At 38.8% G+C, this 68432-nt stretch overlaps 2 protein-coding genes across 6 annotated transcripts; both read right to left on the bottom strand.

Annotated features, from left to right (window-relative positions):
• Positions 1 to 10154: 10154 nt before the first annotated feature.
• On the bottom strand, positions 10155 to 50587 carry CAPRIN2 (caprin family member 2). Of its 5 annotated transcripts, XM_068971168.1 has the most exons (18): positions 50411 to 50587; positions 48352 to 48414; positions 44028 to 44114; positions 37131 to 37369; positions 35579 to 35661; positions 33401 to 33568; positions 31969 to 32012; positions 30417 to 31094; positions 27686 to 27808; positions 26417 to 26498; positions 24165 to 24220; positions 21847 to 21951; positions 20428 to 20574; positions 17551 to 17719; positions 16020 to 16142; positions 15227 to 15327; positions 12122 to 12185; positions 10867 to 11051 (listed from the first exon to the last, which is right to left on the bottom strand). In XM_068971168.1, exons 1-18 carry the CDS (start codon positions 50585 to 50587, stop codon positions 10981 to 10983), a joined length of 2580 nt encoding a protein of 859 aa, XP_068827269.1. In that variant the 3' UTR covers positions 10867 to 10980. The 5 variants fall into 5 exon arrangements, with proteins under 5 accessions (XP_068827267.1, XP_068827268.1, XP_068827269.1 ...); XM_068971166.1 differs by lacking the exon at positions 21847 to 21951 and having other exon boundaries at positions 10155 to 11007; XM_068971167.1 differs by lacking the exons at positions 20428 to 20574; positions 21847 to 21951 and having other exon boundaries at positions 10155 to 11007; positions 16020 to 16202.
• On the bottom strand, positions 32768 to 33160 carry LOC138077793 (small ribosomal subunit protein uS8-like). The gene has a single exon (XM_068970029.1). It carries the CDS (start codon positions 33158 to 33160, stop codon positions 32768 to 32770), a length of 393 nt encoding a protein of 130 aa, XP_068826130.1.
• Positions 50588 to 68432: the final 17845 nt, after the last annotated feature.

Raw genomic sequence — 68432 nt, 5'->3', positions numbered from 1 at the left:
ATGTTGCTTTGTTATCTCTAATTTTCTTGAAGAGATCTTTAGTCTTTCCTATTCTATTGTTTGCTTCTATTTCTTTGCACTGATCACTGAGGAAGGCTTTTTTATCTCTCCTTACTGTTCTTTGGAACTCTGCATTCAAATAGGTATATCTTTCTTTTCTCCTTTGCCTTTAGCTTCTCTTCTTTTCTCAACTATTTGTAAGGCCTCCTCAGACAACCATTTTGCCTATTTGAATTTCTTTTTCTTGGGGATGGTCTTGATTGCTGCCCGTACATGTAACAAACCTCAGTCCATAGTTCTTCAGATACTATCATATCTAATCCCTTGAACTTATTTGCCACCTCCACTGTATAATCATAAGGGATATGATTTAGGTCATACCTGAGTGCTGTAGTGGTTTTCCCTACTTTCTTCAATTTAAGTCTGAATTTGGCAATAAGGAGTTCATGATCTGAGCCACAGTCAGCTCCTGATCTTGTTTTTGCTAACTGTATAGAGCTTCTCCATCTTTGGCTGCAAAGAATATAATCAATCTGATTTTGGTATTGACCATCTGGTGATGTCCATGTGTAGTCTTCTCTTGTGTTGTTGGAAGAGGGTGTTTGCTATGACCAGTGCGTTCTCTTGGCAAAAGTCTATTAGCCTTTGACCTGTTCATTTTGTACTCCAAGGCCAAATTTGCCTGTTACTCCAGGTATCTCTTGACTTTCCTACTTTTGCATTCCAGTCCCCTATGATGAAAAGGACATCTTTTTTGGGTGTTAGTTCTAGAAGGTCCTGTAGGTCTTTATAGAACCATTCAACTTCAGCTTCTTCAGCATTACTGGTTGGGGCATAGACTTGGATTACTGTGATATTGAATCGTTTGCCTTGGAAACAGACAGAGATCATTCTGTAATTTTTGAGACTGCACCCAAGAACTGCATTTCAGACTCTTTTGTTGATTATGAGTGCTGCTCCATTTCTTCCAAGGGATTCTTGCCCACAGTAGTAGATATCATGGTCATCTGAGTTAAATTCACCCATTCCAGTCATTTTAGTTCACTGATTCATAAAATGTCAATGTTCACTCTTTCCATCTATTTGACCACTTCCATTTACCTTGATTCATGGACCTAACATTCCAGATTTCTATGCAATGTTCTTTACAACATCAGACTTTACTTCCATCACCACTCACATCAACAACTGGGTGTTGTTTTTGCTTTGGCTCTGTCTCTTCATTGGTTTTGGAGTTATTTCTCTACTGTTCTCTAGTAGCATATTGGGCACCTACTGACCTGGGGAGTTGATCTTTCAGTTTTGTATCTTTTTGCCTTTTCATACTGTTCATGAGGTTCTCAAGGCAAAAATACTGAAGTGGTTTGCCATTCCGTTCTCCAATGGACCATATTTTTTCAGATGTCTCCACCATGACCCATACGTCTTGGATGGCCCTACATGGCATGGCTCCTAGTTTTGTTAAGACAAGGCTGTGGTCCATGTGATCAGTTTGATTAGTTTTCTGTGATTGTGGTTTTCATTCTGTCTGCCCTTGTAAGGATAAGGGCATTATGGACAAGAGACTGTCTGTGAGGGAAACTGGGTCTTGTTCTGATGCTGGGGGGGGGGGGGGGGGGGCATGCTCAGTAAATCTTTAATCCAATTTTCTTTGATCAGCAGGGCTGTGTTCCCTCCCTATTGTTTGACCTAAGACCAAACTATGGTGGAGGTAATGAAGAAAATGGTGATCTCCTTCAAAAGGTCCCATGCAGGCATTTGCTGCACTCAGTGCCCCCAACCCTGCAGCAGGGCACTGCTGACCCATGACTCTGCAGGAGACACCTGGACACTCACAGGCAAGTCTGGGTCAGTCTTTTGTGGGGTCACTGCTCCTTTCTCCTAGTGCACACAGACATTCATAAAATAATTAAGAACAGATCGGGGCTTCTGAGGGATTCAAGTGGGGCTGGCTACAAGAGGGAAGTGTATGTTAATATGGAAGGGCAATAAGAGGGATTGTTGTGCAAATGGAAATAATCTTTGTCTTAACTGCATCAACCTCATTATCCTAGTTGTGATACTGCATCACAGTTTTGCAATACGTTACTTTTGAAGGAAACTGAATAAAGGGTACACAGGATCCATCTGTATTATTTCTTACAACTACATGAGAATCTACAATTATCTCAAAATAATTTTAAGTTACAAAATATGTCATTAAAGAAAGAGATGATGTTCCCATGAAAACTGTGTATGCTTTGAAAAGACGCAGTGAAGACAAGCTACTAAAAAATAATGCTGTCAAATTCTGAGACAACAAAAATAAAACAGGCACAAAAAAAACCCACAAACACCTATTTCTTTACAAGTGTTTTAAAGTAGCTTTCCCTAAACTCTATCTTTAACTTATAAATGGTTTGTTGTTTACAAGTTCCCTCTTTTTTACTACTATGTACAATATGAGAGCATGTCTGTATAAATTAACACATTCACTTTAAGACAGAGTTTGAGTGAGCTGTATTCTCTCACTGTAGTTTGCATATTGCCTCACCTTTCTGGGCCTGTTTGCTCATCTGTTTTCAAAAGCTACTGTGAAGACTGAATGAGGTAAGTATATTGCCCATGCTAACGCTCGGTATTATTATCAGTGGATTCTATTAAGGAGAGGAGAGACCTTATTCAACCTTTGATAAATGAGACATAGTCCCATACTATGCCTGACACATAATAAGCAATTAGTAAATATTGGTTGAATTAATAAATGAGTGAATGTTTGAGAGAGAAGGCATCTGAAACAGGAAATACACAGTAAGAATAGAGAAGATAGGACAGATACAAGACATTTCACAGAAACAACAGAAATTTGTGACTTCATTGAAGCAACAGAAATTTGTGACTGATTAGATCCACAAAGTGACAAAAAGGAAGTCAAAAATGATTATAGAGCATCAAGATTTGATGACCTTTGGGAAAATGGGAAGAGTACTATATTTTGGAGGAAAGATGAATTTGTCTCTGGACATGTTGAACTAGAGGTGCTTATGGGTTATACAGGCAGAGATTTCCAGTGACATCTGGAAGTTGACATCTGGCTCTCACAGAATAGCTGGGTGAGAAAGAGGAAGTTATGGCGGGGGTGGGGTGGGGAGGAAGGTGGTTACAGGAAGGAGTAAAGAGAACCGTGAGTCATCTGTGTAGAAGTAGATGACATCATCCTAGAAATAGAGCTATAGAGGATAACTGGCATGATTACAGCTCGAGTTATAGAAAGCAATTTTCACTCCAAGCACTACCACTGTGGCCTTTTTTTAAGATTTAACATTTCAGTCATCTAAATGGGATATCATACAGCTGTCCTCCCCATCTGTTGGCAGCAGCTCATCTGCTATGTTAGCAGCAAGTCTATGTTAGCAGGATTGAATCTCGTCCATATGGTAAAGACAAAATGGGAGTTAAAACCCAATGCACAAAAATCTCTATCTGTAAGTTACATGATCCCTTAAATAATCTTAAATCATTCAAATGATCTGAGTATGATAAATTTTTTGACTAAATGCCTCTACTTCAAAAAGGTCTCTATTGGCTGAACTCTACATCATAGCACCTGAAATACAGCCAATAGTACATACATATGTCTCATAAATGTAAGATCTTCAGTATTGTTAGTATAATAAAGTCAGTGGCATGGTACTCTCCTTTGAATTGTCACATATAACCAAAAGCCCTGAGCAGAGTTTCTTAAAAGAATCTGACAGACCTCTCAGTTAAAGAAGAATTTTTTTAAAACAAAATTTTTTAAAACATAAAAATCTATTGTTAGTTTTTAATCACTTAGTCACGTCTGACTCTGCGACTCCGTGGACAACATGCCAGGCTTCCCTGTCCTTCACCATCCCCTGGAGTTTGGATATGTCCATTGAGTCGATGATGCCATCCAACCTGATACTGATAATACTGATAATAAATCAGTATTTATAAGCTAAAGTAATAGAGGGTTAGGAAGTTTTGGATCAGAAGCCAGAAATTTCCATCTCCAAGAAACTAAAATGATAGTAGTGGTGGGAGGCATAGAAACTAAAAGAGTGGTATTAGCAAAGACTGAAGATGAAATTTGTACTTTCAAATCAGTTTTTTTCCTCAAAATCTTCTGTTTCTTCATTTCCTCAGACTTTCCACATTTTGCATTGGAAATAGAGTCATCCTGTTCAAATTCAGGACATATGAAAAATGATAACTTATGACAGCCTCAACCAGGTTCAGTGTATCCAGTTCACAGTGTTTAGTCTGCCCTAGTAAAAGCTGAGTAGTACCTCTAAAATAACTGTGTGCAAAAAGAAAAGAAAAAGAAAAGCAATGGAAAATACAGTGGAGGAGACCACACACGTGAACTAAAGAAGAGGAACACGAACAATAGGAAGGGCCACCATTGTACTTGGACTCAAAGCCTGGCTGGGGCACTTCTGCTAGTGGCCTTAGAAAGTCAATCTCCAACTGTCCCAATTTTCTTATCTCCTAAAAAAGTTATCTGCCTCACCAGGACCACTATGAAGATCAAATAAGATTACACAAATGAGAGTACTCTAAATCATGAAGTGAAATACAAATATTAGTGAAAGGTGAAAGGTTTTTATAGTCAAACTCTTCCATGTGTTATCCCAGGCTTAATGAGAATTAAAGCAGACCCTCAAGCTCTATCCAAGCAAACACAAGACAGGGTAAGTACCATAGCAATCTAACAGTTTATCTTTATAGTTTTTAACAAAAAAGTGACATGTATATTTAAAGTTCTATAGGGAGAGGGAGAGGGTAGGATGATTTGGGAGAATGGCATTGAAACATGTATAATATAAGAAATGAATCACCAGTCTAGGTTTGATGCAGGATACAGGATGCTTCGGGTTGGTGCACTGGGATGACCCAGAGGGATGGTATGGGGAGGGAGGTGGGAGGGGGGTTCAGGATTGGGAACACGTGTACACCCGTGGCAGATTCATGTTGATGTATGGCAAAACCAATACAATACTGTAAAGTAATTAGCCTCCAATAAAAAAAATTCTATAGTAATATGCAGAATGAAAAATACCTACTAACCAACCCCTTTTCCTTAGAGCCAACACTATCACATTTTGTACATACTACTGGGGAAAAAAAATTCAACCACATATACTTTCTTTCAGAAATTTTTACGGAAATGACATTGCACACATTGCAGGACAGTCTTTTCTGACTTAACCAATTCCTACTGATGGACATCTAGGTTGTTTCTCCAGTTTTTGCTGTTATAATTAATGCTGTATCTCAGCGTAATTCCAAAACTATTTGTAAATTACTAGTAGTGGAATTTCTGCGTCAGAAAGCATATACTTTATCTTTCTAAAAAGTACTCATTTTATTATCATCTACAGTATGATTGCCAGGAGAAATATCAATAACCTCAGATAGGCAGATGACACCATCCTTATGGCAGAAAGTGAAGAGGAACTAAAAAGCCTCTTGATGAAAGTGAAAGTGGAGAGTGAAAAAGTTGGCTTAAAGCTCAACATTCAGAAAACGAAGATCATGGCATCTGGTCCCATCACTTCATGGGAAATAGATGGGGAAACAGTGGAAACAGTGTCAGACTTTATTTTGGGGGGCTCCAAAATCACTGCGGATGGTGACTGCAGCCATGAAATTAAAGGACGCTTACTCCTTGGAAGAAAAGTTATGACCAACCTAGATAGCATATTCAAAAGTAGAGACATTACTTTGGCAACAAAGGTCCATCTAGTTAAGGCTATGGTTTTTCCAGTGGTCGTGTATGGATGTGAGAGTTGGACTGTAAAGAAAGCTGAGCACAGAAAATTGATGCTTTTGAACTGCGGTGTTGGAGAAGACTCTTGAGAGTCCCTTGGACTGCAAGGAGATCCAACCAGTCCATTCTGAAGGAGATCAGCCCTGGGAGTTCTTTGGAGAGAATGATGCTGAAGCTGAAACTCCAGTACTTTGGCCACCTCATGCGAAGAGCTGATTCATTGGAAAAGACTCTGATGCTGGGAGGGATTGGGGGCAGGAGTAGAAGGGGACAACCGAGGATGAGATGGCTGGATGGCATCACTGACTCGATGGACGTGAGTCTGAGTGAACTCTGGGAGTTGGTGATGGACAGGGAGGCCTGGTGTGCTGCGATTCATGGGGTCGCAAGGAGTCGGACACGACTGAGTGACTGAACTGAACTGAACAGTATGAGTGCCTGTTTTCCCACATGCTTGCCAAAACATGCACTTTAAAATGTTACATATGCTTACTGATTTTTTAAAGTACCTATGAACTGAGCATTCAATTCTGTTGGCCATCTTTTTATTTTCTCCCCCTGCAGGCGGTCATTTGTCTTTTGACATTATTTTCCCTAACAGAACTTTAAGGGGAATAAATTCTACATGTCAAATTTATCCATCTTTTACAGCTTCAGTGTTAGACAGCTCCTCCCTACTTCCACACTGGTGTCCTCTCCACAAAAATCATGCTACTATGAACTCAGTCAAGAAGCCCCACCTCTGCATTCAAAGCTTCCAATCACTTTTAGGTACCACTTCTTAAATATGAATACTCAACCAATAATCACAAGATTCTGATCAAATATAACACCCCAGATAAGACATTAGGACAAACAGAAAGTGTAGGAAACAGACTACAAACGGAAGAAAACTTAAAGAGAAAAACTATCCTTAGAATTAGACAATAATACAATCTTAAAACGAATAGACTACACATGTAAGGAACATTCAGGATAACAGAAGTATACTTAAAAATTTAACATACCAGAAATTTAAAACTCTGTAAAAATGTCAGAAGACAAAATCAAGGAAATCTTCCAGAAGTGAAACTTAGAAACAAGAGAAAAGATGAGATTAAATAGCTAGTCCAGATACAGATCAGGAAAAATAGAAGTGTGACAGAAATCAGAGAAATAACTCAGAGATTTGCTCTCAGCAGATGAAATGGATAAAACTGTTACTGATATGTCTGAGCATTCATCTTTGTAGCCCGAGTCAGGTACAAATCAGATAAGCCAGCTATTTGAAAGACTAAATTAATCACTTATTTCAAAGCATAAAGCTCTTGAAATAAAATAATAATGCTTACAAAACTTACAATTAGTGAGCCCAAGGCTTCCTGATACTGAAAATGGGTAACTATTTTATCATCTGGCATTCAGCATCTTGCTGTGGTAGCAAGTGAGCTGTCCCTATCAGTTTGTCAACACTCGCCAAAAGCTGAAAAGTGAGGACTAAAGGTATTGACCTAATCATTGATGTGACAATTAAAAATACCCCTGAGATACATTAGCAAGTGGAGGACCTAGAGAAACAACTCAAAAATCTTTCATCAAAATAAAATGTTTGTCATGGGAGGAGAGTGGAATGCATGTGAAAAAAACCTTTAGTCTATATGCCAAAAATTATTTCACCTTATAAAATACATAAAGTATCATCACAAAGATCACAATAGAACATCAGTCAATAAGAAAGAAAACAGGGAAGATTAAAGTATAAAAACACAGTATGTAATGTCAAAGCATTGTAAAATGGTAGCTATCACAGAGTTTGTATTTGTGCACAAGCATGCTCAGTCACTTAGTCATCTCGCTCTTTGCTACCCCTTAGACTGTAGCCCACCAGGCTTCTTTGTCCGTCGAATTCTCCAGGCAAGAACACTGGAGTGGGTAGCCATTCCCCTCTCGAGGGTATCTTCCCATCCAGGGATTGAACCCACGTTTCCTACATTGCAGGCAGATTCTTTACCACTGAGCCTCCAGTGGAGTTTAGAAAGTTTCAATTTAAAAATGGAATGGTTGACAAGATACTTGGTATGGGAGGCAAGTGAACAAACCTCTCAAAAATATTTCCTGCTTTAAATACCTGCATTTACTCCCTAAATAACTTTAGAGGAGATAGGAGTCAGTTGCTCACAATTCTTAAGGGAAAATTCATTTAACAAAAGACTAAAAGATTTAAAGTGAAAAGAAAAAAAAAAATTCGAGGCAGATTTGTAGAAAATCTATAGAAAAACTACCTCCCCTATCTCTATCTCCAGTAAGACAAGTAACAATCTATATATTCAGAGATATATTGTAACTTTATGGAATGCCTTTCCACCTGTCATACCCACAAGATCCTCTCAGTAAAATATAAGTTCCTTATACAAGGTCCCTAAATGTGCTTTTGCATATCTATGGATACCCACCATCTCTTGCAAAGGCATCTAAAATCTGCTTATGTACATCTTTCTATAAAGACATCTGGATTTTTACTAAAAGATTCCAGAACTATATCTTCAAAAGTTACAGTGCTTCAGAATGAAAGGTCTTGTTCATTCATTCCTTAAGTCTAAGAATTGTTAATTTTCTAGTTATCTTTACACTTAGAAAAATAGTATTTCATTTAAAAAACTCTCCTAAAACATGAGTTTCATGAGGGGATATCCTAGGTAATGAATCTCTTCTTGTTGGACACTTATCTTAAAAAATATAAAGTCATTCACAATATTTTAAATAAACATTGATTGGGTGCAGGATAAAAGACTAAACTGAAGACCCTAATGCAGCAGGAAATAGTGGCTAAAAAGGACTGAGAAAGGCCTCACTGAACTTGATCAACAACTGTTATTAAACATCAAGTTTTCCACTCAATCATTTAATCATATTTCTGCTTTCCTATACAGGGGCTTCCCTCATAGCTCAGTTGGTAAAGAATCTGCTTGCAACGCAGAAGACCTCGGTTCAATTCCTGGGTTGGGAAGATCCACTGGAGAAGGAATAGGCTACCCACTCCAGTATTCCTGGGCTTTCCTGTATACTTTTCAGTTTGTGTTCTGGACATAAAGGCCATGAACTAACTAGAATACTGATATCTCTAACTCACAAAGTACATCATGTGTTGAAAAGTTCTGTTAAATAGTGAATCACATTACATCCTCTATCTTGAGAGCACTATACTACCATTTAACACTACATAGGATTTAATTGCTAAACCCACACCTAGCTCAAATATTAACCATAATGATTTAATGCTCTTACACCGTCTTCCTGAGATTATTTAACAACAGAGTGAGTGGAGGATCAGAACAAGAACTTTCTACCTCACCAAGTGACTTGCTTGGTTGCAGACTAAGAATGCCCTTTCTCTGACACTAATAAACCCTAGCATATGCAATCAAAATGTTTAAAAAATTATTCTTTAAAGTCACTGAGAAACATTATTAAGTTCCTATTAGTGAGAAGCATTTACAAACAAATCAAGATCTGTGATGATGTATGCCCAGATGGACACTAAACTCTGGCTATACTGCATGCAAGACAGTATATACACACGCAGAACCCGAAAATTTTCAGAATGAGAAAAACACAATTACAGCATCTAACGTTTATTAAATGCTTCAGTATCAGTTACTGTGTTAAGTCTTTTAGATGCATTTAAACTAGATGTATTCAACTGTTTAGCTGAACTTCACAACTGCCCTATGAGGCTGATCTATCATGCCCATTTTACATCTTGGGAAATGGTCTTTTAAAAAATCTTAAGATGTATAACTTGCCCAAGATCAGTTACTAAGTGGCAAAAGCAGCACTCCAACACAGCACTGCCTGACCACAGACCTATGTGTGCTTTTTGTTGACTAAATATTTTACCTACTCAAATTAAGAATCCACTAAAAAGCATAAGACTTATTGACAGTGGACCAGTAGTATTATCTATGTATCTCCTGCTCTATTTTGTATTCATATGGTAGGAACTTGAAGACAGCTAAATAAAGGATAACACCCTCTACTACAAAATAGCTTCAAGGAGAATATGTGATTTGGGCAGTGGAAAACAGATGAAATACTTTGATGAATGATATGTATAATAACAGAAAAGTAATTCAAAGGAGCTCTCATAAATAAAAGGCTTAAGTAAAAATAGAAAGCAAAAAATAAATAAAAGAAGCAAAAAAATAAATAAATAAAAATAAACAGTATGAACCCATGAAGATTCCCATCCAAGAGTTATCAGTGATGAACACTAAAAACTAAACATCTTACCTTTTAACTAAATATTTAATCAAATAAGAACACGGAAGATGCAGGTAACTTTTTTATTGAGGCACAACAAGGCATTATAATTTGCCTGAACGTGAGGCAGTTAGTTTAGTAAGCTGAACATTAATACAGTTAAGGATTAAGTGCAAACAATATACATTCACAGCTTGACTAGTGAGGCTACATCACAATTTATAAAGTGCCAGATTAGTGCTAATTGTCATTCAGCTTGAAATTTTTCACCACGAGGAGGAAAACAAAAAGTAAGGACCTCCTCCTCCTTCTAGGAATGAAAACATTTTCCTTAACCAATCAGTCAAAAGGGCAAGAACTACTTTTCCTTATTCCCACTAATTAGAACACCATATCCTTTCACTGTCGATTCTGTACTGACTTTCAATCTTGGTAAAGCAGATAGCCTGAAAATGTAGAATATTTCCAGCTACTTCCATAAATTGCTCCTCTGTGCAAACGTAACCATATCTGGTCTCCCTGGAAGAGCTGAAGAATTGCATGATTGCTAGCAGTTTCGTGGTCTGGAGCACCATCATTGGCGTAGGCAGATACCAAGACCTCTTCATTCTTCATGAGGTTGACATACAGTGGCACATTCACCGCCAGCTTTAGCATATGAAAAATGAAAACATAAGTGCCATTCACTGGACAATTAAATCTACCAAGCTGAAGATCAAAAGTTTCTCCCAAGTTGTTCAGAAGAAGATCAAACACAATAGGTTGGTCTAAAGTCCCAGGGGCGAGATTAGAGGTTCTGGCTGCGGAGAAGGCAACGCGCATCTGCTGAGGCAGGGGGTACACGTGTACTGGCAGTATGGTGGCTGCTGGGTTTGTCACTGGCACATCCACAGGGGTCATGCTACGGGAGTCTCCTTGTCCAGAGTCACCACTGTTAAAGGTTTCGTTGTCTCTTTCTGGGCTGCTCACCTGAGAAGAATCACTCCACCCTGCTGTTTTATTAGCAACAGTGAGTTTCTCATAATGAAGCAGTTAGCTTTGAACACAATATTTAACATTAGTCGGCTACTGAAACACAGATAAAAATGCATTTTATAGTAAGTTTTTTAAAAAGCAATAAAGTAGAGCTACAGTATACTTTTCTAGATTTCTCTGACAATAGGTTTGTATACTACTACTCTAAAGCCAGAAAGGACCTAGATGATTTGTCCAGTAGCTTTACTTTTTAATATTAAGAAAATGAGGCCCCCAAAAGGTTAGATAACTTAACACTAGTTACAGCTGGCAAAGTGTAAAACCCAGATGTGAATGAACACTCTATTCTTTATCTTTTGCCCATATTTCTGAGTTATTAATTCCTCAGTGATTCCAAGTTATCTAGAGAAGGACTCAAGAAAACTGAGATTACATAAAAGAAGCAACTTTTGGAACTAGACATTCAAACATTTTGTTATGGTACTAAGTTCCATAATAAATGCTTATTCTTTATTTCTAAGTTAATGTGATTTCATAAAATTTTAATGTTTTCAGTAGTATACAAAAACACTGCTCAGATGGCAGGCAAAGATAATGTGAACAGTGGCTACTTTCTTAAAACAAAAAGCTTCTTTTTTCTTGTGACAAAGTTAATCTTCATTCTTGATTTTCTCAGTTACACTGAATCTTTTAATTGTACCTTCACATTTTAAGAAGTATTAAAATATCTTGCTTTTGTTCAAGTCATGGTGTCTTAATCATTGTTTATTCCAATCTATCAATGTACTAAGGGGCACTAGAGTATCTAGGAGTGCCCATTATTCCACAACCACCATCCTGAAACATCACCCAAAACTATACCAAGTCGGTATAGCGAATATGCACCTAAGGTTAAATTATGCTCTGGTGTCAAGCAAGTTTATAACATACACAGCACCCACATACACTTAAAAGTGACAAATGATCTCCACAGCCTATCTCCCTTGGTCTTCAGTACTGCATTTAAGCAAACCCAAAACCTCAAAAGATGAATGTTGAAAACAACATACTTTGGGGAGAACTTGACAGAGAATAAAGAAAGATCTAGAGGTACGTTTTGGGTAAATAAATCCCTCAGTTAATTATCCTTACCTCTCGAATTTGCCCGAGGACCACCAGATGTCCCTCCTCGCTTGTAACACTGCTGGAAATTATCCTAAAATGAACACATAATATTTACCTCAGCACAAAAAATGCAAAATAGTTATTATTAGCAAATAAATCTGTAAGACTAAGGCCTCTGAGCCTTTGAGCTGGACTTCAACAACAACCAACCAAAGGGGCTCAGATGACAACAAGAAAAACAAAACAAGGGTCACAGTAACATATATCTTCATCTGTTAATTAACCTGACAGGTTAGATATGTTAACACTTGCAAAAACAAGAAAGTATTTAGATAACACTGCATAAAAGACACAGTGCTAGGTTATGAGGGAAATTCAGAAATATGGCCTGGTCCTCTGTGCTTCATCTCAATACAAAAGGACATAATAAAGCAAAAATACAGACTAATCCAGCCTAGTTATAAACCAAAGGGTGATGACAACTATTAACTGTGTTAAGGGATTTGACAAGGAAATTGGTAAGAATTATAACACATGAACATATTATTTCTTGGAATCCTTACCAAAAAATGTCCAAAAGACAACATTTCAAACTGACTCCCAAGTATGGTAAAAGCCCCCGTACAAGTCATGAAAAGAATAGTTAGCAGTGTCATTAATTATTAACATGTAATAAAAAGCTTCAATAGGACAAGAAAATACATAATAAAAATAATACTCCTACCCCAAACTCCTCATCCTCTTCCTAAGAACACTACTATCATTGATATCTTATGTTTCCTCAATAAGAAACTGAAAACAGCACCAAAAAATACTAGAATATTGGTACTGAGAACAGATGTGCTATTATTGAAGTTTGTTTTAGTCAACATATTCTCTTCACACACAGTATTGACAATCAAGTAATAACAGTTGGTATTTGAATCCTTGATACATGCCTGGCATTTTCATACAAAGCACTTTTGTCTATCACTTCATTTAATCCTCAGACTCTCTCAGAGTAATCCTCAACACTTCAGATATAAGTAACTCAAACTGATGCGTCTCCATCTAAAAGATAAGGAACTATGGAGAAGGAAATGGCACCCACTCCAGTACTCTTGCCTGGAAAATCCCACGGACGGAGAAGCCTGGTAGGCTACAGTCCATGGGGTCGCAAAGAGTCGGACATGACTGAGTGACTTAAAAAAAAAAAGATAAGGAACTAGAGCTCAAAAAGTTTATATAACATGTCAAAGGTCACACAACGAGGGGAGTTGTTGAGATCCAGGGTCAAACCCAAGTCATTCAGGTGACGTGGTGTGTTCTCCAAAGTGGGTTCTTCAACACTGCCTCTGTACAGACATCTGTCTTACCTCATGTAACTGTAAGCGCTTCAAGTAGAGATCCTTAGTATATTAACAACAGAACTCAGTAAAATACCACGTATATAACAGAAGGCTTGTAAAGCTTCAAAACTTAAAATGCTAATGTAGTATAAATTCATATCCAGATATGCTCAGAGACAGGGAGTTTCCAAGGACTGTTAAAGTGGAAAGTCTAACATCTTCCTATCAATCTTTCACCACATACAGTAAAGAATATCTGAACTATTCAAATAAAGAATTATCCAAAAAATTAAACTTTTAATAAAAAGGACTTTCCTATACTTGAAAAGGAGTAAATCAAGGCTGAATATTGTCACCCTGCTTATTTAACTTATATGCAGGGTACATCATGAGAAACGCTGGACTGGAAGAAACACAAGCTGGAATTAAGATTGCCGGGAGAAATATCAATAACCTCAGATATGCAGATGACACCACCCTTATGGAAGAAAGTGAAGAGGAACTAAAAAGCCTCTTGATGAAAGTGAAAGAAGAGAGTGAAAAAATTGGCTTAAAGCTCAACATTCAGAAAATGAAGATCATGGCATCTGGTCCCATCACTTCATGGGAAATAGATGGGGAAACAGTGGAAACAGTGTCAGACTTTATTTTCTGGGGCTCCAAAATCACTGCAGATGGTGACTGCAGCCATGAAATTAAAAGACACTTACTCCTCGGAAGAAAAGTTATGAGCAACCTAGATAGCATATTTAAAAGCAGAGACATTACTTTGCTGACTAAGGTCCATCTAGTTAAGGCTATGGTTTTTCCTGTGGTCATGTATGGATGTGAGAGTTTGACTGTGGAGAAGGCTGAGCGCCAAAGAATTGATGCTTTTGAACTGCGGTGTTGGAGAAGACTTTTGAGAGTCCCTTGGACTGCAAGGAGATCCAACCAGTCCATTCTGAAGATCAGCCCTGGGATTTCTTTGGAAGGAATAATGCTAAAGCTGAAACCCCAGTACTTTGGCCACCTCATGCGAACAGTCGACTCACTGGAAAAGACTCTGATGCTGGGAAGGACTGGGGGCAGGAGGAGAAGGGGATGACAGAGGATGAGATGGCTGGATGGCATCACTGACTCGATGGACGTGAGTCTGAGTGAACTCCGCGAGTTGGAGATGGACAGGGAGGCCTGGGATGCTGCGATTCATGGAGTCGCAAAGAGTTGGACACGACTGAGCGACTTCACTTTCACGGGCTATGGAGTTAAACTTGCATATAATTTCTACCATTTACTTGCTGAATGACCTTATACAAGTTACTTGTTTCTGAACTCCAGTTTTCCTTATAGAGTGGTGAAGTAAATGAGTTAATGCAAATTTAATCAAGTCCTTAACACGTCCTGGGCTTCCCTGGTGGCTCACACGGTAAACGGTAAACAATCTGCCTACAATGGAGAAGGCCCAGGTTCGATTCCTGAATCAGGAAGATCCCCTCGAGGAAGAAATAACTATCCACTCTTGGATAGTAGAGATCTTGCCTGGAGAATCCCATGGATGGAGGAGCCTGGCAGGCTATAATCCATGAGGTCGCAAAGAGTCAGACATGACTGAGCAACTAACACACTTAAGACCTCCTAAAGTTCCATGTAACAGGCAATTGTCATGTATCCTACTTGGGTTATCAGAAAAGCTCCTAACTCAACTCTCCATAGTAATAAAAGTGCCATTACAAAACAAATTATGACTCTGCTATAGGTTAATCACTAGCTTCATATCAACTGTACTTCACATCAATTGTTCAATTATGACAATTATTCTTACCCTTTGGGAATAAGGTGTTCCAGGATACTCTCTAGCTTGGAACTGTAGCTGGCTATAATTTCCATTGGAAATTGAAGGAGGTCCTCTATAAGTATCAAAACCTAGTAAATAAACAACTTACATTAGAATTATGGGCAAAATTACACTAAACTTTTAAATAGTCTGTTCTATACCACTTAAACTGATCTTATAAAGCCATCACTAGATCTATGCCTTCTTTAAGCAAACTCTTTAATATTATTTCCACAATAAAACACACATTTATAAAAATATCACAGACTTCAAATAAGCCAACTGTAGAATTTTACTATTGCTCGGATACAGATGGGGTTGGGAAAGGATGGTGGTTAAAGCCTTGGTCTAGCATACTTTTGCCAATATCATGCAGTGACTAGAATACTTGGAACCATATCTAACTTAAAAGAGTATCACTATTATACTCTCAAAGTTATCATCTGTGGTATACTCTGACAAAAAAACTAAGAAATGGGTATTGTCTTAACTGTAACATGTTTTGAGCCAGCCAGGTCAATTAGCAAAAGAAAGAAATTATTCAAATATGAAAACCAAAATTAATTCCTGGAAAAAACAAAATGTTCAACCTTTTACTTCAGTTAAGTCACAGGATCAGTTTTTCATACAAAAAGTTCCTCTGTTATAGACAAAAGATATATTAGAAATACTCTATTTTGCAGAAATAGGGAATTCTCTACTACATTACAAACAGAAATAACAAATAGGAACAAGGTAAAGTAAAAACAGCTTGAGTCAAGTAAACATATTCAGAGCATACCTTTATAACCACCAGGGGACCGATACGAATTGGTTAGTAATCTCCCACCACGAGTACATCCTCTAACAGATCCCCGGCTATTGACAAATGGTTGAGAGGGTCTGGGAAATACATTCGTCTGTGCTGGGTAAAAGGCAAGGCTACCATTGCTTACTTGAATAGTTCCATCGGGAAAACTTGCTGCTTAAGGAAACAGTTTTAGAGTCCAAGAGTTAAACGGTAATAAAAATTTAATATTCTTTATACTTAGAAGTCAGTGTAGAGCAAACCTTTAATACAACTTTCTCCCTTCTAAAAAAAAATAGGAGCCATAGATATTCATGTGTATATATAGAGATGTTTAAGTAATAAAATATTATTCAGCCCTAGAAAGAAAATTCTGACACACTCTATAACATGGATAAATCTTGAAGACATTATGGTAAATGGAATAGGTCAGTTATGAAAGAACAGATACTGTATGATTCCATTTATATAAGATAAGTACTTAGAGCAAATTCATAGAGTAGAATGCTGGCTGCCAGGGGCTGGAAGGAAAGGGAAATGGGGCGTTAGTGTTAAACAGAGAAGATGAAAATTTTCTAGAAATGAATGGTGGTGTTGGCCACACAACAACTTGGATTGTTTAATGCCATAAAACCTATACACTTAAAAAATGTTTAAAATGATGAATTTTATGTTATGTATATTTTTACCACAAAGGAAAAAGAAAGGCTAAATATTTCACCTCATGGAGAATAAGAAAGTGAACTTTTATTAATACTTTAATTGAAAAGGCATGTTAACAAACAATATCTTTTATGTACATCACCCGTCCTATGTTTTCACAGCACAGGTGAGAACAGAAGGAGGTCATCTGTGGCTAGGTCCAGGGATTTACATTCACCACCTCTTGCAATTAAGAATTGAGAATGCTCAATTTGTTTGCTCAGGCTTAAGTTTTAGAAAACCCAACAGGGGTCTGAAATACCAACATTAAAAATCTACAAATGCTTCTTATGATTGGGAAATGACTACATAGTTGCCTGCTCTTTCATGTACCTATTATAATAGCATGAAAGACCAAAAGGGCCTCCCATCTCTAAGCAAAGAGTGGAATAAGCATAATAAGTTAAATATATATCTTCACATTAATCAATGCTCTATTTCAAGAGAGAAGAAAAGAGAAATGGTCAGACAGCCATCTATCTGTGATAACACAGAGTTAACAATGACTTCAAAGCCTTCATAAAAGCAGCTGGATAGTGTCTTATGCACCTCTACCACTGCTGATGGTAATCAAAGCAATCAGATTTTAAAAAAGCCTACTCCAGGGTTACATCAGCCATCTAAGTTCTACCTCTACAAACGTTAAAACTAACAGGTGAACTTAACCAAAGAGAGGAAAAGGCATTAAGCATTTCTCAGCACTTGAACAGGAGAAAAGATAATGCTTACTAGTCAGGAAAGAACCTCTCAAATGTCACTACAGACTTGCTTTCCATTTAATTAGCTCTCATCTAAGTCTTCAAAATATACACAAAGATCTTACCAGTCTCTTGAGAAAGGACAGTTTGTTCTACGTGTATAGCTGGCAGTTGGCACTGGGGTGGTGTTTGTGTACTTGCTGTAGTAAAACTTTGATTGTAGCCAGGTGAATAAGGGGATTCTTTTATTTCTTGTTCTTTCCGTGGAGGCAGAGGTGCATTAACATTAAATACCTTAAAAGACAGAGTACACTGAGTCATTTGCAAAGTTTCATAGAAAATAATGAGGGATGACATTCGGCAAAACTCTGCAACATTCAAAAACTTCTGTCTGATGGGTGAAGGACTTGAACAGACATTTCTTCAAAGACAATAAATGGCCAATAAGCACATGAAAAGATGCCCAACATCATTAGCCACTAGACAAAAAAATAAATCAAAACCACAATGATACCACTTCATACCCATTAGGACAACGATTACTTAAACACAAACAAAACAAAAAAACAGAAAATCTAAGTATAACTGAGGGTGGGGTAAAATTACAATCCTCATGCAATGCTGATGGGAACGTCAAGTGGTACAGCCGACTGTAGAGAACAGTATGGTGGTTCTTCAAAGAGCTAAATGTACAATTAACATATGATCCGCTAATTCCATTTGTAGGCATACACCCAAAGAACTGAAAGCAGAGATTCAAAGAGAGATGTGTACACCTATGTGCACAGTATTATTCATAAGCGCTAAAAGGTGGAAACAGCCAAGTGTCCATCAGCAGATGAAGGGTAAACAGAATGTGATACACGCATACAATGGAATGTTATTTCACCATAAAAAAGAATGAAATTCTGATCCATGCTACAACAGGGATGGATGAACCTTGAAAATACTATGCTAACTGAAATAAGCCAGATAGAAAAAGGACAAATATCATGAGTCCACTTATATGAGGTACCTAAGAATAGGCAACTCATAGAGACAAAGTAGAATACAAGTTACCAGGGAGAAGAAGGGGATAATGACAAAGTTCTGGAAAAAACAGGGGTGATGGCTGTACAACACTGTGGATGTACTTAATGCCACTGAATCATACATTTTAAAATGGTTAAAACAGCAAATTTTATGCACATTTTAACACAGTTAAAAAAAAATTCCTATTTGATTTCTGACAGAAGTTAAATAAAGTACAAAAACTAACTCTCCTGATATTACATTATCATAATGCTGCTTATTGAGAATAAAAACTTCATAGGGCAAGAGGGTACTTTTTCAGAAACCAAGGATGAATGAAAAAACCTGCAAATTCAGTACTGAATTTCTACCACGTGGCAGGACAATGATTTGACCAGACTCTGGTCACTGAGTATAATAAAGCACTTTTGTTACTCTCGAGCCCCCTTATCCTGCTCCATTTTTCCCCAATACACATATGATATTATATATATATATATATATATATATATATGAGTATTTTTCTCTCTAGCCCTCCCACTTCCATAATAAAGTATAAGCTTCTTAAGCACAAAGACCCATCTATTTTCCACTGTTACAACCCAGGCATTGTTGAACAGTGCCTGGCTTTGAACTACCTGTTTGTTGAATAAATGAGTAAATGAACAAATAAGAACCAGTTTGTACTATTGAATACGAACCAAACAGGTAGAGCAGACAGACCAGCATGAGCAAAAGAGGTATCTGTGATAAGAATGTACAGGGCAAGTCCAGGGGACTAGTCTGGCAAGTTACACCAGGCTTCAAAAGTTACTGTCAGGTAAAGACATTCAATTTCATTTAATAATGGACCAATATTTGCTTTTAATTAGGAATAAGAAAAACTTAATAAAACCAATGTAGCTTGATTTTTGTTTTTTTACTAAAAATAACAATACTGTGTAGGATGGATTGACAGGCATAGAGGGAAAGCAAGGATACTGAGCTTTTTCTAGGTGGCCAAGCAGGGAGTAATAAGATTAGTGAATTAATGTGTCTGAATTCACCAGCCCATCTCCCTGCCTTGTGTCTGCTTCCCACTGCCATTCCACTGGCCTCATCTCACTACTGTCACTCAAAAGGACGTGAAGTGGGACATTAAGCATCATCAGGAAGAGTATTTATTGGCTAAGACGTTGTGTTCTTCTAAAGAAAAGTTTTATATTTATTCTAGGTTTAGAGAATAAATATACAAACTTAGTTGTAATATAATCTTAAAAAGTTTTAACTACAACTTGTAGAAAGAAAGAAAGTGAAGTCGCTCAGTTATGTCTGACTCTTTGCAACCCCATGGACAGTAGCCTGCACCAGGCTCCTCCGTCCATGGGATTTTCTAGGCAAGAGTACTGGAGTGGGGTGCCATTTCCTTCTCCAGGGAATATTCCTGACCCAGGGATCGAACCCAGGTCTCCCGCATTGTAGACAGACGCTTTACCATCTGAGCCACCAGGGAAGTAGACTGTAATTCAAAATACCATACAAATCTTGAACAATTCTCCAAAACCCAGCATGAGATGAATGAAGATGAAATCAAATGAAAGTTTCAACAGTAATAGAACACACAAGTATGTGTCCTATATTTCAGGGTATTGATGCCGTGGAATACCAGAACTGTGATATTAGTAATTGTTAGTATTATTAAGCTATTCATAGAAAATTATGTTTCCCACTTACATTTCATTTCTTTAATATGGGTCTCCTCAGCTTTGCCTATCACTAATTTTCAGAAGGGTAAATGCCCTGACAAAATATTCATTCAAAATTATTGAGGCTTTGAATTTAACACTCTTCTCTCCACAAACAATATTTCCATTGAACAAACTCAAATTCTATCAGTCCAAGTAAGAGTAATAGAAAAGGCAAACTTTTTCACATAGTACCCAATATTAAAGAAACAGTAGCTTTTTAAATGGAATAATGAGCTGCAATCATCATTCATGTTTTATACTCACTGTCTGCATGGCTTGAAAGGGTGCTGTGTTAATGGTTACTGAACTACTACTTGCTGGAGGTGACTGGAAGCCCTGTTCAGAGCCCTTTGACATGGGAGGATTTGGAGATGCTAGTGAAGACGGTTGCTTGCTTGGGGAAACTGCTGCCTAGGGAGGAGAAATGCAGTATCAGCCAATCACCTGCCATACAACAAGCAGTTAACTTACACTAAACCCCAGGATGGCGTAAGTCAGCAAGTCCTATAGGATGACATTTGGACATAGGAATGCAAAAGAACAGCTTCTGCTTACAATTTCAAATCTCAATTGCTGAGCATGCACACTAGTATTTGCTTTGCACAGCTTGCTGACTAAGTGAGAATCTTACTATTAATCAATCTAAGAGATGAGGGGTTGAATTTTTTATGAGGACCTAGTCCCTTTCAAACCCTGTAATATTTTCTAGTTCAGAATCTAATATTATTCCAAACTTATACAGAAGAATTAGGCTTAAGAAAAACCCTGGGTGAGTTGCTTAGTCAGTGTTAACTTTTTTCGGTTTCAAAGTCTTACTAGTAGATTCCTTAGTCAGCTGCCTTTAAAAAGAAAACCAAACCTGAGCTAATATAAATAACTCTTAACTAAGGGAATTAGCAACTCCTTGATACAACAGATAATAAAGCCAAATACTTAAAAGATAGGAAAAAAACAATCCCAATGAGGTAATGAAGCAGACAGGTGTGACTCATTAGGTGGCAAACACTTAATTTAAATTTAGACCAAATCAACATCATAAAAACTATTTTCTTATATAATGAATACATATTCTTATATAATAGTTAACCAAGAAATAATAATAAAATCTGAGTTGCTAATTTTAAAAATCTACCTATCATGCTCTATCTCAAGGATTTGCTCAAATATAGTAAAAACTATCAAAAGCACACACATAATACTGTCAAAATGCTTTGACAAAATTAGCCAAAAAGAGAATGGAACTCATTCTGACTGAGTCAGTGCTAATATTAACACTATAAAGTTATTGAATCTTCAGTTATATGTATAAAAGATTTCTCTCCTAAGGAGTCCTTCAATATAAATATAATGAGAAACTTGAACTTATTGCTAATCCTACCCCTACCTAGAAATTTTCATCCTTTTGACATTAGCATTTCGGATATAATTTATTGTATCTGAAAAGGCAATACACTTGCCTTTTCAGTCTATTTAATACACTATTAAGTCTATTTATATGGTAAAGTCACAATAAAGTTAAAGTTACCTGTATAAGTTCCAGGACTACAACATCAATAGAAAGCAAACATTATTAAAGTATAAATGTTCAGTCATTAAGTTGATCATGCCTGTAATTCACATGTTAAGCTGGTTCTACTATTCTTTAAGTCAGAAATGAAATTAAGACAATTGGTCTCTTATTACCTCAGGAGTCTCTGAGGTCATAAACTCTGTTTCAGATCCCGAAGAAGCCTGATCAGTAGTAACCAAGCAAGCATTTGAGCTACAAGTAACTGGAGAAGAAGCAGCCTAGACACAGAAAGATATAAAACATTGTAAAAGGCACAATTTGTTCACTTTATATTACGTGGGCCCTGACCTTCGCAACACATTACTCTCACTGAACACTCGGCAGTGCCAATTGCTATGCTTAACACTTTAATACATATTAATATATTTACTCCTAACAATAACCCTGAGCAATAGGTACAACTATTCCCATCTTATTCATAATCAGGCAGAAGTAAAGAAAGTTAAATAATTTACCCAAGATCACTCTAAAATTAAGGGGTAGAGCTGAGATTCAAATCCAAGCAGCCAGCTACACTGCCTTTCCAGGCCTAGTCACCAAAGCTACACATCTAATCCCATCCTCATTTATCAAGATTCTTGGCCATGGAAATCTGGGGCCAGATTTTCCATCAGGCACTCAACAGCAAGCTCCCTGGGCAATGAGCCCAGGGTACATTAACGCTCTGAGCACGGGTCTGCCAGAATCATGACAACTATCTTTTACTCTAAGTGCTCTCAGTGTCTTAAAGGAGTAGGAAGAAGTATAAATAAAATGCATAAATCACAATGGCACCAATATCCTAACAAAAATTAAAGCTAATATGTATAAAATAAAAATTGGGAGAAGGCATATAGGAACTGAACTAAGTCTGACAACTGTAACTGATAAAAAAACTATGAAAGCAGCTAGGAAGGAATTCTATGGCATAACAGGTATTGGAATATAACAGAAATCCATAAAATTCTAGCAATCACAAGGTCTGAAGTGTCAGTGAATCCACTCCTTTTATCTAAATGCTTCAGTTCAGTTCTCAGAAGCCCAAGTAATAAATGGGTTACCCAATGCTAACGAGCAGTTACGTTTCAGTCATCTTCCCCAAGAGTTCATCATGATATGCTGCTTCTTGGGAAGGAGATGGGGACCAGGTTTAAAAAATCTCATGGAAAAGGGCTTATGAAAAAAAATTTTTAATCCTTTACAGCATTTTATATATTTAAATAGGTATAATTTAGATCTGACCAAACTATTGTAAAACAGGAGTGCTTTAAACCTAGGCCTTGCTTCTGGCCTCCTCTTTAAAACAATGAGACAACCACCCAAAATAAATGCTATTGGCTGTTGTGGGAACAGAACTAAGTCAACTGCCAAAAAATTCACAGATACTAAGTTAAGGCAATTTGGCGCACGTGATAGTTAAGCTTTAAGAGACTCTGAATTTTAGTTAAGAGGTTAACAAAAAAGATAAGCATTCTTTACATTAGTATTTATTGAGAAGTTATGGCAGTTTTTGCTTCCAAGTGATTGCTCCTTAAGTAGACCAGCTAGAGTTTAAGTATTTCTGAGTAAGCATGATGATGGAGGCCAGTGGTTCCAAAAAATCAACATGCAGATTCACCCAAGGAGCAGACTAAAAACATGGGTGAATAGACAACACCCCTGGAAATGCCAAACATACAGGTCTAAGGTGGTAACTAACAATATAGTCCTCTCTCAGTCTCCACAGGGACTGGCTCCAGGACTCACTGTGCTACCAAAATTCAGAGATGCTCAGACCCTACAGTCGACCCTCCGTACCTGTGGTCCCACACCTTCAGATTAAACCAACCTCAGATATGTAGTACTGTACGGATTTAGTGGGAGAAAAAAAACACATATAAGAGGACCTGAGTTCAAGGGTCAACTCTATGTATTTTTATTAAAGTGACCAAATGATTCTGATGCAGCCACCCCAGAGGCATGCCTGTGAGAACAATTAGACTAGATTACTGGTTTATCCAAAAATAATCTTAACTTGTTGACTGAAAGCCTCATACAGAATCTAATAGCTAGAACAGATAACGTGGAATTCTTTAGCTAAAGCAGGGAATGGGGTGAGGGACTAACCATGAAATAAGAAGAATTCGTTTCTTTCTTTAGACTCTTTACTACGCCAATATACTAAGTGACTTAGGTAGCTTAAACAGCAAAGTAAGATTCCCAGAGTACCTCTGAATTCTTCAGGCTTGCTCTTTCCTCACTAAAATTTCCTTCTTTGTTTTAACAGATGACTTGCCCATGTTCATTAGGGAATTTTTTGAGGACCAGTTTTACTTGATCTAAAAAACTAGATATCCTTAAAACATTTTCAATAATTTAGTTAGGAATATTAGAATCAGTGAGTCTGACCATTCATACCAACGCAAGAGTTTCTCCTACAAGAGTAAATGAAAGATGAATCTGGAGAAGTTACCTGTAATGGCTCTTGAAGAAAATCACTTTGATTGGATAGATTCTGTTCTGTAGATGCTGTAGAGAGTGAAATCAACAGTAAACTACTGAGGGAAGAGAAAAGTTTATGCATACCAACTGGATGGGAACTAAAGTTTATATTTTATAAAACCAAGCAGTATCTAGAAGAACTGGGTCTCAAGTCCTTTCTATTAGAGCTTTAAAAAGTCAGAGAGGATTATAGAGAAAAAGCATCCTAGTTCCATCTGTGATATTTAATAATGTTTCATGGTTAAATGGAAAAAAGCAGCATTTCAAGTCTTCCAAAAGAAAAGAACTGTGACTTTAAAAACCAGCGACTGTAATCTGGAAGATAAAATCTGAGCTATCATGAGCAATAATTAGCTGATATACTTTAAATTACAAGTTTCAAAATAAGTCCTTGCAGGGGTCATCTGTCTCTTCATTTTTCTCTTTGATCATGTAAATTAAACATACTTTTCAATTACATAGTTTCAGTTTGATTTAGTCTTATTAATGTCTATCACTTATTAATTACTCTCTCTTCCTTCTCCTTATCCAAACCAGGAATTACCGCACCTGTCTTCTGGTTGGTGTATACTGCTTACTACGGCTGAACTATGGCTTTGATTACGTCATTCCACTCCTAAGATAAACTGATGCAGAATAAAAAGCCTGAAGTGTCAGACCAGATTCAGATTAACCAGTGTTGGTGCAGTGTTAATCAGTTCAGTCAGTTCAGTTCAGTCACTCAGTTGTGTCCGACTCTTTGCAACCCCATGGACTACAGCATGCCAGGCCTCCCCGTTCATCACCAACTCCCAGAGTTTACTCAAACTCATATCCATTAAGTTGGTGATGCCATCCAACCATCTCATCCTCTGTTGTCCTCTTCTCCACCCACCTTCAATCTTTCCCAGCAAAAGGGTCTTTTCCAATGAGTCAGTTCTTCACATCAGGTGGCCAAAGTACTGAAGTTTCAGCTTCAACACCAGTCCTTCCAATGAATATTCAGGACTGATTTCTTTTAGGACGGACTGGTTGGATCTCCTTGAAGTCCAAGGGACTCTCAAGAGTCTTTTCCAACACCACAGTTCAAAAGCATTAATTCTTCTGTGCTCAGTCATAGTCCAACTCTCACACCCATACATGACTACTGGAAAAACCACTGCCTTGACTAGACAGACCTTTGTGGGCAAAGTAATGTACCTGCTTTTTAATATGCTGTCTCGCTTGGTCATAACTTTTCTTCCAAGGAGCAAGCGTCTTTTAATTTCATGGCTGCAATCACCATCTGCGATTGTGGAGCCCAAAAAAACAATGTCTGTCACTGTTTCCCCATCTATTTGCCATGAAGTGATGGGACCAGATGCCATGATCTAAGTTTCCTGAAAGCTGAGCTTTAAGCCAACTTTTTCACTCTCCTCTTTCATTTTTATCAAGAGGCTCTTTAGCTCTTCTTCGCTTTCTGCCATAAGGGTGGTGTCATCTGCATATCTGAGGTTACTGATATTTCTCCCAGCAATCTTGATTCCAGCTTGTGCTTCTTCCAGTCCAGCATTTCTCATGATGTACTCTGCATATAAGTTAAATAAGCAGGGTGACAATATACAGCCTTGACATACTCCTTTCCCTATTTGGAACCAGTCTGTTGTTCCATGTCCAGTTCTAACTGTTGCTTCCTGACCTGCATACAGATTTCTCAAGAGGCAGGTCAGGTGGTCTGGTATGCCCATCTCTAAGAATTTTCCACAATTTGTGGTGATCCACACAGTCAAAGGCTTTGGCATAGTCAACAAAGCAGAAATAGATGTTTTTCTGGAACTCTCTTGCTTTTTCAATGATCCAACGGATGTTGGCAATTTGATCCCTGGTTCCTCTGCCTTTTCTAAATCCAGCTGGAACATGTGGAAGTTCACAGTTCACGTACTGTTGAAACCTGGCTCGGAGAATTTTGACCATTACCTTACTAGCGTGTGAGATGAGTGCAATTGTGTGGTAGTTCGAGCATTCTTTGGCACTGCCTTTCTTTGGGATTGGAATGAAAACTGACCTTTTCCAGTCCTGTGTTAATCAGTGTTAAGCAGTGCACTAAATACCACTGATATAATTTCACTCACGGGATGCAAAAGCCTCAACACTAGATGTACAGAGTTAAAAAGAGTCAAGCAAGTCAGGAGTAAAATTATTTATAAAAGAAACAATTGGAACAAACAGCTGTAGGGGTAACAAGTCTTAAGAATGAGGACATACCTACTGGGCTACCTGGAGTACCTGAAGGCGGCTGTGACGATGGAATTGCACTTGAAGGTTTGTCAAAATCCAGAATAGATTCCTAAAGATAAGATTTTAAATAATGAGTGGAAACAAAGATCACCGTTGGTTGGTAAACCAATTACCATTAAACTATTTATGATGTTGTCATAAACCTCTGCTTATTAGCTATAGGAATTTATCTAATAACTATCTTAAGATGTTAATAACTTAAGTCTTTTAGGAGAAGAAATTAAACGTAAATCTAAAATAACTATCAAACCTTAAGACTATCAAGTATTAAAATTCTAACGGTAATTCTAAGGCCAAGTTAGGAAAACTCCTCACTTGAAGGTTTAAACATAAACATTAATCCTAGCATAGACTGAGCCCTCATTTTTATTATAACCAATGAGAAGTTCTAATTATTTTATCTCAACCACTAAACTAACTCATGCTCTCAGATACTTTCATGACAACAAGCCATTCTCTTCTTCCATGTGCCTATCTTGGTTATCCTGGAAATATTTCCAACGTTTTGAGTACTTAACTTACACACTTGTAGTGATCATTTTAGGTCCTTTGTTTATCATCAAATAATCTGAAGAAGTAAGCAATTCTCTCACTTAATAAAAAAGTAGAAGGTTGGGAGTTTGTCAGATTATATAACTGGAAATTGGCAGAAGTAGATTTAAATGCAGGTCTAACTCCAAAGCAAGATCTTTTTACTATTAACACACAAAAATCTCTATTTGCCTACTTCCTAGCTCAATAATATCACAATATTTTAAAATTCTGCACGTGTTTGTGTAACACAATTTAACATTTAACTATTGACTTAACTCATCTTATACAAATGAAATATAAACTCTTTGAGGGCAATGAATGTCATGATGATTTACACACAATGGCATCTATCAAATACCAAGCATAGTACAGGTTCTCACAGTCTGAGCAGAAACTACTAATGAGCTACAGCAGCAATATCACTTGAGCACTTTAAGCTTCTTACATGTTTAATTCATTTCATTACTCACAACAAACAGGAACAGGAACTATTATCCTCATTTTTTTTTCTTTTCAAAAAAGAAACTGAGGCAGAAAGTTAAGTAGCTTGCCTAAACTCTCAGAGCGAGCAAGTGGCAGAGCCGAGATTTGTACTCATTCTGAACACCAGAATATATGCTCTTAACAACTTCAATTAATGCTTCAGACCAGAAGCTAGTAGCCCCATAACTAGCATAAGATTCACTTAATAATGACTCATACTTGCATAAAGTTACAAGTTCCTTGAATCTGGGTCATCAGATCCTGCAGTTTTTCTTTCCTCAATACTGGATCCTTTGGAAGGGTAGAGGAAGAACCTACAGGCTGATGCATAGGCTTAGGCACCTACAAGATAAACCCATAATGTGTAAGAGTGAAGTTCAAATTCAACAGCTTGATTCAGGAAACTCAGCTTATCACTGCATCTTAATGTAATCAAAACACACAGCAGTGTTCACTTATAGGTTTATCTCAGGTAAAGAATTTCCACACAAATGCCTCTTCTAAGTAATTTAAACAAAGTCTAAATGTTTCCCCCTTCAGTACAACTTTAATGGAAACTGTTGCTAACCATCATCTTTTTTAAAAGGAAGGCCAATAAAAGCAGAACTTCTGTGATAAAGTTCTTTCATTGTGGACATCGGTTACCTTACGTCCCCCACAAGATGCCACTCACTGCCTATAATATAAAACACCTCAATGACCTTTTTCCAAGGAAAAAAGTTACTATCACATTAATTATATATCCCATTTTTAATATATATCTGATTTCAGAAACATTAAGGTATAAAAATGTATACACATATATCCTAGAATTTAGGAAATACACTGTTATATTTAGTTATAAAGTAAGCATACTTTGGCGGGGCTACTAATGTTTAGAATGTGGTCCCCCTCCAGCTAAATTTCTTAAGATTGCTGAAACAGACCTCATGTTTATAGTTATTTCTTACAGGTATCAGCAAACCAACCCCTACCAGCTCCTCCTCTCCACCTTCTAATTCACTAAGAAATCACACAGCTAAGCTACGTCAACAGCGTCCTAAAATAATAGTTAATAGACCCTAAGGAAATATATGAAAGGCTCTTTTAGGAGAAAAGTATGAACTTTGGTGATTTATTTCATGTATCTAGTCTTTTGGCTTTGAACTCTTTTTTGCCCTTGACTGTACTTAGTCATATTAAAGACAGTGGAGATTGCAATACAGATAGAGGCAAATACTGTGTTTATGCAGACACACATCCCCGCAGTCACTGAGAGACCCTATAACTTCAATATGATGATGTCTGTGCCATAAGGTACAATAAATGAGTTCTGACATTTACAATTAAACACTCTTGATTTTAAATACTATTCAACAAACAGCAGGGTATCAATATTTCCTATGGTCAAGGCTCAGCACTGTTATACCTACTGGAATTTTTAACTGTGTTTTTTGAGCAACTTTATTGAAGTATTAAATTTGATTTATAAATTTCCCAAAATATTGATAGCTATCATGTTAAAATTACTGTCATATGATATCTGGTTAATGAAATAAGGCTATCAATCTTCTGCAGGGTCAGGATGAAGCTAAAATTACATTACCACTTAAAGAGGAAGAAAGGAAAATAAAAGGAGACAAGTATCTCTAAAATTCTCTTCCCAAAAGGTAGAATTGCAGCAGGCGTAATTTATAAAATGCAATGATCTGAATTCCCTAAACAAAATGTTTTCTTCCCCCTCACTTTTTAATTGAAGTATAGTTGATTTATGATATACAATATCATGTTAGTTTCAGGTGTACATCACAGTGATTCAGTTTTATATATATGTATGTGTCTGCATTCTTTTTCAGAGTCTTTCCCTTTATAGGTTATTAAAAACTATTGAGTACAGTTCCCTGTGCAACACAGAAAAATATTCTTCAAACTGTTAAAGGACCAAAGATATATGGTCCTCAATACATCTGGGTTCAATCCCTGGATTAGGAAGATCCCCTGGAGAAGGAAACTGCAATCCACTCCAGCATTCTTGCCATGGACAGAGGAGCCTTAGTGGGCTAGTCCATTGGGTCGCAAGGAGTCGGACACGACTGAGCAACTAACACTTTCACTTCTGGCTAAACTGGCATGGAAGTTCAGGAACATGAGATGGACATGGAGAACACTGGGAGGGTAGTGAGTTCACACTTCTTAGCAAACAAGGTGATAATAAGTCTTCAACAAGTTTGCACTGAAATAGTGGTAAATAACTTCTAATAAAAGACAAGACTAACTAGCACTGTATCTATGGATTATTCATTATAAGCCTTATATTACTGGCATGGGTTATTTATTATTAACAGAATGAGGCTTCATATTTGAACCAAATCTCATACTTCAAAACCTAATTATAGAATGGTAAACACCTATACTTTTCATCTGCAGAAACTTTTTATTTTGAAACAGAAACAGACAACTAATCCAGCTCCCTCCCCAACTACTAATCTTCAGAAACAGGAGATGAAAGATTCCTGTTTCTTCTCCTGTCCATTTGTTCCTTATTCAAAGAGGACAGGCTAATTGAATGATTATAAGTCAGTGAAAGAGAAGGAAGAGAATACAGAAAAATGTAACTTGCATCAGAAAAAGGTCTCCCACCTTTTGATATGCATTTACATATCTCACTTCACATTATAGTCTTCTCTGACTATCATTATTTTAATACCATATCATGTCATTAAAACTTGAGCATTAAAACATTATTTCTAAGTGCAGAAATTTCATTTCAGGTTAGGCACAAAAGACAGACTAAGTCTGCTTCTAATTTTCTAGGAAAAACAAACTATGCATTAAAGGGTTAAGTGAAATACTTTATATATTAACATGGGTTTTACTTATTTTTTTCTAATGAGAAATTTTAAATTATCACTATCACAGATCTCTATTTATGCCTACAATGACAGGAACAGACTGATACAAATCAACTCACATCTTTGGGTTCTGTATTAAACTTCCTGGGAAGGAGCTGGTCATTTGGTATGAGGCTTGCTGCAGCTACTCCCCAGGACTTTGGAGAAATCTGTGATTGTGGTGTTAAAGGGTGTTTCTGACTCTCAACGTTGTTTTCCCAGGATTTCGGAGTCTCTGGATGTCGTGCATCCTGTTCTTCACACGTGGGAGAGGCCCATGACTTGGTGATGTCCTGGTCACTCTGCACAGATGGTGTCCAAGACTTTGGCGTTTGCTTCTTTGGCTCCTGTTCTTTCTGTGGCTGAACTGGCCAAGGCTTCAGTGTTTCCTGCTTCTTCTGTTCCTCTTGAATGTATCCTGCTTTGGATTTGGAAGCTTCCTGCTTCCACTGGCCAGGAGTTGGTTTGGTTTTGGAGACGTCCTGCTTCTTCTGCTCTTCCTGCAGAGTGGACCTGAGTTTTGGAATCTCTTGTTTCCTCTGTTCTAAGGAAACCGCAGCCTTTGAAACCTCCTGGTGCTTTACAGAAGACTCCCAGGACTTGAAGGTTTCCTGTTTCTTCTCCTGCCCATCTGGTTCAGTAAGCATATCCCAACATTTGGGGAGATTTGGTTTTCTAGCATAATCTGCTTCCCAAGATTGCTCTTCATCTTGTTTACTTGAATAATCTACTTCTGTCATGTAGCGTCTGTTAAGAAACTAAACCAGAGGGAAAATGCGTTCAAGTCAGTCTGTAGACCTTGGGGGCAGTACTAAACTCCTATGTCTACTGGTCTGAACCACTGTGCTAACAGGAAATTTCTGTCCTTAACCTACTTGAAGAGAGTCTCCTCCTTTTTAGTCCATTCCTTTCCCCTCAATTAATAGAAAGACAAACTTCAAAAGTAGTGATCTACACGCAGCTCACCTAGACTGGTGGGCAGTGCACACCGCGGTGCCACGTCTGCTTGGCTCAGGCTCTCCTACCAAGGTTATTCCACCTCTGCCACCTTTGGGACCACCTGACTCCCTCAAATGTTAAGGCAGAGGATAGTTCAACTACACAAAGTTATTCTCTTTATACTGAAGCCTTATGTTCCCTGAATTACCAGCCTTTTATTTCCATTATGTATCAATCATATTGTGATTCTGCTTCTTCCATTATTTTCAGCCTCCATGAATTAAAATGTCACTTCAGAAAGAAAACAAATACCCTCTTCTGTTACCAATATGAGTAAATTCTGGCAAGAGCAAAATCCTACTCATCTTTAAATTCCAGTACAGCAGGCAAAAACAGCAACAGCTAACACTTGTAACTTGTATGCCAGGCCAAAGTGTAAGTAACTTAGAATTTAAGTGAACTCCTTCAAACCTCACAATAAATATGTAAGGCAGGCATTATCATTATCCCCATTTTATGCAGGAGAATAACAGACACAGCTGAGCTAGGTATCTCGCCCAAAGTCACTAAAAAGCTAATAAGTTGCAAGGCCAGGATTCAAGTCTAAATCCAGAGCCTCAGTTTCTAACCACAACACTATTCCAAAGTCTCAAAACCTAAAGTTGACTGAAAAATTACCTTTTAGTACCTTACCTCTTGTGGTTGTATCTCTGGTTGTGCCAGTTCCATAAGAGACTCTGAGAAAATAAAAGAAATATTAAATAAATACCAGGTAAACTGTTAAGTTTTTAGACTGATTACACTATAATTAAGAAACAAATTTCAGAAGGGTAACAGAAAAAGGATGGTGCAATTAAGTATATTTATGGAAGAAGTAATTCTCACAATTGGGTGTTGGTCAAAAGCATGTGGGCTGAGGCTAGTTGGAGCTAGTTGCTCTCCTTACGCAAGACAGTTCTCTGAATTCAAGCTGCAGTTACAAACTGATTTCTGACTGAAAATAGGACCATCTCCCCTTACCCACAAACACCAGCTTCTTTCAAGATAGACTTATAGCTCTGGTGTCATGGGGTATAAATGAGAAACACTTGAATCTTGCTAGTGGCTAATAAAGCTGCTTGGACTACCTCCTTAGAAGTAATAATTCTTTCCAGCCTCTACAATCATTAGTAAATGTGTTACTTACTTAAAGTATTTCTTCTCCAAGAAAAGTAGAATTTTGAAAAACATATTTCTTTAACTGATTTTGGCATTTTTTTCCTTTGATCAGTATGTTAACCTTAGATTATTTATATTCTTGGCCTACAGTAGAGTATTGAACTCTACTATAACTTACATTTAAACAGTTTTAAATGGAATGATCCTAATAGTTTAATGAAGAGATTCATTAAAATGCCTCATTTTAACAGTATACTCTCTTATAACAAAGTATAACCTAAAATTTCTTTTTTTCCCCCCTCTCTGAGGCATTTTATTTGTATGTATTACATCCCTAGAAAAAGAATCCAAGGATTTTCCCTCCTGTATGTTTTTGTCTTGCTTCTTCATGGTCCATGATGCCAGCTGAGGTTGTCAGTACAACGAAACCAAACTGACGGGATGGGAGCAGGTTATTCTGCCATTTTTCTAGATCTTTGAGTTGCACATCAAATCTGGGGCTGATCACTCCACACTTATTTAGCCTGCCTGTGAGGTTCACAACAATTTTCCCAGCCCCATGATCATCAATGATTTCAAATTCACCAATGTAACCATGCTTCATCATCACTGTTAGAAACCTGATGACAACTTTGGAGCACGGCCTGATAAGGACCTGACGTTTGCCTCTCTTTTCGGCATTGTTGATACTCTTGAGACCATCAGCCAGGGCATTCATGCACACCATTCTGGTGGCACGGAAAGATGGCAGAAAGAGCTAAAATTTCTATTGAGATTCACTCTGCCAATCATGGTAGTAAAGCCTAGAGATGTTTCCTAAACCTAGGCTTATCCTGGGACTAGTAAAGATTTCTATGCATGCAGAAAATAAAATTAAAACAAAGCAATCATTTTACAATGATTTGATTCATTTGGTTAAGTGTTAAAAATGCAACCACTATAAAGAATTTCAGAGATCACAACAAACCTGACTCTTTAACAGATTCAGTCTTCAATAACTGTTTTTTCTTCTCCGATTTTATTAGCATTTCTTCCTCCAATGATACCTCTTTTTCCTTGGCATTTTTTGGAACTGGGATACTTTCAAAATATCCTGAGTTCAGCAATTTAGAGAGTAGATCTTTCATGTGTTTGTCTAACAAAAAGTGACTAAGAGTTAGTTATCACACAGCTGAATAGTTCACGGAAAATTATTTGAAATAGAAATCTTATAATTTTATCCTAGTTGTATGTCATTATAACATTCTACACTGGGGATACTTAAAGAACTGGTCATACTATAAAAAGGAAATATGCAGTCCATCATTACCTCATACTGAATGAATATAAATTTTAAAAGTCAGAATCCCAAAGTTTCAGCAATCACTTAAGTTTCTCTGGACCTCCATTTCCACCATTTGGAAAATGACTAAAAATCAGAGATTCCAATTGAAGATTCTAGTATGTCATAAAAAGCACATATTTATTCCCTGAGCTGGGAGAAAATAGAATTTTCCCATCCACCCCCACGACATCACAATAAGCAATTACTCTACCTTCCCCAAGTAACTACGGCTTTGGAGAAGTAAAATAACACAATTCCTCAAACATAATCTTTAGAAAAACCTATCTCGGACAATCTCTAAAGAATGTTTACAGTACAAAATTCCATGATTAAGATTTTACTCTTGAATTACGCTGTATTTCACTCCTACCACATCACCATTTGATAATCAAGAAAAACCTTAAAATAACGTTGAAGATCATCAACAGATCTAAAGTCTACTTCACTTTTGATAGCCACTAAAAACGTAATTCCCAAATAAAGCAGAGTTCCCAAACTTGATTGGGGTCTACTATTCTTTCCAGAGGAATACTAGGACACAGATTACCCTTCTTTTAAATTCAACTTTGAGGTAAAATTTACAAGAAACAAAATTCACATTTTAAGTGTACAGTTTTAGCAGGTATGTAAGTCATGTTACTTCTACCATAACCACAATATAGACTATTTTAATCAACTCAAAAAGTTCCCTTATTTCCCTTTTATAAACAATCTCTTCCCCCTACTCCCTAACAACCACTGACCTGCTATCATTCACGTTATGTCTTTTCTAGAATTTCATTAAGTGAAATCATACATTATGCACTCATTTTTTATCTGGCTTCTTTCATTTAGTATAATTTATTTTGAGATTCACATAAGCTACTACAGTATCAATAATTCATTCCTTTACTGCTGAAATGATTTCACTGTATGGATGTATCACATTTTGTTTATTAACTATCAGCTGATATACATCTGGACTGGGTTCAATTTGGGACTGTTCTGAATAAGCTGGTATGAACATTCATGTACAAGTACTTAAATGAATGTATGTTTTCAATTCTCTTGGGTACTAGAAGTGTAACTGCTTGGTGATATAGTAAGTATACACAATTTTATTAAAAAAACTGACAAACTAGTTTCCAAAGTGTTTGTATCACTTTGAATTCTAACCAAGCAATAAATATCTGTGATTTAAATTTGAAAGGACTTAAGAAATTGAGATCGTTATTCATACTCAAATATTTTTAAAAAGGAAGTAACAAAAATGTTTACCAGCTTCCAGTGAGTGTTCATTATCCTAAACTGGTACACAAAATTATGTACTTCATGTCCAGACATTTGTACTTGGTCGTCTGGTCAAAGCCTACTTACAAAGCCAAAAGGACTCTCTCTCTCCAGATCAATTCCAGATCGGTAGACAGCAATGTTTCCAAAGACTATGGAGCCAAACCATTTCTATTTTCTTAAGCAGGTCTGGTAAATAAGCTTTGATATTAACAATGTGTGGATTTAGGTTTCCTAAACAGAATGGGTACTACCATGCACAACAGAGAACTGAACCCCAAAATGGTCAAGCACTAGTCTATATAGCTCTGTTCCCAAATCATAGTGAATTGCCACCTCAAAACTCACCATAGGTTCCATTTTAGTGAGTACAATTAAACAAGAGCTGCTTCTAACAGAACAAAACAAAGCTATCATTCTGCCAATGAATCCAGTATTGTCAGACACGTAAGTTCTGATGGACTGACACAGTTTTGGCCCTTGATATCATACTAAACTCCTAGACATAAAGTTTAGTATTTACTGCATAAGTCCAGAGTAGAGAAAACTCACATGTTGTTCCTACCACTGCTTTCTCACTACCTTCCAAAAGGTCCCAAAAGTACAAGGATGACTGCTCCATCTGGTCTTCAACACTGACAAGGAAAAGCAGCAGTAGAAAAAGTGGTTTTAGAGGCACATGGAGCAGAACAATTTATACAATATCAACAACTAAGACATTCAATGCTCATTTTGTGTTTTTTTACTCTCTGGAAATAAAAAATTGAAATTTTATAAAAGATGACTAAATGCCCATTTATGGACTTCATATATAAGCATTTTTCCTTAAAACAACTAAAATAAAGATTTTACCAAATACAGCCATTAAGGAATAGACTCAAAAAGAGTTTAAAGCAATCAATATGGTATCATTCGTTACCAAGCATACATTCTCGATAAAAGAACAGTGGATTGGAAATATTAAGAGCTACATCAGACTTTAAAGAGAGCGGCTCATTTTTCAAATTAGGTTTCATTTACATTTCAAATACTAAAGAAAGCTTTATTCCCTGGATCTACCAAAGTGAAGCATTAGAAGGAAGCAACCAAATAGATGATGATGGTGGAGTAGATTATCAGGTAGGAATAAGTAAATAAATAAATATATGGCTATATATAGGGAATTAAAGAGTTTTATAAGGTTTTTTCCTAAACTGATAGGGTAATTTCTAATAACAGTTGAAACTAACTCTGCTTTTGCATGGCTAACAAACACAGCATTGAAACGACCTGAATCTAACAAATCAAAAGCAAAGAGCTCTGCTCAATAGCTGATTTACTCCATATTCCATTTAAGCAAAAACAGCAAATAGATAGCTGTAGAAGAAAAAAATTGAGATGCCTCAATCTGCTGTTTTTTTATTTTAAATTATCAAATTTATTCCTCAGTATTTGCTGCTGCTGCTAAGTCGCTTCAGTTGTGTCCGACTCTGTGCGACCTGATAGACGGCAGCCCACCAAGCTCCCCCGTCCCTGGGATTCTCCAGGCAAGAACACTGGAGTGGGTTGCCATATCCTTCTCCAATGCACGAAAGTGAAAAGTGAAAGGGAAGTCGCTCAGTCGTGTCCGACCCTCAGCGACCCCATGGATTGCAGCCTTCCAGGCTCCTTCGTCCATGGGATTTTCCAGGCAAGAGTACTGGAGTGGGGTGCCACTGCCTCAGTATTTATTCACAGCAAAAGAAGAATACTAAATAATTCTAACTTTGACAGCTGAGTGATATGGATCAAGTTAAATTTCATTCACCTGCATTTAGGTACAGTAGTAAGGAGGCAAAGACTCTCAGTCATACAACAGTCTGACATAATTACAAAAAAATGTTTAAGAGTATATATAATTAGTATTATGGTTAATACTGGTATAAGGCTAAACTATCAGACATTTTAAAGATCAGTGTTACAATAAAGAAGCAGGTTAATGATACCATTCAAATTCACTTTCCTACTAGACAGTCTATCAACCTTGTGAGAGCCTGGACAGCCAATGCTTCCAATGCTGACTATATACGCTGAAAAGCTAAAGTGTCATGTGTCTTGTTTTAGGAAAACATTTTTATTAACTTACCTCAGACTTTCATTTCTTTCAGGACAGGTCAGTTTTGAAAATTTAATGAGGTAGTCAAGTTCTTTTAAAGGCAAATACACTGCACCATTCAAGCCCCCTTTGAAGTCTTTCTGGACGTGTTCCTGCATCAAGTTCTGTAATACATACTGAACTTGAAGTATAGTGCGAAGCTTTTTCTTCTCAGCCTCAAGTTTTAGCATGTGCTCCCTTCTCTGGGCTTTCTTCTGCGCTTTAAGTAGCTGTTAAGACAAATGTTAATTAAAGCGAGCAACTCTCCACAATCCATATTAGCAATCTCGTCTGTGCTGCGTGTGCTGCTCAGTCGCTTCAGTCATGTCCAGCCCTTTGCAACCCACGGACTGTGGCCCACCAGGCTCCTCAGTCCACGGGATTTTCCCAGGAAGAAGACTAGAGCGGGTTGCCATTTCCTACTCCAGCAAATCTTCCTAACCCAGGGACTGAACCCCCATCTCTTGCATGTCCTGCATTGGCAGGTGGATTCTTAACCACTGTGCTACCTGGAAAGCCTTCCATTAGTCTACAAAAGTCTAATCCCAAAGAGTTGAGACTGGATAATAAATCTCTAACACTGACTGTGAAACTGACAAGATCACCAGGTACTAAGCTAGTTTGTCTCAGTGCAATAGAGCTGCTGCTGCTAAGTTACTTCAGTCGTGTCCGACTCTGTGTGACCCCATAGATGGCAGCCCACCAGGCTCCCCCATCCCTGGGATTCTCAAAGCAAGAACACTGGAGTGGGTTGCCATTTCCTTCTCCAATGCATGAAAGTGAAAAGTGAAAGGGAAGTCACTCAGTCATGTCCGACTCAGCGAGAGCTGAGGAAGTCCAAATATGTGACTCCCAACTCCAGGCTGAATCCACTACCTCTATTATCATCATGAGAAGCAAAATATCTATCATTAATGTCCATATAATCCCAAGGTTTTACTTTTCCATATCATGTATACCAAGCCTTTTTAGGCTAAGTATTTTAAGAAAATGGTTCAGTTTAATTTGGGGGTTGTTTTTTTGATCTCATTTTCTAGGGGAAGTATATTTAAACTAAAGTGGCTAATTTTCAACCAACCAAAAATGACTGGCTAAAACATGAAGAATTGAAAACCAAACAGAAATAAAATGTCTTACAAATGCCAGAAAAACAGTCACAGCCCATAGGAATTTTTTAAGCAAAATTGAGAGATATTTTCAAATGTTGTCAGTCTGGATAGAGCTGTATCTTCCAATATTTAGTTGACAAAATACGTATGGAAAATTAGCAGAATGTAAGTTTTCCCTCAAATGAATATGTGTGTATGTATAGACTGAGTAGCTTAGAGTCTACTCGAAAGCTCACAACTATAATACTTTAAAGTCTGACATAATATGTGGGTCGCAAAAGTGACTGCTCATTTATAAAACACCAATAATAAAAGATACCATCTATTTCCTCTGAGAAACCTAAATGGTTTTTTCTCCCCAAAATTGTTTTTCTGTCTGTAATGTTTCCATCATACTGGATATTCTCCAAGGTATGAAAATTAAGGGAATAGAAAAAAAATTTTTTCGATTTTTCCTATAAATGAATTAAAGTACTTTGATTCAGCATCAATATTCAAAACTCTACAAAAAAAGATGTTCATAAATCCTAATCAACTAAGATGGTGGTAAAAAAAAAAACCCTCATAAAAAAATTCATTATGGCATTATTAATTCCTTTCTACAGGGTATGAACACCAACTATGACTTGTACTACTACCAGGGGTAAGAGACAATGGGTGAAGATAAAATGTTGAGAGTGAGAAACAGACTGGTTGCGGGTTATGTGAACAAGGGAATTTTCTCCAGCCTTTGCAAAGGCTCAGCAAAGCTTTTTCCAAGACCTCAATATGGACCTCAATAGCACTTATCAAACTCAGTTTCTGCTTTAGAGGGGGGAAAGACAAAAGAGGTGGTAATTCTAGCTCCCCAAGACAGCGGGATTCCCTTGGACACAAACTCATGGTGGTATAAGAAAACACAAAGGTGCTGAGGACACTTTGGGACTGTATCACATGATTACCTCACATCTCTCTTTAGCCATCTCCCAGGGTTGGATTAGGTGTTCTTATCGCTCAGGTCACACTGAACCTCCCCTATCAAAGCATCTATTGCATTAAATGTTTATCTTTCTCTTGAACTGCATCCCTCTTAGGCTTCAGCTCCATGATGACAGGGACTCTATCTCTGTTGTTCACCAGTATATGACTAGGACCCAACATAGACTCTGACATGTGACAGGACCTCAAATATTTATTGATTTAATCAAGTAAGAAATACGTTTTCTTCCAGATCTCCTAGGAAGAAAAGCTGTGACAAATCTAGACAGTGTATTAAAAAAAAGCAGAGACAGAACTTTGCAACAAGTCCATATAGTCAAGGGTATGGTTTTTCCAGTAGTCATGTACAGATGTGAGAGAAGGAAATGGCAACCCACTTCAGTACTCTTGCCTGGAGAATCCCCATGGACAGAGGAGCCTGGGATGCTACAGTCCACGAAGTCGCAAGAGTCAGACACAACTTAGTGAGTAAACTACCACCACGTACAGATGTGAGAGTTGGACCATAAAGACGGCTGAGCATCAAAGAACTGATGCTTTCGAACTGTGGTGCTGGAGAAGACTCTTGAGATTCCCTTGGACAGCAAGATCAAACCAGTCAATCCTAAAGAAAATCAACCCTGAATACTCATTGGAAGGACTGATGATGAAGCTGAAGTTCCAATACTTTGGCCATCTGATGTGAAGAGCTGATTCACTGGAAAAGACCCTGGTGCTGGGAAAGACTGAGGACAAGAGAAAGGGATGACAGAGAATGAGACGGTTGGATGGCATCAACTCAATGGACATAAGTTTGAGCAAATTCTGGGAGATAGTGAAGTACAGGTGAGCCTGGCATGCTGTAGTCCATAGGGTCACAAACAGTCAGAATGACTTAGTAGCTGAATGACAACCAGGTTATAATCAGATATCATGCAAACCACTAACAGCAGCCTATTTCTCCTTATTTATGTGGAAACTAGTAAGTCAGGTTACTTATCTTCTTTCAGTTGCTGCTGCTGCTGCTAAGTCACATCAGTCGTGTCCGACTCTGTGCAACCCCATAGACGGCAGCCCACCAGGCTCCCCCGTCCCTGGGATTCTCCAGGCAAGAACACTGGAGTGGGTTGCTATTTCCTTCTCCAATGAATGAAAGTGAAAAGTGAAAGTGAAGTCGCTCAGTCATGTCCGACTCTTCACGATCCCATGGACTGCAGCCTACCAGGCTCCTCTGTCTATGGGATTTTCCAGGCAAGAGTACTGGAGTGGGTTGCCATTGCTTTCTCCGTTCTTTCAGTTGAGGACCAGTTAAAAAGAAATGAAGTAGATTATTACCAACCAATAGTACCAAACCATAAAATTTATTTTCTGAACCATGACTCTGAATGATACATCCCTATCAAAGGACAAAGCTCATATCAAAAAAAACAAAGAGATGTGGACTGAATAGGAAGGCTCCCAACTCTAATTTGAGGGGAAAGAAGAAAATGTTACACAAACTACAGACAGGCTATCTCATAGCAGAGGTCTAACAAAAGAAAACCTTCATTAAAAAAACAAAAATTCCCCAATAGGCTGAAAGATGAAAATAAAAACAGTGAAACTCCATAGTGCCTGGCACATGGATGATGTTTAAAACAAGATTTAAATCTAAAAAGAACACCATACACTGAAAAAAAACACCTGGGTAGAAAATTAAAATTTGATAGGGTTAACTCTGAGAAAAGAGTTAACAGAAATTATTATGTATTATAGAAATATACTTCAAACCTCCAACCAGAAGGTAAACATGAAGATCTTTCTTTTAGCACAATGGACCAAAACTAAATCAACTCAACATAATGGGAGAGGGGTAAATCAATCACACGTATCAGAAAAAAAAAAAAGACTTAAAAACACTTAAAAACTTTTAATTCCTCTAGTACTGAAACTAGCCTACAGGAATTAAAAGTTTTTAAAATAATAAAATAGTCTAGAGGAACTTCCCTGGCAGCCAAGTGGTTAAGACTCCACCCTTCCAATGCAGGGGGCATGGGTTTCATCCCTGATTAGGGAAGTAAGATCCCACATGCCACGTGGTATAGCCAAAATAATAAATATAATAAAATAGCCTAGAAATACTTAACAGATGTGGAGCCAACAAAAAGTATTAAAATTAAGTAATGAAAAGTGAACGTGAGTTAAAGTGCCCTATGGATAACAAAGCTAATATCATCTTCAGTTCAGTCACTCAGTTGTGTTCGACTCTTTGCGACCCCATGGACTGCAGCATGCCAGACTTCACTGTCCTTCATCAACTCCCAGGGTTCACTCAAACTCATGTCTATCAAGTCGGTGATGCCATCCAGCCATCTCATCCTCTGTCATCCCCTTCTCCTCCTGCCCCCAGTCTCTCCCAGCATCAGAGTCTTTTCCAATGAGTCAACTCTTCGCACCAGGTGGCCAAAGTATTGGAGTTTCAGCTTTAGCATCAGTCCTTCCAAAGAACACCCAGGGCTGATCTCCTTCAGAATGGACTGGTTGGATCTCCTTGCAGTCCAAGGGACTCTCAAGAGTCTTCTCCAACACCACAGTTCAAAATCATCAATTCTTCGGTGCTCAGCTTTCTTCACAGTCCAACTCTCACATCCATACATGACCACTGGGAAAACCATAGCCTTAACTAGATGGACCTTTGTTGGCAAAATAATGTCTCTGTTTTTTAATAGGCTATCTAGGTTGGTCGTAACTTTTCTTCCAAGGAGTAAGCGTCTTTTAATTTCATGGCTGCAGTCAGCATCTTCAGTGATTTTGGAGCCCAAAAAAATAATAAGTTTGACACTGTTTCCACTGTTTCCCCATCTATTTCCCATGAAGTGATGGGACCAGATGCCATGATCTTCGTTTTCTGAATGTTGAGCTTTAAGCCAACTTTTTCGCTTTCCTCTTTCACTTTCATCAAGAGGCTTTTTAGTTCCTCTTCACTTTCTGCCATAAGGGTGGTGTCATCTGCATAACTGAGGTTACTGAGATTTCTCCCGGCAATCTTGATTCCAGCTTGTGCTTCTTCCAGCCCAGTGTTTCTCATGATGTACTCTGCATATAAGTTAAATAAGCAGGGTGACATCAAGGCTGTACTCCTTTTCCTATTTGGAACCAGTCTGTTGTTCCATGTCCAGTTCTAACTGTTGCTTCCTGACCTGCATACAGCTTTCTCAAGAGGCAGGTCAGGTGGTCTGGTATGCCCATCTCTTTCAGAATTTTCCACAGTTTATTGTGATCCACACAGTCCAAGGCTTTGGCATAGTCAATAAAGCAGAAATAGATGTTTTTCTGGAACTCTCTTGCTTTTTCAATGATCCAGTGGATGTTGGCAATTTGATCTCTGGTTCCTCTACCTTTTCTGAAACCAGCTGGAACATCTGGAAGTTCACGGTTCACGTATTGCTGAAGCTTGGCTTGGAGAATTTGGAGCATTACTTTACTAGCGTGTGAGATGAGTGCAACTGTGCCATAGTTTGAGCATTCTTTGGCATTGCCTTTCTTTGGGACTGGAATGAAAACTGACATTTTCCAGTCCTGTGGCCACTGCTGAGTTTTCCATATTTCCTGGCATATTGAGTGTAGCACTTTCACAGCATCATCTTTCAGGATTTGAAACAGCTCAACGGGAATTCCATCACCTCCACTAGCTTTGTTCCTAGTGACGCTTTCTAAGGCCCACTTGACTTCACATTCCAGGATATCTGGCTCTAGGTGAGTGATCACACCATCGTGATTATCTGGGTCATGAAGATCTTCTTTGTACAGTTCTTCTGTGTATTCTTGCCACATCTTCTTAATATCTTCTGCTTCTGTTAGGTCCATACCATTTCTGTCCTTTATCGAGGCCATCTTTGCAAATATCATCTTAGACTTGCATTAACAGAAGTGTTCAGAAACAGAAGGAAGTATCTCTATACTAGGCTATTTTAGATTTCACACTACCTTTTAAAAGTCAGACATCCAGAAGAGAGCAACTCAGAATTATATAATACAAAGATTAAGATGGTAGATGTCGTCAACTTCAGAATATTTTGTGGTATTTTGTTTTTGATCCCAGAGGAATGGAGAAGCAAATTTTAATTCACTGTACAAGAAAGTATCCAAAAAGTAGAAAAGCCTATGAGACATTCTCCCTACCCCAGAATGAATTCACCAAAATATTTCCTCAGTTGTTAGAACAGGATCTCTAAAGGTCCATCTTTCTAAAACTAAGACTCTAAAACAATGAAGAATACCTATTAATGAAAGCTTAAGACTTCATATTAATTACTGGTTAAATTTATAGGAGAAAAAAACTTGAACTGCCAATATAGAGTAATTCACACTATATCAGTGAGACCACACTTAACTCTATTTAAATTATGAACCATAAATTTTCCTAGTAATTACTGTCATGCTGTCAATAAGGATCTACCAATCCTATGTTTCATCATATGTCAAATAATGCTAAACACACAAGCCAATATTATATAAATTTTCAAGCCCACATTGTAAAATACTTTATAAACGAATCTGTCAAAAAGTTTTCCTTCCACTTCTCAGTGATTTCTATAATTCCATAGTGAAATAATATACATTTGATAATGAATACTTTATTCACAATGTCTCATATTCAGATAACATTTGTATTGAGTTCTTCAGTAGCTATCCTCCACCCCACCTGCCAGAATAAAAAATCAGCAGGAATTAGATGAACAATAACCAAGCACCATTATCAGACACTAACATTTTCTTCAAGATCAGTAATTAAGCTGGTTTTAAGAAAAGCAAATATATATATATATATATATATACTCACATCTTGGCTCAGTCCAGAAAAGGTTTTCTGAAGCTCCTTGGCAAATTCTAAGTTATGTAGCACTTCTTCATATTTCTCAACTGCTTCCTACCAAACCAAATAAGAAAACATCAATTCTGTGAATTTCCAAGTACAATATGTCAAAATAAGTGCTCCTTGATAACAGTAGAAGAGATTTAACACTTTAGGAACTAGCCATTTACTACACATGGGCTTCCCAGGTGGCACAGTAGTAAAGAATCTGCCTGCCAATGCAGGAGACACAAGAGATGCAGGTTTAATCCCTGGATCAGGAAGATTCCCTGGAGAAGGAAATGGCAACCCACTCCAGTATTCTTGCCTGGAAAGTTCCATGGACAGAGGAGCCAGGCAGGCTTCAGCCCATGAGGTTGCAGAGAGTCAGACACGACTAAGTACACATTTACTATACATACTCAAAAAAGTGAGGAGAAAGTATTTAGTAGAAGTTACATAAAGTTAAATTCAAAAATTCAACTTTTATGCTAGAAATCTGAACCATAATAATAATAATGAAGTTGACTATCCATAAAAGTCTAAGGTCAGAGAGGCCTGAGGGTTTCAAGAACACTGAACCTACAGGATTCCTCTGTCAATATTCATTCACTACACAAATATATTACCCAAGTAGCACAGTGAGAGTCACAGGTGAAGCAACCTCAAGAAATGTACACTAAGGTAGGAAAAACTTGAAAATAATTACCTATAACAACAAAGTAAGCATTATAACAGAAATATTGCAAATTTGGAGGGTATGCCATGTGGCTTGCCAGATCTCAGTTCCCTGACCAGGGACTGAACCTGGGTCCCTGGCAGTGAAAGCAGAGTCACAAACACTGGACCACTAGGGAATTCCCTGTAAATTTAAAGAGGCAAATTTTTCTTTGCAATTTCACAGATGAAGAAAGTAAACAATTAGAGAAGGGGCAGGTTTCTATGGACTTTACTTCAAATCTACATGGAAGAACAAAGGGCCAGTACAAAACAGAATAAGATGGAGAACTCATCTAATCAGATAAAGACATATTACAAAGCCTCTACAGTTAAAATAGTGTAATATTCCACTTCTAAATATCTACCCAAAAGAAATGAAAGTATATACCCACCTAAAGACTTGTAGACAAATTTATACAGCACACTATTTATTACAGCCCCAAATAAAAACAATCCAAATATCCAGCAACTTTGGACAGATACAAAGCAATCTATCAGAATCATTATTTTATAAGATGAGTACTGAACAGAGGAAGGACAGGGTGAAAGAAAAAACATCTTTTTTAACATTTCCTAATTTCTAAATTATGTGAATTACTTCCAATTTTAAAAAACTAAACTTAAGGGCTTTTTAATTAAGTACTATAGTACTGACAACAGGTCTCTGAGGGCTCAGATTATAGATTTTTTTTCTTCTGACTTATCTGCATTTTCTAAATTTCTGCCTGAAGTATATATTCCTTGTACGAGATGTTATTTCTCAAAAGTACTGCTAACTATACAATCACATCTAAAAACCTAATATTCAATCATTTTATATTTAGTAAATCTGTATGTAATATTTAAATACCTACCATATGCAATAAACCATTCTAGTAATAGGAAAACAGCAGTAAGCAGACAAAATCTCTACTTTAACAGAACTTACACTGCAAGGGAAGAAGAGATAAAACTTTAGTTTGTCAAAGAAGCACTTTTATTAAAAAAATTAAAGCAAGGAAAGGAGCAGAGGAGTGTTATCAGGACAGGCCTTACTGAGATGACCTTCAAAGAAAAAGCTGAAGGAGGTTGGGAACGGAGCCATTTAGACATCTGGGGGAAAAGCACCCCAGGCAGTAAGAAGAGCACAGCAAAACCCTGAAGTAGCAGTGCGGCTGCGATATGTGAGGACAGAAGAAGGCCTGTGTTGCTGGGATGAAGCCAGGAAGAGAGAAGTGTTGGAAATGCAATGAAAATGTAAAAGGAAATAGGCAGCACGATTTGTTTGTAGGGCCTTACAGGCCATTCTGAGGTTCACTGGTGGCTCAGATGGTAAAGAATCCGCCTGCAATACCAGAGACCCAGGTTCAATCCCTGGGTTGGGAAGATGCCCTGGAGAAGGGAATGGCTACCCACTCCAGTATTCTTGCCTGGAGAATTCCATGGACAGAGGAGCCTGGCAGGCTACAGTCCATGCAGTCCCACAAAGTCAGACACGAATGAGTGACTAACACTTTACTATATATCACAGGACATTCTGCACATGATGGGAACCAATAGGGGGGGACTTCTGAGCAGAGGACTGATATCTGACTTGTTTTTGAACAGGACTACAGAGGCTACTGGTGGCTCAGCGGTAAAAAACCTGCCTGCCAATGCAGCATATATGAGTTTGATCCCTGGGTCAGGAAGATCCCCTGGAGAAGGAAATGGCAACCTGCTCCAGTTTTTTTGCCTGAAGAACCCCAGGGACAGAGGAGCCTGGCTGGCAAGAAACCATGGGGTCGCCAAGAGTCAGACATGACTGAGTGAACACGGAGGCACACACACTGAGGCTACTATGTTAAGAACAGACTTGGAAGGAGAGCAGAAACAGAAAAACCTGTAAGGAAGCTGTTACAGTAATGCAGACGAAAGGTGATGTGGTGCGGAACAGGAAGGCAGAGGCAGAATTTATGAGAAATGGTCTGTTTCTGAATTTATTTTGAAGGAGGAATTGACCACACACTTGCTGATGGGCTAGATACAAGGTGTGAGGAGAAAAATGAGAAATTCTCCAAGGTTTTGAGTGAAACCATCCTTCTAGTAAATCAGGCTGTTAACTGATACAGTTAAGGTTAAAGGAGAACAAGTTTTGCGGAGCAAAATGAAGTAAAAGGCAACTGGACATAGGAATCTAGAGTTCAGAGAACTGCTCTATTGACAATATAAATTTGGAGTCTGTCAGGTATCACTCAAGCAATCAAAGTTAATACTATAGAAGCAACATATAGTAGCTTGTGTATCTCAGACTAGTGAGATTAAAGTTCACCTGGCTGGAGCTCCTCAACATTTCTTAGAGAGCTACCATAAGAATCACCAGCCTCCCCATTCCCATCACCTATGTTTCCCCAAAGACAAAAACACGTAACAGAACACTTTCTCCGAGGATATTTAGACAAAGGTTTCATCACTTTAAAAGTTAGTGAACACACCATGACTACTTAAAAACAAAACCATGTTGAAATGCTGAATGTCCAGCTAAGTCCTTTCACCAGCCATCTGAGCACATCATTCTCAGAACTCGACAATTCAAATCTGTGTCTCAGCAAAACAGAAATTCACTACATCACAAAAATTCTAGGTCAGTGAAGAAGAGCCAACATGGCAAGGAAAAAGTCCTTGAATACCAGTACCTGCAATTCACAACCAAACACTTTAAATAACATAAAAGACAATAGATCCACATGCTAGATCAAACAAATTTTAGATTAATTTTGTGCTCTTAGCCAGGAAGTGTGATCAGATCAAAAAGGCAAACATCAATAAAGCATTTTTAAATTTTTCCATACTGTAAAAACTATCCTTCATGCTATTAGATAAAACTTGCAATTACTAGGTATACCATGGGCAACGTAAAGAGTATTTTTAACTGTCATAAACAGTAAATATTTAAAGGCCCGATATCTATCAGATAAACATGACTCCTAAGAAGGAACACACCAATACAGGATAGAAAAGCAGGGAGATGCCATCAAAGGAATTAAGGAGAAGCAACTAGAGAAAACTAAGGCAAGCTGTAGTAGTTACCCTTTTACATTTTAGAGCAGAGAGATGTCAGGTTTAGAATATGTGAGTAAATAGTAGAAAGCTAGGTGATTCCCTGCTCTTCTCCTTCAGTCCACTCTAGAGAAAGTTTAATTAAATCCATACATTATCGCTTTGTGATTACCTACATCTTCACTCTTATTTGGCAACACACACCCCCATCCATATACTATCTACTAGTGCAAAAGTAAAGTCAAAAATATAAGACCTGATAGGTGAAGACAAAGTCTTTGGAAAAACCCAGTGGACTCTCACTCTTCCTTTTTAGCCTATCAAATCTTTCAGTTCAGTTCAGTCATTCAGTCATGTCCGACTCTTTGCAACCCCATGAACCGCAGCACGCCAGGCCTCCCTGTCCTTCACCAACTCCTGGAGTCCACCAAAACCCATGTCCATTGAGTCGGTGATGCCATCCAACCATCTTATCCTCTGTCATCCCATTCTCCTCCTGTTCTTTGGTCTCCCCCCAAATTCATCTAGTCTTACTAAGAAAATAAGTCTGACCAAAGGATCAGAAACCACTTACCAACTGGTCTGGATTAAGATGCTCTCCATTTTTCAGGCGATCTTTGTAATCTTCCAGTTTGAGCTACAAAAGAGAAAACTTGTATCTACCACAATCTGATACAAAATTCTGAAACAAACTAAATACCAGACTGTTTCTCATGAAAACAAAGTTCTTGCAGTAAACTACCAATCTATAAGAGTAACATTTTAGTACAAGAGGCAATTGTAGATGAATTCTAGTCAGGAAAATAAAAAAAAAAAAACATTATACACAATCAACACTAGTCTGGAATTACAAAACTTAAGTGGTAATAAACCCTTTTTCTCTTAATGGCCTCTGTAACTAGATTACATGACACATCAGGATTTAACAAATAAATCATATGCCCCTAACCCAATGGTGCTCAATCAGGGGCAATTTTGTCCCTCAAGGACACATGACAATGTCTGGAGGTATCTCTGGCTATCACCACTCGGGGGATAGGGAGGAAGTGGGTGCCACTGGAATCCTGAGGGTAGAGGCCAGGCCACTATAGAATGCTACAGTGCATCCTACAGTGCAAAGGACAGCCCCCGACAACAAACAGCTATCCAGCACGAAATGGCAATAGCATTTGTGAGGCTGAGAAGTCCTGCTTAAATGGTTACCTGTTGAATTATGTGAGCATTTGTCCAATGAAACTTCATAATGGAAGTACAGAAATATAATATATTTTTTTCTAGAATTATAGCAACCTCAACTTGAAGCCATTTTTCATTTTAAAAAATCTGATATTTAGGTAAATAAATGACAAATAAATTGCATTTATTGTCCAAATAATGACATGACCCTTTATGGTATTCTAAAAGCAATTTTAGGCACCTTCTATGTTTGCTTTATAGCTGTAAAATACTTTATCAGAAGCTTGAAACAAATGTATGAGTACTGACAAGATTGGTATTCAAAATTAAAGGGGTACTATAGTTCAGCTGAAGAGTATAATTATACATATATTACACATATATATGTAGTTCCTCCACCTGGGTAAGACATTTACGAGTCTAACAAAAGATCCCACTTAGAACAGATCCTGCTTTGACTCTAACTTCCCACAGTGGCAGGGGATTTGTGCTGACCCAGGCACACTCACCTTATCATGCTCATGATCAACTGCATGCATGCAAAAGACAACTGCTGAGAACTAAGGCTGCAGAGAAGCTACCAGTAACTGGCCCTTTTCCACTATCTTCCTAGTGTGGGGGGGGGGGGGGGGGCGGTGGGGAATGGGAACAGATAGGAACAGGGTCAACCAAACTCTTGAAAATCTCTTCACCCTCCTCCATCAAAAGCAACTTTCCTAGATTTAACTAGGTCTTGGCATAGAAATATTCACAAGTTCCTCGGTCCAGATAGTAACTCACCTACTATCACAAGCAAAAGAGAATGACACAACAAAGCTATGTGCAGTACCATTTCACAGGCTACATGACTCAGGAAATGAGGAATGATCTGGATCTTTACATCAGCATTTACTGTCACATCAGGCTGGTTACAACCTGCGTATCTTTACAAGGCTCTCTACAATGCTTTCACCAATCAATCTGAAACAATCACCTAGCAACACAAAAATTAGTGCTAAAACATCTTCTGGCTCTGCCATCGTTAAAGCTTCCAGTGACTGCAGCAGTTATACTGCAATATCAAATGCTGCAGAAAGTCACAAGGAAAACAAGCTTAAAAAAAAAAAAGGAACACTATTCATTTATGAAAAGAAATATTAATACTACATGCAAGGAATTAATCTGACCTAAAGTAGCTACCTCTTCAAATATTTCAACAGTAGCATGCATAATAATTTTACTATGAAGAATATTTTTATTCAGTTATTCTGGCAAATCAAATATGAAGTGTTTAATACAGTTAGTATTTAGCCCACTTGTACATTTTCAGCCAACTAAATCTCAAGGTTACTTAAATCTTCAGGAAACAAATCTTTAGCAAGAATACCTCTGAGCCCTGACAGAAAGTAAAAATGCAAGTTCCTTAACTCTAATTTAACATGGTGTATATACAGGGCTGGGTGGGGAAAAAAAGTTACCTTCTTTTTCTCGATGTTTCTGATTTTGTGTTTAAGACATATGAGTCCATTATCAATATATGTCTCATATGCTTGGGAAGGAGAGGCAGCAGAGCTGAGAGCAGACTGCAAGGGGCTCATCGCCCGCTGGCTTTCCCCATGCTGACTGTGGTTCACTTGGGGCTTGGCTGACTTCATTGTCCTCTGTTTTCCCTCCTCTGAATGGCCTGAAGGTGACTGGTAACCAAAAGGAGATGAAGAGAGTTGCACCATTGAAACAGATGAGGCTGAAAGAGGGAAGGGAAAAAAAAAAAAGTTAGAAATAAAACTAAACTATGACTAGAGGCTTTAAATTCCCTGAAAAGTCTAGACCCACGTCTCCCAAAATTCTCTTCCACAGAAGTGAGCTTAAAACTTAATGTCGTTTTAAATACTGTACTTTAATTTCACTACCTTGACGGCAGTTCGTGCCAAGCACTGGCGCCTATGGGGGATGTTTCCAGAAATTCAATTTCCCACATAGGAAGAACTGCTAATCACACAGTGGCTTCAGAGCTGAGGGCGACCCACATTCTGAATAATTTCTATGGCCAAGTGATGACACACACAAAAAATAAGCCTTCCCCATCCGGACAAGGCAGCCAGCCATTCGAAACTCTTCACATTATCTCTCACCACCAGCCCCAACCCCAATCACTAACAACCACATTTAAAAGAAAATCCCAAACACACACAATTCTTTCAGAGCTCTCTTTCACTAAGTGCCGAGAAACTTCTTGAACAAGAATGCTAACTTCCCTTTGATTGCTCCGGGGCCTACAAGGCAAGCTCGTCACTACTGCACACTGGAGCGAGGTACTCTCAAGCTGCGACCTCTTCGAGTTGGTGTTCAGTTTTGTTTAAACTAACTCATAACCACTCACACGTCAACCGGTTTAAGGGCGCATCCTAGCGAGCCTTACTTACACCGACCGACCGTGGCCCTTGCTCCCCCTCCAGCCCCGCGCATCGGCGCTAATCTCCCCACTCCCCTTGAGGAGCATCCCCAGAGCAAGGACAAAACAGGCCCCAGGCCCCCGCAAGGCCCGCGCCAGAGGCGCTTCTACGAGGCGGGCCCTTGGCCCCCCGAGGGCAGCGACCCCCGCCCTCCCACAGTCGTCCGGTCGCCGAAGCAGCGGGCCGGGGCCACTTCTGCAGGTGCCTCTAGGAGGCCGATCTGCGTAAGACGCACGGGCCACCTGCCCGCCAGGGCCGCGCCCCAAGGATGCCGAGCCGTCCTGCACTCCAGGCAGCGGTCGCCCAACCCTGTCCACCCTCGCCGGCCGGCCACTTGCCCCCGCCGCGCCGACTCAGGCAGCCGCAGCCTGGCTTCACCTCCGCAGGCCGCCGAGGCCGCTGCCGCCGCCGCCGCTGCCGCAGCCCGGGCCCGCCTTCGAAAGCCGGCGGGAGCCAGGAGAGCTGCGGAGGTGGACCGGCGCCACCCCGCACTCGTGTCTCCTCCTCCCGCCTTCCCCCTCGCCCCTCCCTGTCCTCGCAGGCGGCGTCTGCGGCACCAGGCACAGATCCTACTCAGCCGCTCTTGCCCAGGCCCGCTCGCGATGCCGTTGGGGGGGCCTATATAGGTGAGCCCCGCCCCCACGCGCGCGCCCCTCCTCCTTCCGGTGCCGGGCCCCACCGCCGCCGGCCTCCTCTGCTGGGAGAAGTCGTCGCGAGAGGGCGCGTTCTCCCCGCGATTGCGCAGATTGCGGGTCACCAGGTGGGCCCGCTGAGTTGTAGAGAGCTGGCTGGCCGCGAACTCCGCAGTTCTACGCGACCTTGCTGATTGCTGCCAGTAACTCTTGGCGTGACCTTGAGCAGGTGATTTGGATCACTCGAAAAGCGCAGAGAGCCCCTTGTGGAATTGCCAGTTAAACCGACCTTGAGCCTTTGATAGTTTAGGTGGGTAGTCTTGAAGTGCAGGCGTGCCTCTGCCCCTCACCTCCAGATTCCATCCTTCACTGTCGGATGGAGAGAAATCACCGTTTCCGCCGAAAGAACTCATAGGGGCAGAATACTCAAAACCAGCATTGCCATAAAAACGATCTGGGTGACTCCGCAACCTTCAGTAATAAGATTTAGTTTATTTAGGCTGTGTCATTTGTTACTTTGAAACATTAATTCGTTGGCACTCAGAGAAAAAGCTAATAAAAATCTTGGTACAGTTGCATCAAATTAAGAGAAAAGGTTGGAAATACATCACTGTTTCTGAAGGAAGGGATGGTATTTCTCATACCAAAAGAGGAAAAGAAAGAGAAAAAAAACCCAGATATACCTACCATGTGTCTAGCTATTACACCAAAAAAAATGTTTTAGGTCCTGTACCTGGGACTCTGATAAAAATTATTTAGACTAGCAAGAGAAGAACATTGAAAAATCAGAAGTATAACCAAGGAAACAAAACTCCAACCTAAAAAATGTTGGGGAAACTCTCAACACAAAAATTATCATGATGTTTAACCTTTCTTGATACAGGATTTTGCCATTTGTGGCATTCTTTTCAACTGTGTTGCGTTTTAGCTTTGAATCTCTGAATCCCACATGCGACCTTGAGGGTCGGACAAATAATAGGTTGTCCTTTTGTTTCATCGTTTATAACGAGAGCTAGAACAAAGCTGTTGAACGTCACGGGAGGAAGACTACGCCTTTATCCTTAAGAGAGCAAGAAAACAATGAACAAAGGTAAAAACATGTGAAGGACACACTTTTGTATCATTGAGTAGAAACAAAGTTACAGCTCATTTTTATGCCTGTGGTAGCCTGAACTAATAGTGAATCGAAGAATGAACAGTATTTCTGACATACTAATCATTATATGTTTGTCTTCTAATTGACCAAGAATAAACTATCCTTTGGGTCATATAGATCTGGCCACGGATCCTAAATATTCCACTAAATGTAATAATTCTGAATAAATCTATGCTGTTGTATTTGCAAACATGATTCAGAAAATCAATCAAGAATGCAAAAGCAAAAATAATTAAATTTCAAGTCTGGTAAGGTAGTCTGTATAAGCACAGCATAACATTTGTAGGAGATTGTACCTAATAGATAATGTTGTGGTGATGTTTTCTGAAAAAAATGGAAAAAATAATTCAGAAAAAAACCTTTTCTGCTAGAAAAGATCTTTAAAGCCAGTGAGTCCAGTTTATTCTGAAAGCGCATGCCCCCTCAATTTTTATTTGTTAGTGATTTTCTTTGTTTTCCTCTCCCCATTCCCTATTTTCTACACCTTTATTTGCCTTGCAAACAGTGAGGAGTATTTTTGAAAAGCCACCTCCAAGATCAGCAATGAATTACTGTTTCAAATATGATTTTTAAAGTTGTTTCAAATCAATGAGGGAAGAACACATCAATTCGACAAATACATATTGTTATGTTAGCTAAACCAAGTATTTATTGTCCCATATGTCTTGGGTTGTGTTAGGGATATATTGGTGAGTGAGAGATATAGCCATTGACTTCATGGATCTGTGTGGGAATTCAATAAAAGCTGCAGGAATAAGTAGCAAAAACAATCAACTCAAAATAGATTAACAAAAATACTAAAGACTTATAATGGATCATTTGATTTCTGTAAAAATTGGTCAACTTTACATCCCTTGAAAATGTGAAGATTTTAAGTATGCATTGTCTGGTAAACACACGGTTCCTGCAGGAATGGTTATGCTGTGCCTGCCTGCTTAGTCACTCAGTCGTGTCCAACTCTTTGCAACCCCGTGGACTGTAGCCCATGGGGCTCTTTTGTCCATGGGATTCTCCAAGCAAGAATACTGGAGTGGGTTGCCATTTCCTCCTCCAGGGGATCTTCCCACCCCAGGGATCAAACCTTCATCTTCTATGTCTCCTACATTGGCCAGCAGATTTATCACTGAGCCATCTGAGGTTATGCTGTAGTCTCTTAAAATGTATGTAGCTTTGTGTTGTTGAAACTGGAAAGATTAATTCACTAAAGGATGTTGAAGCTCCTAGCATATGAGTGGAGATAGAAGAAATTATCCTAGATTTTTTGTTATGGGTGATAGAAATCTGCCTCTCTGTGATTCTGTAAGGCTTTCTAGAGTGTTGCCACAAAGAGAACGAGAGAATAAATAAACGGCTAAGAAAGATTCTCATGGAACAAATAGCATAATAAAGTTGTTTTAAAGTATTGTACTTTCACATATCAATATACATCAAAGGAATTTATTGAATAAGACATCTTAAAATAGTCATATCTTTTGACGCAGTAACCCCTTACTTTAGAAATCTCCCCTATGGAAATAATCAGACATGCAGATAATAATTTATCTATCAAAATGCTAATCACAGCTTTTTTTAAGTGATGAAAAACTGTGAACAAAAACCAAGGCATTCACTAGTTCTGTTCACTCGCTCAGTTGTGTCCGACTCCCTGTGACCCCATGAATCGCAGCACACCAAGCCTCCCTGTCCATCACCAACTTCTGGAGTCCACCCAAACCAATGTGCACTAAGTCGGTGATGCCATCCATCCAACCATCTCATCTTCTGTCATCCCCTTCTCCTCCTACCCTCAATCTTTCAGCATCAGGGTCCTTTCCAATGAGTCAGCTCTTCCCACCAGGTGGCCAAAGTATTGGAGTTTCAGCCTCAACATCAGTCCTTCCAATGAACGACCAGGACTGATCTTTGGTATGGACTGGTTGGATTTCCTTGCAGTCCAAGGGACTCTCAAGAGTCTTCTCCAACACCACAATTCAAAAGCATCAATTCTTTGGCACTTAGCTTTCTTCACAGTCCAACTCTCACATCCATACATGACCACTGGAAAAACCATAGCCTTGACGAGACAGACCTCTGTTGGCAAAGTAACGTCTCTGCTTTTTAATATGCTGTCTCGCTTGGTCATAATATTCCTTCCAAGGAGTAAAGTCTTTTAATTTCATTGCTGCAATTGCCATCTGCAGTGATTCTGGAGCCGAGAAAAATAAAGTCTGACACTGTTTCCACTGTTTCCCCATCTATTTCCCGTGAAATGATGGGACCGGATGCCATGACCTTCGTTTTCTGAATGTTGAGCTTTAAGCCAACTTTTTCACTCTCCTCTTTCACTTTCATCAAGAGTCTCTTTAGTGCTTCTTCACTTTCTGCCATAAGGGTGGTGTCATCTGCATATCTGAGGTTATTGATATTTCTCCTGGCAATCTTGATTCCAGTTTGTGCATCTTCCAGCCCAGCGTTTCTCACGATGTACTCTGCATATAAGTTAAATAAGCAGGGTGACAATATACAGCCTTGACATACTCCTTTTCCTATTTGGAACCAGTCCCTTGTTCCATGTCCAGTTCTAACTGTTGCTTCCTGACCTGCATACAGATTTCTCAAGAGGCAGGTCAGGTGGTCTGGTATGCCCATCTCTTTCAGAATTTTCCACAGTTTATTGTGATCCACACAGTCCAAGGCTTTGGCATAGTCAATAAAGCAGAAATAGATGTTTTTCTGGAACTCTCTTGCTTTTTCCATGATCCAGCGGATGTTGGCAATGTGACCTCTGGTTCCTCTGCCTTTTCTAAAACCAGCTGGAACATCTGGAAGTTCACTGTTCACGTAGTGCTGAAGCTTGGCTTGGAGAATTTGGAGCATTACTTTACTAGCGTGTGAGATGAGTGCAATTGTGCGGTAGTTTGAGCATTCTTTGGCATTGCCTTTCTTTGGGATTGGAATGAAAACTGACCTTTTCCAGTCCTGTGGCCACGGCTGAGTTTTCCAAATTTGCATGCAGCACTTTCACAGCATCATCTTTCAGGATTTGAAATAGCTCAACTGGGATTCCATCACCTCCACTAGCTTTGTTTGTAGTGATGGTTCCTAAGGCCCACTTGACTTCACATTCCAGGATGTCTGGCTCTAGGTGAGTGATCACAATATCGTGATTATCTTGGTCATGAAGATCTTTTTTGTACAGTTCTTCTGTGTATTCTTGTCACTTCTTAGTATATTCTGCTTCTGTTAGGTCTCTGCCATTTCTGTCCTTTATTGAGCCCATCTTTGCATGAAATGTTCCCTTGGTATCTCTAATTTTCTTGAAGAGATCTCTAGTCTTTCCCATTTTATCAGCTTAGTTCAGTCACTCAGTCGTGTCTGACTCTTTGCAACCCCATGTACTGCAGAATGCCAGGCTTTCCTGTCCATCACCAACTTCCATTCTAATGTTTTCCTGTATTTCTTTGCATTGGTTACTGAGGAAGGCTTTCTTGTCTCTCCTTACTATTTGGAACTCTGCATTCAAATGGGTATATCTTTCCTTTTCTCCTTTGCTTTTCACTTCCCATCTTTTCACAGCTATTTGTAAGGCCTCCCCAGACAGCCATTTTGCTTTTTTGCATTTCTTTTTCTTTGGGATGATCTTAATTCCTGTTTCCTGTACAATGTCAAGAACCTCCATCCATAGTTCATCAGGCACTCTGTCTATCAGATCTAGTCCTCCTTAAATCTATTTCTCACTTCTACTGTATGGTCATAAGATATTTGATTTAGGTCATACCTGAATGGTCTAGTAGTTTTCTCCACTTTCTTTAACTTCAGTCTGAATTTGGCAATAAGAAGTTCATGATCGAAGCCACAGTCAGCTCCTGGTCTTGTTTTTGCTGACTGTATAGAGCTTCTCCATCTTTGGCTGCAAAGAATATAATCAATCTGATTTCGGTGTCAACCATCTGGTGATGTCCATGCGTGGAGTCTTCTCTTGTGTTGTTGGAAAAGGGTGTTTGCTATGACCAGTGTGTTCTCTTGGCAGAACTCTATAAGCCTTTGCCCTGCTTCATTCTGTACTCCAAGGCCAAATTTGCCTGTTACTCCAGGTATCTCTTGACTTCCTACTTTAACATTCCAGTCCCCTATAATGAAAAGGACATCTTTTTGGGGTGTTAGTTCTAGAAGGTCTTGTAGGTCTTCATAGAACCGTTCAGCTTCAGCTACTTCACCATTACTGGTTGGGGCATAGACTAGAATTACTGTGATATTGAATGGTTTGCCTTGGAAACAAACAGAGATCATTCTGTCAAACGAGGGAAATAGCTAAATATAGATACTCTGACCCATGAATTATAATTGAAGCAGTACAAATACTCAATGGCATAATATTATACAAAGTAAACAAAGGCAGGGTAATAACATGATATAAGACATCTGGCCTCAGGTGGCGCAGTGATAAAGGATCCACCTGCCAATGCAGGAGATGCAAGAGACTCTGGTTTGATCCCTGGGTGGGGAAGATCCACTGGAGGAGGAAATGGCCACCCACTCAGATATTCTTGCTTGGGAAATTCCATGGACAGAGGAGCCTGGCAGTCTACAGTCCATGGAGTTGCAAAGAGTCAGACACAACTGAGCAACTGAGCACATACACAAGACATTATTGAATACAGTTGTGATTTTGTAAAACATTTAATTTTAAATATGCATGGGAAAGGCTAGACAATATTTTCCTCTTTATTTTTATAGCATATGTTTATTTTAGAAAGCAAAGTAGACCAAAAAAATTTCCCCAAAACATGAAAACTATGACTATTAATTTTCTTCTTACATCCATCTAGACTTTATTTCCAAGCAAATATCTATATAATCTTCTTACAAAAATGGAAATGTACTAAACATATCTGGCAGTTCTATCATTTTCACTTAAAACATGTTACACATCTTTTTATTAAAACAAATGTTCAACTTCCTTGGTGGTGCAGTGGTTAAGAATCTGCCTTACAATGCAAGGGACACTGGTTTGATTGCTGGTCCAGGAAGATCCCACATGCTGTGGAGCACTGAGCCCATGCACCACCACTACTAAGGCTGCTCTCTAGAGCTCATGAGCCACAACTACTGAAGCCCACACACCGAGACCCCATGCTCTGCAACAAGAGAAGCCACCACAATGAGAAGCCCACGCGCCACAACAAGAAAGAAGTCCCCACTCCCACAACCAGAGACAGCCCCGTGAAAGAACAAAGACCCACCACAGCCAGATGAAGTAATAGTATTATTATTTAAAAATAATTAAATGACATAATTATAATGAATAAATAAATTTTACATTTTAATTTTGAGTTAGGTTTGGGTACTATAATTTTGTATGTCGATTATCTTCTTTTTACTTTCCTGTGAACAAATAAGAAGATAGAAAAACAATAAATGACACAAAGTATCATTTAGATAGTTTAACAGAAATGTTAATTGTCCAAATGGGAACCACAAAAATAATATACAATAGTAACTATTTGAATAAATGGTAATTCGTATAATTCTTACCCCCCATAAAAGGGTAAGAATCCTAAATGAAACATGAAAAAATTACCCTAAAAGGAAGCCTAAAATAGTACAAATTATTTTGTCACTTGAAAAATTACTTTTTATCCATGATCATATTACCTCAGAATTTTTCACATAAATTTACTCGTTTTTAATAAGAAATACATCTTAAAAGAGTTGTATTTTTTATACAAGACATGGAGAGCAAAAACAAAGAAAAAATTAAATTGGACTTCATCAAAACTGAAAACTTTTGTGCTTTAAAGGGCACCATCAAAAAAATTAAAAAGTTCTCAGAACTGGAGAAAAAATTTTCAAATCATATACTTGATAATGTACTTTTATCATCCATATATGTTTTACTATATACATCAATGTTATACATTTTTATATGAGAATATACAAAGATGTATACAACTAAATATTTTTTAATCTAAAAATGGGTAAAAAATCTGATTTGGCATTTCTGCAATAAAAGCATAAAAATAGCCAATAAGTACGTGAAAAACTACCCAACATTATTAGTCATCAAGGAAATGCAAATCAAAATACAGTAAGTAACCACTTCACAGCAACTAAAATGATTATAACCAAGATAACAGATAATAAGAAATGTTGATGAAGATGTGGAGAAATTGGTTGGAATTCCTTGTGCACTGCTGGTCGAAATCTAAAATGGTGTACCCTCTTCAGAAAAGTTTGGCAGTTCCTCAAACAGTTAAACATACAATTTCCATATGAGCCAACAATTCCAAGTATATGCTTTCCAAGTATATACTCATACGTATATACTCAGGAGAAATAAAAAGATATCTCCACACAAAAATTTGAGCACATGTTTTCACAACAGCATCATTCACGTAACCACAAAGGAGAAACAACCCAATGTTCATCAACTGATGAGTAGGTAAATAAGATGTGGCATGCCCATACAAAGGAATATTATTGAAGCATAAAAAGGAATGAAGTGCTGATGCATGCAAAAGCATGGATGAATCTTGAAAACATTATGCTACAAGAAAATAATCAGATATAAAAGGTATAAAATTTGTTCCTCACCCCAGCAAATGCCATGCCACAGCCTTGAACTAGGTCTGGAAAAAACACAACAGAGAAACTAGCAACCTTCAGCTGCTCTGGGGCAGAACTGCAGACACTTGCAGGGGGAATATGTAGGTTTGCTATGACCACAGAGGCCTCACTTGTTTAACATCATCTCTTTTGAGGCAGGGCATGCACTCAAGGGCAACAATGTCTGATAGAACCCAACCCTCAGGGCTTATAGTCCAACAACTTGGAGAAGACCACATCCCCACTAGGGCAGTGACAGCAGCAGAGCAGAGGAAGCTCTGCCCACACATCCAGCACAGGCTCTGGACACCACAGTACAAATCATATCCCCTGTCAAGGGGATAGCAACTGGCACACTCAGAAAAAAGATATGGCTGGTATGCAGAAAAAAGGAGAACTTTCACCAAAAATGTTGCACTCACTGAAGTCTAGACAGGGATGCTACCACATTAAAACACTGCTTCAAGACCACAGTAGAAAAATGCATGTAAAATGAAAAAACAAAGGAAATACTTCCAATCAAAGGAATGAGAGAAATCCCCTGAGAGAATAAAGAAACAGACCTCACTACTGTACTAGACGCAGAGTTCAAAAAGGAGATAATAGATATGATGAAAGTATTAAGAAAGATTATTGAAAGAAAAGCGGATCATAGTAAAAAGGAAATAGAAACTACGAACTAATCCAAATTAGACAATTCAATTGCTGAGATAAAAACCAACCAAGAAACAATGAAGAGCAGACTAAATAACACAATAGCAGGCTAAATAATAATAACAAAGGAAAAATGAATAAGTGAGCTGGAAGACAGATAGTAGCCAGAAAGACAAGTGAAAAACAAAGGAAAGAAACATAACACATGTTGTTCTTCAGTCACTCAGTCGTGTCTGACTCTGCAGCTCCATGAACTGCAGCACACCAGGCTTCCTGTCCTTCACCATCTCACAGAGCTTGCTGAAATTCATGTTCATTGAGTCACTGATGCCATCCAACCATCTCGTCCTCTGTCATCCCCATCTCCTCCTGCCTTCAGCCTTTCCCAGCTTCAGGGTCTTTTCAGTGAGTCAGCTCTTCGCATCAGGTGGCCAAAGTATTGAAGCTTCAGCTTAGGCATCAGTCCTTCCAATGAATATTCAGGACTGATTTCCTTTAGGATTGACTGAGTTGATCTCCTTGCAGTCCAAGGGACTCACAAGAGTCTTCTCCAGCACCGCAGTTTGAAAGCATCAATTCTTTGGCACTCAGTCTTCTTTATGGTCCAACTCTCACATCTATATATTACTACCGGAAAAATCAAAGCTTTGACTATACAGACATTTGTCGACAAAGTAATGTCTCTGATTTTTAATACACTGTCTAGGGTTGTCATAGCTTTTCTTCCAAGGAGCAAGCGTCTTTTCATTTCATGGCTACGGTCACCATCTGCAGTGATTTTGGAGCCCAAGAAAATAAGTCTGTCACTGCACTGCTTCAATTGTTTCCCCATTTATTTTGCTCTATGAAGTGATGGGACTGAATGCCATGATCTTAGCGTTTTGAATGTTGCATCCTCAGTCACTCAGTCGTGTCTGACTCTTTGTGAACCCCTAGACAATAGCCCACCAGGCTCCTCTGTCCATGGAATTTTCCAGACAAGAATACTGAAATGGGTTGCCATTTCCTCTTTCAATGGATCTTCCTGACCCACGGATTGAACCCACATCTGCTCTGTCTCCTGCATTGGCAGGCAGATTCTTTACCATTGTGGGTAAAGTGCAATTGAATGTTGAGTTTAAGTCCATTTTTTCACGTTCCTCTTTCACCTTCATCAAGAGGCTCTTTAGCTCCTCTTCACTTTCTGTCTTAAGAGTGGCATCATCTGCATATCTAAGGTTATTGATATTTCTCCTGGGAATCTTGATTCCAGCTTGTGCTTGATTCCAGCTTGTGCTTCATCCAGCCCAGCATTTTGCATGATGTACTCTGCATATAAGTTAAATAAGTACAGTGACAATATACAGCCTGACATACTGCTTTCCAAATTTTGAACCAGTCTGTTGTTCTATGTCTGGTTCTAACTGTTGCTTCTTGATCTGCATACAGGTTTCTCAGGAGGCAGGTAAGGTGGTCTGATATTCCCATCTCTTTTAGAATTTTCCACAGTTTGTTGTGATCCACACAGTCAAAGAGTTTAGTGTAGTCAATGAAGCAGATGTTTCTCTGGAATTCAGTAGCTTTTTCTATGATCGAACAGATGTTGGCAATTTGATCTCTGGTTCCTCTGCCTTTTCTAAACCCAGCTTTAAGATCTGGAAGTTCTCAGTTCACATACTGTTGAAGCCTAGCTAGAAGGATTTTGAGCATTATCTTATAGCATGTGCTGCTGCTGCTGCTGCTAAGTCAGTTCAGTCGTGTCCGACTCTGTGCAACCCCATAGACAGCAGCCCATCAGGCTCCCCCATCCCTGGGATTCTCCAGGCAAGAACACTGGAGTGGGTTGCCATTTCCTTCTCCAGTGCAGGAAAGTGAAAAGGGAAAGTGAAGTCGCTTCAGTCGTATCCGACTCTTAGCAACCCCATGGACCGCAGCCTACCAAGGCTCCTCCATCCATGGGATTTTCCAGGCAAGAGTACTGGAGTGGGGTGCCATTGCCTTCTCCTTATAGCATGTGAGATGAGTGCAATTGTGCAGTAGTTTGAACATTCTTTGGCATTGCCCTTCTTTGGAATAGGAATGAAAACTGATCTTTTAGTCTTGTTGCTACTGCTGAGTTTTCCAAATTTGCTGACACATTAAGTGTAACACCTTAACAGCATCATCGTTTAGGATTTGAAATAGATGAGCTAGAATTCCATCACCTCCACTAGCTTAGTTCATAGAGATGCTTTGCACCCCAGTATGTCTGGCTCTAGGTGAGTGATCATATCATCATGGTTATCTGGTAATATCTTCTGCTTCTGTTAAGTCTATACTGTTTCTCTCCTGTAGTGTGCCCATCTCTGCATGAAATATTCCTTTAGTATCTCTAATTTTCTTGAAGAGATCTCTAGTCTTTCTCATTCTATTGTTTTCCTTTTTTTTTTTTGTTTTGCATTGTTCAACTAGGAAGGCTTTCTTTTTTTTATGATTGGTGTGTCTATATTTATTATTATTCATTTTACTTTCCTTTATATTTTTTTTTTTGCTTTTTTTTTTAAATTTTAAAATCTTTAATTCTTACTTGTGTTCCCAAACATGAACCCCCTTCCCACCTCCCTCCCCATAACATCTCTGTGGGTCATCCCCATGCACCAGCCCCAAGCATGCTGTATCCTGCATCAGACATAGACTGGCGATTCAATTCTTACATGATAGTATACATGATTGAATGCCATTCTCCCAAATCATCCCACCCTCTCCCTCTCCCTCTGAGTCCAAAAGTCCGTTATACACAGCTGTGTCTTTTTTAGGAAGGCTTTCTTATCTTTCTTTGCTCTTCTTGGGAACTCTTCATTCAAATGAAGATATCTTTCCTTTTATCTTTTGCCTTTCTCTGCTCTTCTTTTCTCAACTATTTGTAAGGCCTCCTCAGACAACCATTTTACTGTCTTGCATTTCTTTTTCTTTGGAATGATCTTGATCACTGCCTCCTGTGCAATATCATGAACCTCCATCAATAGTTCATCAGGCACTCTGTCTGTCAGATCTAATCCCTTGAATCTATTTCTCACTTCCACTGTATAATCATAAGGGATATGATTTAGGTCATACCTGAATGGTCTAGTGGATTTCCCTACTGCTACTGCTACTGCTAAGTCGCTTCAGTCATGTCCGACTCTGTGCAACCCCATAAACGTCAGCCCACCAGGCTCCCCCATCCCTGGGATTCTCCAGGCAAGAACACTGGAGTGGGTTGCCATTTCCTTCTCCAATGCAGGAAAGTGAAAAGTGAAAGTGAAGTCGCTCAGTCATGTTCGACTCTTTGTGACCCCATGGACTGCAGCCTACCAGGCTCCTCTGTCCATGAGATTTTCCAGGCAGGAGTACTGGAGTAGGTTGCCATTACCTTCTCCGCCCTACTTTCTTCAATTTAAATGTGAATTTGACAATAAGGAGTTCACGATCTGAGCCACAGTCAGCTCCCAGTCTTGTTTTTGCTGACTCTATATAGCTTCTCCATCTTTGGCTGCAAATAATATAATCAGACTGATTTCGCTATTGACCATAAGGTGATGTCCATGTGTAGAGTCTTCTCTTGTACTGTTGAAAGAGAGTGTTTGCTATGATCAGTACATTCTTTAGGCAAAACTCTACAAGCCTTTGCCCTGCTTCATTTTGTAACTCCAAGGCCAAATTTACCTGTTACTCCAGGCATCTCTTGACTTCCTACTTTTGCATTCCAGTCCTGTATGATGAAAAGGACATCTTTTTTGGGTGTTGGTTCTAGAAGATCTTGTAGGTCTTTATAGAACCATTTAAATTCAGCTTCTTCAGCATTGTGGCATAGACTTGGATTACTGTGATATTGAATGGTTTGCCTTGGAAACAGACAGAGATCATTCTGTCATTTTAGACACTGCACCCAAGTACTGCATTTTGGACTCTTTTGTTGACTATGAGGGCTACTCCATTTCTTCCAAGGGATTCTTGCCCACAGTAGTAGATATAACAGTCATCTGAGTTAAATTTTCCCATTCCAGTCCATGATAGTTCACTTATTCCTAAAATGTCAATGTTCACTCTTGCCATCTCCTGTTTGACCACTTTCAATTTACCTTGATTCGTGGACCTAACATTCCAGGTTCTTATGCAATACTGTTCTTTACAGCATCAGACCATACTTCCATCACCAGTCACATCAACAACTGGGTGTTGTTTTTGCTTTGGTTCTGTCACTTCATTGTTTCTGGAGTTATTTCTCTGCTCTTCTGCAGTAGCATATTGGGTACCTACTGACCTGGAAGTTCATCTTTCAGTGTCGTATCCCCTGGACACTCACAGCAAGTCTGGGTCAGTCTCTTGTGTGGTCACTGCTCCTTTCTCCTGGTGCCCACAAGGTTTTGTTTGTGCCCTCCAAGAGTCTGTTTTGCCAGTCCTGTGTAAGTTCTGTAATCAAATCCCTCTGGCTGCCAAAGTCAATTCCCTGAGGGTTCTCAGTCTCTTTGTCAGATACCTAGGTTGGAAAATCTGTTGTGGGTCCTAGAACTTTCTTAGAAGTGCAAGAATTTCTTTGGTATAATTGTTCTGCAGTTTGTGGGTCATCTGCTAGGTGGCTCTATAGTGGAATTAATGGTGACCTCCTCCAAGAAGGCTTATGCCACCTGCTGTGTGACCCAGATCTGCTGTACCCAGAGTCCCTTCCCTTGTGGAAGGCCACTGCTGACCTGTATCTCTGCAGGAGACACTCAGATATTCAAAGGATGCTCTGGGTCAGTCTGTGTGGTCTCTGGGTCCTGGTGCACACAAAGTTTTATTTGAGCCCTCTAAGCATCTCTGGTGGGTATGGGGTTTGATTATAAATGCAATTTTGCCCCTCCTACCATCTTTCTGGGGCTTCTCCTTTGCCCTTGGATGTGGGGTGTCCTTTTATGGTGGGATCCAACATTCTCCTGTTAATGGTTGTTCAGCAGCAAGTTGTACTTTTGGAGTTCTTGCAGGAGATGAGCACACGTCCTTCTACTCTACCGTCTTGTGCAGCCCCTTAAAAGGATCATACACCATAGTCAAGTTGGACTCATTCCAGGGTCATAAAGCCAGTTCAACATAAGCAAATCAATCAATGTGAAATGCCACAGTGATGAAAAGAAATACTCAATTCAGTTCAGTTGCTCAGTCGTGTCTGACTCTTTGTGACCCCATGAATCACAGCACACCAGGCCTCCCTGTCCATCACCAACTCCCAGAGTTCACTCAGACTCAGGTCCATCGAGTCTGTGATGACATCCAGCCATCTCATCCTTTGTTGTCCCCTTCTCCTCCTGCCCCCAATCCCTCCCAGCATCAGAGTCTTTTCCAATGAGTCAACTCTTCGCATGAGGTGGCCAAAGTACTGGAGCTTCAGCTTTAGCATGATTCCTTCCAAAGAAATCCTGGGGTTGATCTCCTTCAGAATGGACTAGTTGGATCTCCTTGCTGTCCAAGGGACTCTCAAGAATCTTCTCCAACACCACAGTTTAAAAGCATCAATTCTTCGGTGCTCAGCCTTCTTCACAGTCCAACTCTGTGAAGAAGTTGTCCAACTCAGCCTTCTTCCAGTCCATGACCACTGGAAAAACCATAGCCTTGACTAGATGGACCTTAGTCGGCAAAGTAATGTCTCTGCTTTTGAATATGCTATCTAGGTTGGTCATAACTTTTCTTCCAAGGAGTAAGCATCTTTTAATTTCATGGCTACAGTCACCATCCGCAGTGATTTTGGAGCTGAGAAAAATGAAGTCTGACACTATTTCCACTGTTTCCCCATCTATTTCCCATGAAGTGATGGGACCAGCTGCCATGATCGTTTTCTGAATGTTGAGCTTTAAGCCAGCTTTTTCACTCTCCTCTTTCACTTTCATTAAGAGGTTTTTTAGTTCCTCTTCACTTTCTGCCATAAGGGTGGTGTCATCTGCATATCTGAGGTTATTGATATTTCTCCTGGCAATCTTGATTCCAGCTTGTGTTTCTTCCAGTCCAGTGTTTCTCTTAACGTACTCTGCATATAAGTTAAATAAGCAGGGTGACAATATACAGCCTTGACATACTCCTTTTCCTATTTGGAACCAGTCTCTTGTTCCATGTCCAGTTCTAACTGTTGCTTCCTGACCTGCATACAGATTTCTCAAGAGGCAGGTCAGGTGGTCTGGTATGCCCATCTCTTTCAGAATTTTCCACAGTTTATTGTGATCCACACAGTCCAAGGCTTTGGCATAGTCAATAAAGCAGAAGTAGATGTTTTTCTGGAACTCTCTGCAGGGATTTTTCCATGATCCAGCGGATGTTGGCAATGTGATCTCTGGTTCCTCTGCCTTTTCTAAATCCAGCTTGAACATCAGGAAGTTCACGGTTCGTGTATTGTTGAAGCCTGGCTTGGAAAATTTGGAGCATTACTTTACTAGCATGTGAGATGAATGCAATTGTGTGGTAGTTTGAGCATTCTTTGGCATTGCCTTTCTTTGGGATTGGAATGAAAACTGACCTTTTCCAGTCCTATGACCACTGCTGAGTTTTCCAAATTTGCTGGCATATTGAGTGCAGCACTTTCACAGCATCATCTTTCAGGATTTGAAATAGCTCTACTGGAATTCCATCACCTCCACTAGCTTTGTTCTTAGTGATGCTTTCTAAGGCCCACTTGACTTCACATTCCAGGATGTCTGGCTCTAGGTGAGTGATCGCACCATCGTGATTATCCGGGTCGTGAAGATCTTTTTTGTACAGTTCTTTCATGTATTCTTGCCACCTCTTCTTAATATCTTCTGCTTCTGTTAGGTCCATACCATTTCTGTCCTTTATCGAGCCCATCTTTGCATAAAATGTTCCCTTGGTATCTCTAATTTTCTTGAAGAGATCTCTAGTCTTTCCCATTCTGTTGTTTTCCTCTATTTCTTTGCATTGATCACTGAAGAAGGCTTTCTTATCTCTTCTTGCTATTGTTTGGAACTCTGCTTTCAGATGCTTATATCTTTCCTTTTCTCCTTTGCTTTTCACTTCTCTTCTTTTCACAGCTATTTGTAAGGCCTCCCCAGACAGCCATTTTGCTTTTTTGCATTTCTTTTCCGTGGGGATGGTCTTGATCCCTGTCTCCTGTACAGTGTCATGAACCTCCATCCATAGTTCATCAGGCACTCTATCTATCAGATCTAGGCCCTTAAATCTATTTTTCACTTCCACTGTATAATCATAATGGATTTGATTTAGGTCATACCTGAATGGTCTAGCGGTTTTCCCTACTTTCTTCAATTTGAGTCTGAATTTGGTAATAAGGAGTTCATGATCTGAGCCACAGTCAGCTCCTGGTCTTGTTTTTGTTGACTGTATAGAGCTTCTCCATCTTTTGCTGCAAAGAATATAATAAATCTGATTTTGGCATTGACCATCTGGTGATGTCCATGTGTAGAGTCTTCTCTTATGTTGTTGGAAGAGGGTGTTTGCTATGACCAGTGCATTCTCTTGGCATACAGTTGTCTCAATAGATCCAAAAATATGATTCAACATCCATTAATAATAAAAATAACTCTTCACCAAAGGGGTTAGAGAGAGAACATAGTAAAAGCCTTTTATAACAAACCCATAGCCAACATACTACTCAATAGTGAAAAGCTCAAGTCTTCTCATTATATTCAGGAACGTGGCAAGGATACCCATTCTCACTACTTCTATTCTACATAGTATTGGAGGCCCTAACCACAAAAATCAAACAAGAAAAGAAGTAAGTGGTATCCAATGGAAAGGAAATAGATAAAACTGTCCTAATTTGCAGATGACATAATACTCTATGTGGAGAACCCTACAGTCTTCATATAAAAACTATCAGAACTAATAAATGCATCCAGAAAGGTAGCAGGATACAAAGTTACTATATAGAAATCTGTTGCATTTCTTTACACTAACAATGAAATATCAGAAAAGGTAACAAGCAAACAAACAAAAAACACTATTTAAAATCACGCACAAAAATACTTAGGAATAAATTTAACCAAGGAGGTAATACACTGAAAATTATAAAACACTGATA

This window comes from Capricornis sumatraensis, chromosome 4 (genome assembly GCF_032405125.1).
Source record: "Capricornis sumatraensis isolate serow.1 chromosome 4, serow.2, whole genome shotgun sequence".
NCBI lineage: Eukaryota > Metazoa > Chordata > Mammalia > Artiodactyla > Bovidae > Capricornis > Capricornis sumatraensis.
Note: the sequence above shows the minus strand (reverse complement) of the source record. Positions and strands in the feature narration are given on the sequence as shown.

Excerpts from the sequence above, each read along its gene's own strand:
- LOC138077793 (XM_068970029.1), bottom strand. The coding sequence starts at position 33,160 with ATGGTGTGCATGAATGCCCTGGCTGATGGTCTCAAGAGTATCAACAAT.
- CAPRIN2 (XM_068971166.1), bottom strand. The coding sequence starts at position 50,587 with ATGAAGTCAGCCAAGCCCCAAGTGAACCACAGTCAGCATGGGGAAAGC. Across the intron at positions 37,370-44,027 it reads TTTCTGGACTGAGCCAAGAT|CTACTTAAAGCGCAGAAGAA; the intron begins GTGAGTATATAT and ends TTGTCTTAACAG. Across the intron at positions 12,186-15,226 it reads GAACACCTTATTCCCAAAGG|GATAATTTCCAGCAGTGTTA; the intron begins GTAAGAATAATT and ends TGTTCATTTTAG.